Consider the following 72,089-nt stretch of genomic DNA (forward strand, 5'->3'; position numbering starts at 1 on the left):
TTTTTTGCGATGTTGCGATATGCGATATGTGATTTCTTAAAATTTTCATTTATGAGTGTTTCTTAATGCATGCAATGCGATGGATTTCGCGTCGCATTCTCACAGTTTATCATTCTACTCACAAGGAAATGTCCTATCTTCTTCGTGCGATGCGATATTTTCTTAAGGAGTATAATACATGAGTTTTAATTAAATTTTTTGAATTTTTTACTAAGGGTCCCCACTTACCTAGTGTTATTTCTAATACTAAATAAGGAGGGGGGTTGTTGGTGGCCACAACATGATCATAGACAGCAAAACTCCTTAATAAAACTGAAGACAGTGAAGAAAAAACCAAAATTTGGAGGCAGATCTAGTCTTGTCTGATCATCGCACCTGTAACACAGGGAAATAGGGATGCATCTCACCTACTGCACACGAGAGGTGTGATGCATCCAGATTGCCAAGAAGACAAGGTGCGATGGTCTAGGGACGAGACTTTAACTTGGTTTTTGGTCACAGTTTGCAGTTTAATTCAAGGATTTAGGCCGAGCAAATGAGAGTCAGTAACTACAAAGTATAGGCTGATATAATGAGGTTACTCAAGCTACCTCTAGGGCACTTAGGATGTTTGCAAGTCAATTGTTCAGTTCATAAACAAACCCAGAGATTGACTGAAGCAGCATTGATCTACTTTTCACTTGCATAGCAAATGTAGTTCGAAGGCTAGCTGGCTTGACTTCAGGCTTCGTCTGTGGTTTATGAATCAAACAAATAGAGACAAGCAATCAAACTAATCACTCCCCAGCAGAGTCGCCATTTTGTTATCGATAAATATAGTGTCTATTCAGAGCTGCTAGTCCCACTAAGACGAGTAGCTATCTTAAAAACAAACAGATTAAAGTCACTTGTTTTTCCTTTAGGAGAGAGAGATGAGAAAGAAGCAGAGAGTACCAACCTCAGTCTTCCGCTTGGCTCCTTGCTTGTTTCCTTTCCCCTTTGACAGAATCTCGCTACTGCTTCCTTACTTGTCCCGCTTCAAAGAGCACCTGTAGATTCACAGCAGCATAATACCATCAAAGCATAGAGATCTTTCACTGTAAATAATATAGGATCAGATATATATTGACCATACAAATGCATATATCAACACAATATTCAGAAATACACAAGAATATGGAGGAAACTCAAATAGCTTTATTAGTAAAAGTCGTAGAAGAGAGGATTACAACCACTTGGTCTGACCCAATGCCATCCTCCCAGCTTGAAAGCCCTCTTCACCTCACACAAAGCAAGATCACCCAACAATGTCTTCAAAGAGAAACCAGCAGCACCTCTTTGCAAATTACCCAATTCCAACCTTTGGATCTCTGGGATGAGGGATCCATTTATAGATATTTGCAGGGGGTGAGTCAGCTCTGGGTTTTTTATTAGTGTCATTCCACTGAGAGTTCTTGGTTCCAATTGGAGATTTCATTGATCTCTTACTCATCCCTGGGCGAATTCTGGCAAGTGTCATATGAGAAGTTTCTAGAAGATTCCTTGATCATCCACTTAGCAAATTGTATATTCCACTTGTCTATTCTCGCTCATCGCACCCTATAGAAGGACTTTCCAGTATGCATCGCACCTCCCGTGTGTAGTAGGTGAGATGCATTGCACCTTGGCCATGGAGCAAGTGAGATGATCTAGTTTTGACCAGTTCTGAGCAGTTTTTCATGGAAAACTTCTGGGAGATGATGTAATCAGTTGACCTTGTTCCTTTAGGGTATGAAACAACACTTTTAGGGACTTAGAAGCCCTTGGTTTATGGACATATGTGATTGGGGTTGCAGTGCCCAAATATGTCTATAACAGTTGGCCACTAAATATAATAGGAGCAAGACATGCCAGTGGTGTATGTAGCTTGGAACCTAGCCACAAAATCCTATGCTATTAAAACAATATAAATATATATATATATATATATATATATATATATATATATATATATATATATATATATATATATAACCCTCATAGAGAGGGGTACCTAAGATTCTTCATGTTATTTATTCATTTCAAGGAATTTGGATGGTTGGGGTCTTCTCCAACCTTGTGGTTTTCCATTTGTCTCTCATCCCTAGCTTTTGGAGCAAGCTCTGAACCTTAGAGGGCTTTCAACAAGTAGTATTCATCATTGAATTGTTGTATATTTCCCTTCATGCCATTGAATAGGGGGTTCTTCTTTAAGGCTGAATCCATGTGACATGCTATCATTTCTTTGGCATGCTATTATATATCTATGGTCAAAGAGGGGTTGTTCTTCTTGTTTCTTGAAAACTGTGCATTGGGGATAATGTGAGCCAAGTCTTTTTATATATGCTTGTTGTTGGTAGAAAATCTTTTTCCATCTGATAGGAGGTGACTCCTTTGGGAGTATATACATGGTAAAAATACTCCTTAGATGTAACAGTTACCATTCTCCAAGGACTGTGAACCACATAAACATTCCCTAAACTTCAAGTCCATCCTCAATTTATTGGGATTCATTTCACTTAATTCTTGAAATTAGGATTCTAAAGGGTATGGCATGTAAGATATAGTGAATAGAGGCAATAAGAAGAGAATAAAAGTGATAAATCTCCAAATTGTTAGAATATCTACTTGATTACTCTGAAAGTGTCTTCACAACGTACCTTTAGCCGCACATATTTTGTAACTTTAGATCCAAGATGGTGGAGGGTGCACTAGAAAAACCTACAACTGAGGCATATTTGTTTGATGTAGACAGTTGAAAATTTTTCAATAGTTGATCTACTCTGAGCAAGTTTTATTTCGTTTATGGGTTTTCCAGAACTAGAACAGGTTCCTTTATTAAAACTAGAAAAATAATTATTTTATAAGAAGTTAAAAACATATTAGATATATTTGGAAAGTTGTTTTAACACAATTTTATTGGCATGGTTGATCCGGATTTAAACAGGAATGCAACAAATTACATAGATAACCATAAACACGGAGATGAAATGGAAATAATACTTCATTTCATTAATGTAAAATACTAAAATATGCTTACAAACATAAATGGAAATACACCAACTAGGGCGATGTTAGCTTATCTCTGAGAAGAGATGTCGCAGCTACATGCCTCTGAACTGAACTACAATGAGGCTCTAGGGCCTTTCTATTATTGAACAATAAGAGCAAACCCTAAACAACCAAAACCCTAACCCAAGGAGATGTAACACCAAGAGTTTATGGGCCCCATTGGGGTGAGTTGGACAGCCAACTTCCCGAGGTCATGACTTTGTCCTATTATCTTTGTTTGACGTGCATGATAACCCGTTGGAAAGATCTCTCCGAGGACTTCGACAAAAAATACAATTTAAAAAAAAAAAATTGTTCGCAGTAGATTTCCAAAAAAACATCGTTTAGGGCCTCAAAATGACTCTGGAAGTTTACGACCCAAAAAACTGCTAAAAATAGTAAACTATACTACAATTAAGGAAACTGAAAAAAATGAAAGAAGCAATGGTGGGGGTCGAAGTGGAATTTGCAAGTGGCCACCAATATCCACCTGGATCAATGGTAGCCCAACATATGAGTCTAGAGTAGGAAGGTGCATGCATTTGGGGTGCATTTCTTTCTCTAGCATGATTTTCCATGCAGGCTAGGAACTAGGACAGATTTAGTCCAAACTTGACTATAACTCATGACCCTTTGCTATGGTTATAAAAGTAGGTCATGAGAGTAAAGTGAGGTATTCTAGTTTTAGGACTTTCATTGTGTATTTTTTTTTTCTTATTTAATGTGATGATAGTTGTAAGTTTGAGAGTTTGAGAGTTGTATTTGTTTTTCATAAATCATATGTATTTGTAGATCAATGTGTTGTAGCTCTGCTTACCATGATCTGCAAATTTAACATGGTATGAGAGAACGTTCTAAAATTTTATAGGATTCCATGTATATGGATAGTAGAGCTACTACCTAGGATAGGGAAGTTTTGTTATAAGGTTTTAAGCATGGGATGTCCAAGATCCATTCTGGACTTATGATAGTTTACTGAAGGTTTCTTCTTTGTTTTGTTTAGCTTTGTGTTGTAGAAGTGACAATGTAGCTACATTTAATCTCAAATATGAAGACTTATTAAAAGGCCCCTCCAATTTTGTTGCTTGTATGTGTTAGTTGCATTTTCTTTTGAAGGAGCATGGACTTTGGCATCCTGTCAAAAAAGAGGTTGCAATACTAGATTTCTAAAATCCGATTTGCATGTCTCTAGACTTTTGCAAATTAGAAAGTCTGTGTCAAATTGAAAAGGAGGAAAAATTTCATATGTATGTGAAACCATGACTTAAATATCATTATTAGGTAATATTAATTGATGATTCATTTATTTATCTTAGAAGCCTTGTGTTTATGTCATGAATACCAGGGATGAGATCTTTGGGAAGTTTCGAGAGTTTAAAGCTTTTGTAAAAAAAATCAAACATGTGAGAAGATTAAAGTGTTGAGATCAGATAATGCAGTAGTATATACCTCCAAAGAGTTTGACACTTTTTGCAGGGAAGTAGATATCAAGAGCGAGTTGATAGTGCCTTACAAAACACATCAGAATGTGGTTATAAAGTGGAAGAATAGGCCCATCATAGAGACTTCCAAGGCAATGATCCATGGCATAGATCTGCCCATTTTTCTTTGGGCATAAGCATGTTGTACAAAAATCTACATTTCGAAGATGTGACCTCACTAGATATTGAAGGATAAGACATCATAAACAAATTTCATTGGTGAGAAACCAAAAGTATCACATTTTGGTGTTTTTGGTTGTCTTGTATACATTCATATCATTCACGAGAAAAGAACCAAGTTGGAATCATCTAGTTTCAAGGGTACTTTGATTGGATACAATGAGACATATAAGACTTACAAAGTCTATATTTCATCTAAATGGAAGATGGTTTTCAATTGAGATGTCAAGTTTGATGAGGATGCATGGTCCTTTAATCCTTAGTGTCATGCAACAAATATTGGGAAGGAAGAGAAGATTGCTTCCTCAAAGGTTGTTCCAAAAATTCCAATGAAATCAAATCGAAATCAGTTAGATACTAGTACAGTGGAGGTACAAAGACCATTTTTCCTTCTAGTTCAGTTACGAGGTATGAATGGTTTACGTAGACAGTGTAAGGGGCACAAGAGCAACAAGAAGCACATAAATCATTGTTTTGAGTGTGTCATCCTCTTGAGAAGTTTCCTAATTATGGTGCATTGGTTTCTTCCTATTTCTTAATAAGTAAATGGTAGGTCCTTTTTTCATATATACTAATTCTCAAAAATTTTAAATGATATTTGAAATTCAGTTGAGAAACCCTCACATTGAAACTACTTTATACTCTATCAAGTCCGTTGGCTTGAATAATGTCATATACGAAGTTTGGAAAGTTTGTGTATGTGTTGCTCAATGTTTGAAAACCTAGACTCGAACTAATATTATTTCAATGACTCAATTTACCAAAAAATATATAAGACTCGAAATCATTGAAACATAATATGCAAAACTCTACTCATTGCACACATACATATACCATGTAAAGCTAAATATATCAAAAAGGTTTCAAAATGGCACCGAGTCCAATATATATCAGCAACAAAGAGACTCTAAATGACCTACATAGGCTTTCGAGTCTAAAAAAACATTCTACAACCATCTCCTTTTGGCCTAGCCTTGTCTTCTTCAAATTTTACAAGCTGATTTTGCAATTCAAATCTAATATGTCCAATCTCCTCTAATGGGGCCATGCATGGGGAAACTTGGCCTCTTATACTATCCAAGTGTTCTTAAATCTATGAATTCCCAGTCCCTTTGCCCTTCTTAATGCATTTCTTGCATTATTTGCAATAAATTTTCATATCATCCATATTAGCATGGATCCATACAGAATATTTGACTCTAAGGGTGCAAACCATGGTAAAATTCCAATCTGAGGTTTGAAAGAGAACATTAGATTTCTGAAATCCAAGTAGCATAATTCTAGACCTGTGCAAATTAAAAATTATGAGTCAAATTCAAAACAGGGACAAATTTCATATGATTTTGATTTGTAATTTAAAGAGACACATATTTGAATTTTGAAGAGAAGAAGATTAAAAACAGGGACAGATTTTAGAGGATCTACATTTTCAATTTAAAGAGAGGGAAAACATGCCTAGAAATGAAAATAATGGGCAGTGAGCACAAGAATTTGGTCCACAACTCCTCCAAGCTTCAAGATACATTATAGCCTCCTAATTAAGCTACCTAAATCCATTGCAAACAACCTAAAAAAATTCAAACCAAAACCAAGCTCAAGCGTCACATTTCTCTTCAAGATTTTAGCTCTGCTCCAAAACTGCAAATGGTCACAAATGCTCTGTGAGAAAGGTGTTAGACAAATAGAGCGTTGGGAGATATCTTTATAGAAACTTGCTCAGTTTAATGCTTTACTTTTTTAGATTTTTAACTAAATAGTGAATTTTTTTATTGGATTCTATATGGGGTCATCATGTATCTACTTGGCTGAGTAGGGCTTATTTGGTACCAAATAGGCCCATCAAGCCAAGTCAAACAAAGTTTTATAACACTAGTGTTGGGCCCTTGTCCATTGTCTCATAATATAATCAAAATAAAGTAATACCAAGTATATTTGGGTTGTTTTCCACTAAATATAATAGAAACAAGGCATGCTAGTGTTATATGTAGCTTGGCTCATAGCCACTAAATCATATGCTATTAGAACAATAGAAAAAAAAAATATAAACTAAGCCCTCATAGAGAGGGGGGCCTAAGATTCTTCATGTTATTGATTCACTTCAAGGAAATGGGATGGTGGGGGTCTTCTCTAGCCTCGTGGTCTTCCTCTATCTCTCATCCCTGGCTTTTGGAGCAAAGATTTGAACCTTGGAGGGCTTTCAACAAGTAGTATTCATTATTGAATTGTTGTAGCTTTCTCTTGATCCCATTCAATAGGGGGTTATTCTTTGAGGTTGATTCCATGTGACAAGTTATCATTTCTTTAGCGTGCTAATATAGATCTATGGTCAAAGAGGGGTTCCTCTTCATGTTTCTTGAAAAATCTACATTTGGAATGATGTGATCCAAGTCATTTTCTATATGCTTATTGTTGGTAGCAACTTTTTGTCCATTAACCTACTCCTCCAGTTTTCCAATATTATGAACTACGTTGTACTTGTGCCACTTATTGAAACCTTTTTTCTATACATTTAGACTCACCTTTTTTCATTTGGTTCCAGTTCTTTCAACAAAAGATTCTTGAATGCTTATCTTTAGTGAATTCATTTTTGTAAATTCTTTGGCCTAAACATATCTTTGAATCTATAATAAATAAAACTTGTGAATATTTTCTTTTCAATTACTAAGTTATATGTATCATGTTTTATAAATGTTGAATTTAATATATTTATTATTTGATATATGTTATATTAAAAAAATTATATGTAACTTTTTTATATAGATATATTTGAATTGAATGGTGACTTTTATTGAATTTTTGTATGGGGTGATTTTTTTTTAATTTTATGTTCAAACATGAACACAAACTAGGTGACTATGATTCTGGGAAGTTGTACAAGGTGAAGTGTGCCATTGATGATAGTTTTGACTACCCTTCCACATCTCTTCTCTGTTGGAGCTTTATGAGTCAAGCCTGTGGTATCATGGGTTTAGTGCAATAGCATTAAAACTTAGTCGAAAGAGGCTTCAATTTTCCTAGCCACTTTGACTTTGTCAAAAAACCATTTTGGATCACTCAACCTAAGTGATTAGATCTTCTCATTCTATACATGAAAACCTTGAAGATGGGGTGTAAATATTACAACAAACTTGGGATTTCACCATTGTCTAATGCATGCTAATTTATGGAATCTATCTGATCAAACATCATTTATATGAAAATATTGGTTGAGTAGCATCCTTAGGATTTCACCATTTTCTGATGCATGGTATTGAGTGGATCCCTCTGATTAAACACCATTTATATCCAAGTATTGGTTGAGTTTTATTCTTGTGTCTCCAAGGGATTCTGAAAAGGAAAGCAGGAGCCTAATGACATGAATTCCACTGTCTTTTTGTGGCATAAGGTTTGTAGTGATGTTTCAAACATTCTCTTGTGTGGATATATGCACATGACTGTCCTTGAATATTTCAACAATATGACAAATAAACCAATATCCAAATTTAAAGACAAAAAATATCATTCATCCAACAACAAAGCTTTCAAGACCTTGCCAAAATTTTAAAATACAACACCCTAGAGTCAAGGTAACGATAATGTGGATTCCTTTTGAAGATTTTGCATTTAGAACACCTATATATATGTATCTATGCATTTATGTTAGTTTAACACTAACAAAAAGAGATCATGCTTAGAAGATCCACGAGATTTAAGTAGATATGTGCTATGCAATATTTGATTGGCTTCAAGGAACTGCATTGCAAATGTATTGATCAAGACAAACAAACAATATTTTAGAAGTTGGAATTGGTGTTGAAACTGGTCAATGGTCAGGCTGGAGTAGAACCATCTAATAAACTAGTTTACTAAAAATACATAAAGGATGAAAATTGTCATATAAACTATATATTAATGTACAACTATATATTAATGTACAACAATGTAAATCAAAACTATTAGACACCAAATATGAAAAAGGTTTCACATTTTTGTTACTATATGTTATATAGCATGTAAGGGTAAATGTAACAAAATGGCATCGAGTGCAATACATATTTGAAACAAAATACATAAACATCAAGGCTCTAAATGGTGTCTCGAGTCCAAAAGAAGTCTTTCTATTGGCTAAAACCTACAATCAATAACTACATACCAATGATTGTCATGATTAATCTCATTTTGAATCAAATCTCTTTACTTGCAACTCTGTAGATGCCAGTCATTCGTGATTGATGAAGCAAAAAGGTGTGAGGAAAATAGGGGGCATCATTATATAATTTTCACTTAGGGTTTGGAGGGATTTTTTGCCTTTTCATAATTTCCATTTTTATTTGCACTGGTGGGTATGGATTGGTTCAGTTTGGGAACTAGTTGTCTCAACCAATGTTGCAAACATCTTGATTTTATTACGTGGAAATAGTGAAATCACGATTTTTTGGCCTAACTGATGCCATTTTTTATCGATATTGTCTCGATTTTTACACTTTTTTGGTTTTTTGGACCCTTGCCAATTTTCTCAATTAGTTGCATACTGAATCAACATCTAGTCTAGTGACTTTGACGGTTGAACTGGTTGAACATGTTGGTTTTGGTTTAGCTAGTTTTTAAAACATTGCAAACATGTGAAGGCAATCTTCACTAACATAATAAATTAAGAAAGAAGAGAAAAAAATAAGTTGTTGTTGAGATTTGTGTATTGGAAATCTAAGATCTTCTCTTGATCACCACCTTGTTGCTACTCATTGTTCTTTACTTTCATTACCTCGTGTTGTGAAAAGGACATCCTATGGATGGAATTGGAAAAACAGACTCTATTCTTTTATATCAAGTCTGGTGATACTGTGTCATTATTAATGATATTGACTCTATTGCAATTATAAAGCACTGTGAACACTGCTTTATCAAATATCACTATTTAATATTACCTTGTTCACAAGGTAATATTGAAAAAATTATATGTAACTTTTTTATATAGATATATTTCAATTTAATGGTGAATTTTATTGAATTTTTGTATGGGATGATTTTTTTTTAATTTGATGTTCAAACATGAACACAAACCAGGTGGTCCATGCAGGATTAGGGTAAAACCCTAGGGTTTTACTGCAAATTATTGTAGTCTGCTAGAGCCTAGTACCGTCACCGACTGTTGCTGCCCGCCATTTCCATTTCTTGCCCGTCGCTTTCGGCTGTCGATTTCTGGCTGGGAACATGGGGGACACTATGGAGGTTGAAGAGGTTGATTATTCCGAGGAGCCCTTTCCAGACCGTGTCATTTTTGGAAACCCCTGTTTCTCCTCGCCGGCATCTGCCTCACTTCCTTCTCCTGAATCGGCACCGCCCTTATCGTCACAGGTGGTCTCATTTCCTGGGCATTGCTCTGCGCCTCCTCTCTCTGGGTCGCTCTCGATTGAATCATCTGCCTTGGATGTCCCTCCTCTTTCTCCAGGTACCCTGCACATATTAACCGTGAACACTCCCCCATCACCCTCATTTGATCCTCATCCGTCCATTTCGACGTTTTTCTCTGTGCCCCCTGTGGACATCCCGGTTTCTGAAGCTCCAAACCCTCCTTCCTCAGCTCATCTGCCGTCAGGTTGTTTTGAGACCCCTGCGGTGAAGGTTAAATCTACAAAACTTTCTCCCCCGGAAGGCATCCCAAATCCTTTGGTGGACCACCCTTCTGCTCCTCGCACGGGCAAGAGGAAGACCAAGTGCGTGAAGGCTACTACAAAGGATATCACCATCAGATTCGGCGAGACCTCTGCTATAGGGGAGGCTGCTTTTATGGCTAGTACAGTGCTTGTTGGGCATGTGCATGGCAGAGCATACTCGGCCAACAGACTGACCCAATGGGTTAAGGAGATATGGGGTGGTTTGCTGAAGGAACTGCCTGAGGTTCATATCCTGCCTAGGGGTGGTTCTCTTTACACTTTGCAAAGGAAAACTACACTGATTTGGTCCTTGCCAGGTACTGGCATATCGAGATGGCTCTGGTCCTTCTCAAGCAGTGGAGTCTGTTATTTGACCCTAAGCGAGAACAAATCAGGGCAGGACCTCTTTGGGTTCGCTTGCCAGGGCTTCCATTACAGTACTGGTGCGAGGAAGTCTTTATCAGGATTGGAAACGCTCTGGGCACATATTTGGATCATGACTATACTTTTGTGGAATCGAAAAATCAAACCCTCGCCCGTATTCTGGTCCACTTGGACACATGCGAGGGTCTAGAGGAGAAGATTACACTTTAGTGGGGAAAGTACATCAGGGTCCAGATCTTGGACTACAAGTGGGTTCCGTTTCGCTGCCGACGTTGCCACAAGGTGGGGCATATCTTCAAAGATTTCCCACTTAATAGGAAGTCAGAGGATACCCCAAATGCAACTCCTGCTCCATCCAGGATAAATTCACCAGTTATTTCACGCCCTCTGGTTTCGGGTCCTACCCCTTTAGCTAGTTCTCCTATTCACAATTCGGTGGAGGCTGTGCACAGACCGATCTCACCGTTGTTGACCAGGGTTTGAGCCGCTGCTGAAGCTGTGAAAGCTTCAGGTATTCCTCTGATCCCTTCTACCTCATCTTTAGATTATAGCACATTTGTTGTTGCATCTTCTGTTTATACCTCCATGGCTCACTGCACTATGTCGACCCCTCCTCTTATCGCCACTACTGCCCCCTCTCTGCAATCACTTTCTACTTCCTCCATCTCGCCATCATCCTCCGGGGTCTCACCTTCACATCATTATTTCCTCCGCTCCAGAACCCTAGCAAATGGTACCCTGGTTCGACAGACTGGATTAGGCCTCACCCTTCCAGGTTCGGTTCCATTGTCATCCTGGGGGAGGAAGTCTGATCTCTCCAAAGCCATAAAGCGAGCTGGGGTGGAGGTAGCCTCTGGCCATCAATCCACTCTTGATGGGGTCCTTAGAGCTGTGAATACCCCGAGAGGAGTTCCCCCATGAAGTGTCTGTCTTTTAACTGCAGGGGCATGGCTAGTGCCTCCAAGAAACTAGCCCTGCAGAGACTTTTTGAGGTGGAATTGATTGATATTATACTGCTACAAGAAACCCTTGGTCCGGCTGATCACATCACCCGCTCCCTGCAATCTCTTGCCCCGAGCTGGACCTTCTTGGCTATGGATGTTGTAGGGAGATCTGGGGACTTGCTATTGGATACAACCCTCGATCCATCAGGGTTGATGCATCATGGGGGGGCTTTGGATTTATGGGCATTGATATTTTCTCGGCTGAGCTCGGAAATAACCTTCGAATTGTTAATGTATATGGACCCTGTCATCAGAGGGAACATTTCTGGCAACATTTGTTAACTCTCTCGATCCTTGCTTCTGATCACATTATCATTGGAGGAGATTTAAATTTTTCCTTGGGTTTCAGTGAATCTTGGGGGTCTTTGGCACAGGTGGATGCTATCTCGAGGTACATGACAAATCTTTTGGAACATACCAATTTTGTAGATGTTCCCATGCACAAACCTTCTTCCACTTGGAGAAATAGAAGGGTGGGTGAAGCTGCACTGGCTTGTAGGCTAGACAGATTTTTAATGAAGAGCCCTCTCTTACAGCATCTGCACCATTACAAACAATGGGTGGGCTCAGGGGGCATATCGGATCATTCCCCTATCTATCTGGAGATCCTTGGACCTCACCATAAACCTAAAGCCCCCTTTAAATTCAACCATGTTTGGTTACAGGACCCTGCCTACATTGGTTTGGTTTTAGATTTCTGGGCTGCCAACCCGATTAATAGAGCTAAATCTTTGGCAAAAGGATTCTGTAATAATCTATCCAAGCTCAAACACCTTTCTATAAATTGGGCTAGGGAGAATCTTATAAGGGAGAACTCTCAACTGGTCCAAATCGAATCTGAGCTGAGCTCATTGCTTGATGAAAGAAGTCTGGGATTCATTTCTATGGAAGATAAGTCTCATTTGATTGAGTTGGAAAATCAGAAGGCTCACATACTAAAGGAGCGAGAGGAATCCCTGAGATTAAGGAGTAGAGCCATATGGCTGAAAGCTGGTGATGACAACACTAGATTTTTTCAAAACTATGCAAAGGGGAGAAAGGTTTCTAATACCATTTGGAATCTTCCTCTACCTGAGGGAGGCTTTGCTGACTCTTTCAATAAGCTCTCCCACCTTGGCTCTTCTCATTTTCGGAACCTTTATAAGAGCCCTCCTGGAGCAAATCTTGCTGATATTATCAATGTGGCTGGCCATTTCCCAAGATTTGTCAATGAGGAAGAAGCAGAAGAGCTATTTGCACCAGTTACTTCTGGGGAACTTGAAAGCACGTTAAAATGGTTCAAGAAGGACAAGAGTCCAAGCCCGGATGGCTAGACCATTGAATTCTATCTTGCTTTCTATGAGATCTTGGGGCAGGATCTGTTGAAAGTTGTGGAGGAGAGTAGAACTACAGGATCTTTATACAATGCCATCAACTCGACTTTCATTGCCCTCATTCCTAAGTCTGATTCTCCATCCTCTTTCGATGATTATAGGCCTATATCCTTGTGCAACTGCCTATACAAGATTATATCTAAGATCATTGCTAACAGACTCAGGCCTATTCTCTCCCGGCATATTGCACCACAACAATTTGCCTTCCTTGAACACAGACAGATTCATGAAGCCATTGGATCGGCTCAGGAAGCCATCCATTCAATCTGGACTAGACACCAAAAGGGCATCATTCTCAAAATTGACCTATCAAAATCTTTTGATCGGGTCAACTGGCTATACATTAAGATGCTTCTCACCCATTTGGGTTTCCCTCATAATTTCATCACTTGGATTATGGCCTGTATTACTACCCCCACTTTCAGTGTTCTCATAAATGGCTCGGCTTCTCACTTCTTCCATTTTGAAAGGGGGCTAAGACAAGGCTACCCCCTATCTCCTCTCCTCTTCTTGATTGTCATGGAGGGACTCAATCGTTTAATTGCATCGGCTAAGAGGGATGGAGACCTCTGTGGCCTCAAGATTTCTGATGATTGCTTTCTTACTCATCTCCTATTTGTGGATGATGTGCTTATCTTGTTGGATGGTAGCATTCGGGATTCCCATACTTTCTCCAAAATTCTCCTCCTTTTCTCGTCTGCCACCGGGATGTTAGCTAATCAATCAAAATCTACCATCACTTTTGCTCGAACCTCCATCCATGAATCCCATTTTGCACATCAGCTTTTTCCTTACTGTATCCACCCTTTGGATAGAGGTCTCAAATATCTGGGATTTTGGTTAAAACCTACCTGTCAGAAGATTGCAGATTGGGTCTGGCTTGTTACAAAACTGGAGAAAAGACTGTCCATTTGGAGTCATAGATATTTATCCAGGCTGGCAGGCTCGTCCTTATCAAATCTGTCCTGGAGGCCACCCCAGTTTTCTGGATGGCACTTGCATGGATTCCCAGGAATATCCTATCTCGTTTGCAGCAACTGTGCAATCGATATCTTTGGAATGGGAATCAAGACAAAAGAATTTTTTCTTGGATTAGCTGGAAAAAGATTGCAATGCCAAAGAAATGGGGAGGATGGGGATTAAAATATCTCCCTCTTTTTGCGCAAGCCCTTGCTGCAAAAATGGGCTGGACTCTGCTGACTGGTCAGAATCTATGGACCTCTATCTCATATCATAAGTACATCTAGCCACAGAACATTATGGATTGGGTTCGACTGCCTAGTTGGCTGACCGCAGGCATCTCATTAGTGTGGAAGGCACTGCTACATTCCCTTCCTCATATCAGGGACAATCTGGTTTGGAGAATTAATGATGTTCCCTTGGCTCGTATAGGTCTGGATCCTTGGATTGGAGGAGGTGGAAGACATTCGCTATTTAGAGATCTCATACAGTATCTTCACTCCCATGAGATCAGGGTAATTTCAAATATAGCTAATCAACGAAATACAGGCATATTTTCCCAGGCATGGAAATCTGCTCGTCAACTTGATCTACCCCCACATTGGCACCAGGAATGGCAGGAATACATATCTACCCTATCTGAATCACACATCAGGATAAAAGAGGGCCCTGATGAACTAGTATGGTGTCATGCAGAGAATGGTATCTACTCTCCAAAGTCAGGATATATATCCTTGATTCACCACAAAAGACCGGAACAGATTTCATGTTGGTGGAGAAATATTTGGAAACTCACAGCACCGCCTCGAATCATATTATTCTTCTAGTGTATTCTTAGAGATAAAGTGCCCATGGGGGAACACCTTTCTCATAGAATCCTGGTGCATCCTATGCAAATGCTCATCTGAATCGACTACTCACCTCTTTCTGCATTGCACCGCCCTGCATACTCTCTGGCAAATCTTATCCTCCTCCATTCATTTTACTGGGAAATGGGTTGGCAATGATCTTGGCAGAGCTTGGGACGACTGGTCTAATAGACACAAGGGATCCAAACTACAGAGCCTCCCCTTGATTGTCAGCTGGTATATCTGGCTGGCCCATAATCGTTCCATATTTGATAATAGACCAGCGTGTTGGCCACACATTGCGGCTGGTATAGTCTCTGCTTATAATGAAATGCCCGACCCTCTGCCACCCAGAGAGCGCAGACCACATGCACCTCCTATCATTGACAAAAGCACACCTTGGGCGTTCTTTGATGGCGCTGCTAATCAGCGGGGCTGTGGTGGAGGTTTCATTCTTTATATCAGTGATCAACATTTCTACAAAGTCAAGATGGGTTTAGGAGTTGGAACCAATAATTTCGCTGAACTCATTACCCTCCGACACCTACTGCATTTCTCCTTGGGACACCATTGCATCAATTTAAATATTTTTGGAGACTCAAAGATCATCATAAACTGGTTCAATGATATTACTGCATGTCACATACACACACTCAGTAATATATTGAATGAAGTTAATATTTTCAAGGCACAATTTAACAACATCTCTTGCAATCATATCTACAGGGAGCATAACAACAGTGCTAACCAACTATCCAAGGAGGCCTCGGCATTACCCAAAGGAGAGTGGATGATTCAAGAGCAGCGGGGGTCAAATGAATACTGCTATTTCCATCGTCCATATATAGACCAGCACTACCAAAGGGTCATAAGCCCTTGATCACTGGATTTTTTGATTTACTACTAAAAAACATGAAAATTTTGTAAATGTACATAGACATATATAATAGTTTCTATTTTGAAAAGGCCACTGCGTGGCTTATGAACAGGCTTATAACAGACTTCTACAACTGATATTATGGTAGACCGCCCTACGTGGTGTATCTGGCCAGTATATAGTTTTTGTGTCATTTTTGCAACAGTCCATGGTGACTCAGGTTACAGCATATGCAACGGCATCTACAATATGTAATTTTTCTACGATTAATGAAAAATTACAGATTTTTCCAGTGGAAAATGAACACAAACCAGGTGACTATGATTCTGGGGAGCTTTATAAGGTGAAATCTGCTACTAATGATAGTGTTGACTACCCTTCCACATCTTTCTCTATTGGAGTTTTATGATTCAAGCCTGTGGTATCATGGGTTTAGTGCAATAGAATTAAACCTTAGTCGAAAGAGGTTTCAATCTGTGAATGGGTGTAATATTACCCTTATTGCAAGGTAATATAGATATTGTAATAAATCACTGTGAACAAGTGTAATATTACCCTTGTTGCAGATTCTAGATCAAAGTAGAGCATGTTATTTTCATCCTAAAGCATGCACAAAAACCTTAAACAATGTCACTCTTCTTTGGAGGCCCAACACCCTTTGTGACAGCATCATACCAGCATCGTAAAAATATTTGTTGCAAGTTATCTCTGCTCTTAGATATCAGATATCACAACCACTTTTACTATAACCATTATAATTAGATCAAGTCTGCTGATACTTCTTATGAAACTTCTTATTAAAATTGTCCAAGGTATTAAGAGCTTGTAGTGAGAAATATGTTGAGATCCCCTCTGCTTGTATATGCTCATGTCTTTTGTATTTCTTCCTTTCAGTCATTTATTTTATTTTGTTTTATATTTATAACTTTTTAGTTTCTTCTACACTATGACCTACACTTTTGAGTTTCATTGACCTACTTTTTTGGTCATTAGAGGATGAATTAAATGCATTTGATCTTATCAGTGCAACTCTATCTAACAATTTTTTCATTGTTGTATCTTCAAAATTACTTCCAGAGGTTACTTAGGTGTCATTTCCATGCCTCAGAATGTTCCATGCTTTCAATCTAAATGTGAATTGAACAAGATTCAACAACATTAATTTAAATTCTAGTGGGATATTATTACCATTTGGCTCCCACTCTATACATAACTACACTCAAAATTTCAGCTTGCTTATCCATCCTACAAATTCAACCACCTTTAAGTTCCAATGGAAATATATCAAGTGAAAGGTCCTCACTTTAAAAAGTTACAAATGACTGAAGCATCCAACTTTTACATTAGAATATATATAGTGAGGAAAGGAATAAAATGATATTTAATTAATTATGTACTAGTAACTACCTAAACCTGAGTCTAAAAGTAATAATAATATATAGATTTTACAGAAAACATTGTTGTCAAGTAAAAGGTACATAACTTGTTATTTTAATTTTAGTTGGAAAAAGAGTTGTGCATCTAGGATCAATTGTCTGTACAGTGCAGTGCAACCAACAATGCTACATTTTTGTTGAATTTTCTCTAACCAGAAAATTAGTTCTCATACAAATCAATTTTGTACAGATTCAAGTCGTGCTGAATTCAATAATAATTTCCAAGGTGCTTAGAGTTATCATTCTTTCTTATCAACAAAAGAATAAAATTCCAACTCACCATCTCCCGCATACTTCAAGCCATACTTAACTATGCTTTTCAAGTATCCACATGCTTAACAAGTTTATAATTAGTTTTCTTTTGTTCAACCATGAATAGGGTCGAAGCATTCACTACAGAACATATGTTTGGCCTGGTATTCACAAGATACATCAGGGAACCAATCAACTACGTGTACAAAAAAAAGTCTACCAAATGTGATGCTAAATTAACATAGAACTTCATATTTGGAACCACACCAATAGCCAAGGGTTTGCAGTCCAACATCATAAATCTCTTAAAAATCTCTGTTATGTATTTCCCATGTCCAAGGAAGATGTCACTTATTCCCTAACAAACCTCTAAACCTAGAAATTAATGTATAAGGACTATGTTATTCATATCAAATTCACTAGATAACTTGTTCTTGCATCATGCATGGGCTTCTCAAAATTTCCTGCAAGGATCATATCATCTACATACAGGACCAAGACAAGCAAAATATATTTATCATATAAATCATAAAGGTTATGATCTACAACAGTCTTGGTGAAACCCAAACTCAGTAAGTACTCATCAACCCATGAGTACTATGCATGTGTTGCTTGCTTCAACCCATGAAGGACCTTTTCAACCTCTCAATTGATTAAGATACACTTGATCTTCAATCATGTCATTTATAAAAGAAGTCTTTAGAAGGCACTTGTCCTATCTCTAAAAGTAGTTGTGATATCTGATATCTAAGAGCAGAGATAACTTGCAACAAATGTTGCTATGATGTTGGTATGATGTTGTCACAAACGGTTTTGGATGTCCAAAGAAGAGTGACGTTGTTTCATATTTTTGTGCATGCTTTAGGTTGAAAATATCATGCTCTACTTTGATCTAGAATCTGTAGCAAGGGTAATATTACACCTGTTCATAGTGCTTTATTTATGGGCTTAGTTTCATCAAAATTTATTGGAAATGAGAATTGGAAACTTTTGGGTCTTTTCTCCTAGTTTGGACTATTGTTGACTATTTTTTAAGCTTTCCTTTCTTTCAACTAATCCTTTTTCATTAACAGGTCTAAAACAAACCTTGTTTTTTTTTTTTTTAATTTGCATCTATCCTTCAAAGCTAACTCATTATTATGTGTCATCATCGTGCATGAGAGGCTTATGAGCATAATCATCATCATCAATGAGCATAAATGGGCCTATTTATAGAAGGTGGCAGTTATCACTTCCCATCATGGAAACTTTGCATTGTTTCACAGGACAACTACTTTTTGACTTGAGTGATAAAAACTATTTCTATCTCTTTGATATGGAGTCATTTTACACAGCAAAAACATTGAACATGTGCATCCTAGGTATTATGAAGTCTATGCCTAGAAAATTGTTGTTTCAATCTTTGGTCATCTATTTTGTTTTCTCTTGTCATAACTATTATTGTTGCAATCAAGTTCATAAGTTCACTGACATGTCTATTTTAACAACAGGAGGACCAACGTTTGAGCCTTTGAACTAAGATATGGAGAAGGGTGATAATGACTGGAATGAATTCAATGATATTAATAATCTTATTATCTTCTCTCCACTTCAGATAGAGTATAGAATTTCATTTCCTCATCTCTACAACAACAGGCCTAGGAAAGTTAATCTTTGTGTATATCATAGTCCCATGGTGATATACATAAAAACTGAAGATCCAAATTTACCAACATTGTATTTTGATCCTTTGATTCATCCAATTTCTTTTCATAAGACTAATCGCCATGAGAGGAAAACTTACGAGGATGATGACGATGATTTTTTTGTTCTAGAAGGTGTGGAACCTTTGTTGCACAATACACCACTTCACACATACAAAAAATTGTTGGTATTTCATTATTGTTTTCTCCACGCCCATTCAATATGTGATCAGGTCGTATGTGACGAGCATAAGATATTCCTCTTGTTTCTAATTGGTACAAGGAACACTCGTATGCATTTTTCTAATGCTGATTCATGTTCTTTAGTTGTGTTTTGCATGTGCCATGGATTTGATTCCTTGAATGTTTCATGTCATGCAGTCCTCCCACATATCCAGTGAAGGCTTGTGTGAGCTATTAGAAGCTCCTAAAATGTTGTGTTAAATGAACTTCGTCACAAACCTCCAAAGGATCAAAAGAAGAGATACTTGTTTTGTTCCTACAAGCTTGCAAATTTTCCAGACAACTGAGCTAGATTGGGTAGAGGTTGGGCTTAAAGTTTGTAGACAAGGTTACTATATGTTGAATCTTCTTGTTCATCGAAAGAAATTAAATTATTTTCATATTGATTACAATTTTAATCTGAAGCCTGTGAAGCCACTCACAGTGAAGGAGCATAAGAAGTCATGTTTTGGAAATGCTTTCCATTTATGTCATGAAATTTTGCAACTAACAAAACTAGTTGTTGATGCAAATATCCAATTTCGACTAGGAAATGTAGATGCTTTCTAGTTGGAAAATGGATTACAATATACATTTTCACATGTAGGGAAGTTAACTAGTATGTGTTGTTACAAGTATCGGATTATGCGGAAAATAGGAATGTGTAAATACATTAAGCATTTGATTTATTATTGCTTTAACACTAGGCCCGTTGGCAAAGGACCTGAATGTGGATTTTGGGTTCCAATGTTGAGAGTATGGTAGTTGTTCCTACATGGTGTAGTACCACTGCTAGAAAGGTGGCTTGGAAACTTGCTTGCATTACAGTTTGAAGGTCATTATTCAAAGTGAGCGGCAAACATTGTGACAAGAAAAAGGGTTGAAAGTCATTTTGATTTGGAGCTTAGAGTAGTTGTCATGCATGATGTTCTTGATGCAATGCTAGGTGATTTTAATTTTTTCCTTCTGTGATAACTGGCAGGAAAGGGATGTTTTTGTTGTTTGGAATGTATCAATTAGATTGAAATCACTTAGATGTTGATAGTAAATAGGCTTGAGTTAATATATTCTATATATGTTCAACGCTTGATGGGCATGTTATTTCTCCTCTTCCTAACTCATTTTCTAATGATTAAGTTGGTTGTTTGCTTTGAAGTTTCTACATCCTTGTTTATCCCTCTCTTTTGTTTTAGTGTTATGCAATTTCCAAGTCTCTTAGTGATTATATTATCTAATTGTTGACATACTTGGTAAAAATTGTGATAGAGGGCATCAAGAAAAACAAAGCTTGCACCATTTTGCAACATTTGAGTGAATCCTAGCATTGTTTGAAGGCAAACATCCCCTGGAAGGTACATGTGGTAATAGAGATTTTAATTAAGCATGACAAATTTGATTGTTTTCTTTATTTATGTTCTTTGTTATATCTCAAGTTTATAAATAAGATAATTTCTTTGGCACTCCAAGTGCCTGGCCTACTAGGGCCAATTGAGAATATGGTTCTTCGTTATGTAAAATAAAAGGTAGATTAGTGGACTAATGTTTCTCATTATAATCATGATCGTATAAGGCATGGTGCAAATGTGGACAAGATAGCCTGTTAGAAAAATCTAGGAAGGTTCACATACCTTTGGTCGAAAGCAGTGTAGGCATGCTTTTATTTCCCCTACATTATATTGAATGGATAGTTTGTAATGTTCAAGATCAAAGAGGTTTATAAATTACTAATAAAGTATGTTGATTTCTTAATAGGAACATAAACATAATTACTTGAAAGATGGCCCCTATGTAACACCTAAGGAAGTTGTGGCCATCTATGCCACTACAGTGCATTGGCTGGAATCGAAAAAAATTTCTCCCATTCCTTTTCTACCATTGTCATATAAATATGATACCAAACTCCCAATATTAGCACTCGAATGATTAAAAGAATCTTATAGTGTTGTTATCTGATTAAATCAACAAAAGGGGGAGAGTTGATTTCTTAACAGGAATATGAACATAATTACTTGAAAGATGGCCCATATGTAACACCAGAGAAAGTTGTGGCCATTTATACCACTACAATGCATTGGCTAGAATCAAGATTTTTTTCTTCCATTCCTTTTCTACCATTGTCATATAAAGATGATACCAAACTCCCAATACTAGCACTCGAATGATTGAAAGAATCTTATAGTGTTGTTGTCTATTTAAATCAACAACAAAGGAAAGAGTTGGGTCTTAACAAGCAGGCATATGATAATCCAAATGAGGCATTATCACATATCAAACGTCATCTTCTTACACAGCATTCCTGCAAAGAAGTAAGTTATATAATTAATCACTTCCATTTGTTAAATCAATGGCATCGAGATGTTGTCTGCCTAGGTTTCTAATCACTGGTTATGTTTCACATTACAGGTGGGAATTGAGTTTATGGACTTGTATATTTATCTAATCCTTGTGTATGAAATTGAACCTCTTGAGAAAATTACATATGCATATCTTGATCAATATCTTTGGTATGAAGGTGACAAATGCCATCTCTTTCCAAACTAGATCAAACCTGCAAATTTAGAGCCACCTCCACTTTTGGTATATAAGTGGTGTCAAGGAATCAATAATTTGCAGGATATATGGAATACCAGTGAAGGTCAATGTGTTGTGATGCTTCAAACAAAATTTGAAAATTTCTTTGAAAAAATAGATCTAACAATGCTAAATAGGTATTTTTTTTATTTATGTCGTTAGTTTGTGAGTACTGGAAATATTTCTTTCGATTCAATTAATTTTCTAGAATCTGAATGAATAATTATTTCAGGCTTATGCATTTGGTGCTCAACCACAACATTGTTGATTATGTCACTACAAAAAACAACATTGTTCTATCATACAAATATATGAGCCATACCAATTCATATGGGTTAATTTGAGGTCTTTAGTTTTCCTCCTTTGTTGTGGAATATTATGGTCTGGTCTTAGATATTGTGGTCCTTGGTTTGACTTGGGCAAGTGAAAGAGCTGGCCCTCTATATATGCCAGATGAATTCATTACTTACCAGGATATCAAAGTGGAGACGAGGCATCCTATAAGATTGTATTCTTGTTATATTGACAAGGTGCACATTCTTTTTAGATTCACTCATGAAGAGGCAATGGATCTTATCCAACACTACCTTACAAAAAATCTAGATCTGAACAATGAAAACATGGCCAGTTACAAAAAAAAAAGTGTTTCCCATAGAGATGCTCGCATGAGGTTGATGAAACAATGGTGTTTTTTTTTCCTTTGGTTTGTTATTTTTATTTCTTTTAGTAAAATCTCGAGGCACCTGAGATTACTCAAAAATCTAAAATCAATTGTGTCTGGTCTCTTGAATATTTTGTGCTTAATCTTGGGAGGAGTGTTTTTTGGGATAAAAATACGAAATTCCCTTGTAGTATCACAACATTAGAATGTGAGTGTTGAGAAATCCACGGAAATGATATTAGATGATTTCTCTTATATTAGTAATTGCTTGTGAGTGCTTTTACTTCTATAAATTAGGATCTTATTTTACTTAGGTTATCAGTGTTCAGCTTCATCAAACAACTACCAATGCATAAACCATAAAGAAAAAAGAGACACAAAATATAGGATGTTAGCCAAGGCTAAAACCTCTCACTCTTTGAGAGGAAAAATCGCACATATTCTTCTTATAGAGATTCCAACTGACGAATACCAAGACCAAGACCCTTGACCTATTTTCCCTTCCAAGACCAAGACACAAAACCTCCTTGATAAGATTCTTCTTACTTCTCTTCCTCTTCATTGCTTTAGAACAGTTCCTTATTTCATCTTCCTTGAGGACCTTCGAGGACTGTGCAATTATCCTTACTGCTACCCTTACCTTCTTACCCTTGCACTGCTTTTCTGCCCCTGCACTCCTTACTATTTTGATGCCCTTACCTTCTTACCCTTGCACTGCTTTTCTGCCCTTGTACTCCTTACTGTATTGATGCCCTTACCTTCTTACCCTTGCACTGCTCTATTGCCCCTTCACTCCTTACTGTACTACTACCTTACTCCCACTGTAATAACACTAATCCCTTCTCACTATGGTAGCACCAAAACTTCTATGTTGTGGTTACACCAACAAAGTATTTGCACTGAGACTGTAGTATAGTAATAGCATCAAAATGTGGGAGCATTGAACTGTGATAGCAGCGAGATTATAATGGCACTGAAACTGCAATAGCTCAAAATTGTGGTCATTGTAATTTCTGCACCTATCCTTAGTGAATTTATCTCTATGATCTAACCTGAGCTTCTGTGGTTATACCAAAAATTATCCTATGAAATTCTTGTCCAAACTTTTGTCACGAACTAAATTATGGATGGCTCTATTTATAGTGGTTTTCCACTTAAATAAGTCGACGTGAAGAAGGTAAGCTGACATGACTATTATGAGGAGATAATTAATTTCTTTTGAAGCTGACTTGCATGAGGAGATCTTGCTTGGTCTTGGAGGGTTGTTTACATTTATCTAATGACTCATATAAATTATAGCATGCCTAAAAAGGGTCCTTCATACATGACATAGACTAAATTATACTTTTATGACTAGATAGCTCAATCCTAAAGGCTCACAATGGGAGTCATCACTAAAAATAAAATTTCTTGCTCATGAAACCCATGAGACAAGCATAATAATAATTTCATTTTTCTTCTTTTCATCAATTACATAAAATCACAATTACACATGTCGTTATGAACACCGAACCTAGTTACTTTTCAACACTCCCTCTTAACTAGGGAGGTATTCATAATGGCACTTGGTCATTCTCAATATGAATAATTTCTCATAAGAAGAATCGGATTGGTAACCCATCTGTATAGCATCATATCAACCAACATTGTCACATAGCAAGGCCTTGACTAACAACTCTATCTCTCCATGAGATCAGAGCACAATGTTGGCATGACCAATAATGTATATACACCCTCATCATTGTCTCTCTTGGAACATATCCCACCCGAGTTCCCAAGGTGTGTTCCACCAAGACTATTCTTATCTTGGATTCCTAGTCCTCAAAGAATATTGGTCCTCAACGACTACTCTTATCTTGTATGCCCTAATACATCCTCAAAGAGCATCGGATGCCAGATGCTTAGCCAATCCTCCTTTCTGTCTTCCCAAGTGAAGACAAGAATGATGTGTCTATCTTTCCCTCTTAATTATGGAGGACATATCTATTCTAGTAAAGGAATGTACTCATTCCTATAAAAGGAATGTACCTAAGCTCCCTCTTGGCTTAGGAATTTCCAAGTAAGAAACTTGTCTCCAATCTCCCTTTTAATTAGGTACCTACAACATCTCCTTAGGTGGAGATGATGGGATAACCAATGGCTTGATGAACTCCTCTTCACGATGTCATGAAATTCTTTTCATTATTTACGAGTCTTCATGTTTGTGACTTCTACATAGGGCACCGACCATCCATCACGTTCATCCATGAGTCAACCATGTAATCATCGAAAATTGATCCATCAATCCATATCTGGCCTTCCTTCATGCCATTTTTACTTAAGGACCTTTACATCCTACTACATGTGCATCGATGTTGGAAGACATCCATAGATCTTCCCTTGGCATCTCTGTATAAACCCATTCAAATATATATAAAAAAGAATCAAAATTACCTTTGTGATGGTCTTTCATCATGACATCTTCTAGTTGCATCAGCATCCTGCATACATATCGACACATCTCCCAAAGATATATATATTGTCAAGGGTTTCTTTCCTTTTCAGACTTCATCAGAGTCTTCATATCTTCCATGGATACATCCAAGTCAAATATTCTTGGTCTTTCGGATGTTGATTACCTTTACCATGGTTACATATTCCATGATCTCTTCCTTCCTTTCTTCACATATTACATTCCCAGGAGCTTCCAATCAAAGTTCATCAATTGTAGTCAACCACCTCATACTTCATATGAAGACATTTTATGTTGATTTCATCTAGTGAATATGTGACCCATGCATTCATGCATTCCTTTGGGGGAGGATATCCTTACTTTTGATCATGCTCTACAACATTGATCCATGTTACCTACAACCATATGACATGACTTCCACAATATCAAATATAAGCATGCATACATCATTTATTTTCTTTGGGTCATCTAGACTTTCTGCAACAACTTCCTTGATTGAAAGAGCTTCAATCACTTGAACTTATTCACATTTATGTCATCACACCATCATCCCATGAATTCCACAAGATTGGGATTCTTGATGAAAAACTTGCTTTTCCTCATGATCAGTGAACCTTTCAATGAAGATCCCATCAGAGAATCTTGAGGATCTGAAGTATCCCTATTAGCAGAGGTTTCCTTTTGACAAATGTCTAATGAACCTTGTACTAGATGACCTTTCCACTTAATTGAGATTCCCAAGAGCTATATTCTTGACTTCCATAGATTTTAACCATATTTCATGCTGATGTCCCGAAAGCTCTCGCTTCTATGATGCCTTGATGCATCCCATTAAGTGAATCATAATAGCCATATCTTACAACATAAGACTTAGGAACTTGAAAATAAGCTAGGTGAGGAAGACTATCTCAATAGTGGAGATCTATTACTTCCTCCTCCTTGGATTTCATCTTTTCAGCATCCTCCACTTCCTCAGTGATGTGGGCTTCTTCTCTTCTTCTTTTGATTTTGTCCTTCTTGAGCTTAGGACAATCTCTTTTGTAGTGTCCATATCCTTGACACCCATAGCATTGGATTTTGGCCATGTTATTTTTCTTTTTTTAAGGACCAAACTTTCCAAATTGTCCCTTTCTTCTTGTCATTGTAGCATACGCTTGATTTTTCTCACCTATTTCCACATCAGATTTGGCCTTTAGTCTATATTCTTCAATCTTGCATAGTGACCATAGATTCGGGAATGTATTAGCTTCTTTCTTCTGATAAATACTTGAAGTAAAGTTATCCCACTCCTCAAGTAGTGCATTTAGTACCACTGTAGTCATTTCACTATCAGACATGACTTCTCTCAGTGCTTGTAGTTTATCTCAGATATCAGATATCCTCATAAAGTATGAGGTTATTCCATCTTCCTTAGACATATTCAGCTTGTAGAGTTTTTGCCTTAATGATATGACTTCTCTGACAATTCTTACGGCATACAACTCTACCAGTTTATCATATATTTCTTTTGAAGTTGCAAGTTTAGATACATATGGGATGAGGGGATCCTTGATGGATTCTATGAGAATACATTGAGCCTAACTTCCCCTTTCATATATTTAGCAAGAGCTTGCTCATCTTCCTCTCCTGGTTTTGTGATAGATCCTTTGGCATGATCCATGACCTCATTTTCAATGAGATTTAGATTTTTCCTTTTCTTCCATGCAAGATAGTTTGAATCCCCAACCAAATTGTTGCTCTCCTTGCAAAAATACATTTTGACAGATTCAGATAAGATCATATACTTACTTGATAGGGCTCATTTCTCCTTGGTTCTTCCTTGATGTTGATGATGACATAGAGAATATAACACTTATCTTTGTTGAAGATAGTTTTCTTCAATAATGATCCTTGATCTCACAGAGAGGGGGATCCCTTTTGATGGTGAAGTCTTATTAATGAAGATCAGTGATGACTTCTTGGTGATGTTGTTACACTAAAAAATGTCACCATGACTATTTGCAGTTAGTATGGCTCCATCAACTGTCATACTATCCTCCTTGGCAAGTTTCATGCCTCTGCTTTCCATGTCAAACTCCAAGAAAGAGAGAAAAGTCATTTAAAGTCCAATTATCTCTGGTACGCAGTTTCTCTTAGCCTTACCTACGTGTACGCAACCCAAGTTCACAATACCTGCGTACTTGTATGCTCTGTCTGTAAAGCAATGGGTGCGTACTCCTGTAAAGGTCAAAAGGCGCAAGTTTCACTCCAAAAAAGTTACTTGTGGTCATTTCTAGAGCGTTCTAGAAGCTTGTTTGACGTGTATGGAGCGCCTCCAGATGGTTCATGTATCCCTATGGAAGAGGAACTTATCCCATCAAGAGGGGAGCTAACCCACCCAAAGAGGGGCTTATCCCATTGATGGTGGACCTGATTAACTTCCTCTATAGCACTATAAATACATGCATTGGGCCAGAGGGAGGGGAGGTTGAAAGCTAAACATTCCTAAGGGTAGATGCTGCTGAGATTAGGACTTCCTTGTAGAAGCTTGTGAGGAGAGATTGTCATCCTTTCTTGTTTCATTTGGAAGTGGGTGAGCTGGTCAAAGTAAAGGAAAACTCTTGCTGGACCCTGGGAGGAACTTGCACAACACCAAGGCTCAAGTTGTAATGGTTTCTTTTGTTTCCTATTAATACAAATAAGTTCATTCTTCTCAACAATTTGTTATTTATGAGTTGTTTCATATACTCCTTGGTCTGTATGTTAAATATGTTTTATTTTATGAGATATTCAGGTGCTATTTAATCGTTTGATTGTTAGTGAATGCAGGTTTCGAAGAGAAGGAGGAGCTCATCCGGATCGACGAGGCTGGACTACTACAACAGCATTGGACTACAGGTAGGATCTAAACACTTGATTTCTTATATGGTAAATGCATATTTAGAGAAGGATTGTTCTTAATTGTCTTGTTTGTCACTAGAAAGCCTTAAGCTTCTAGGGAGGTTGGTTTTGTCCGCAAAATTAACTCTTTCCGCATGACAATTGCGGTTGGGCCACCTCGGGAGCCAAAGTTGATGCGATGGGTTGTGGTGAAGAGTCTGGTAACTGTAAAGGCAATTACCATGAGTTCAGGACGGGATATGTATTTGATTTCTATCCCCTTCTCCCGGTTTTGATGGTTGCACCACTTTAGCCGGAGACTAGCAAGGGATTGGCCACCCGGCCTAGTCCCGAACAGAGATAGTTGCTCGTCTCTATTAGGAAAACCAGTGAGAAAATATATGTCTGAGGGCTCTATCTCGAGCTGGTGCCCTCCGATGTAAAAACATTGTTCCTGGACGTTCCACCTTTCAACCAGCCACTCTAAGAATGGCACCTGGGCCCTCATGCCAGGTATGGCCCAGTACTTGTAGAGACCGCATGCCTTCAAAGAATCAATGGAAGGTTGATGATCTATTGCGGCCAAATCGACATCTTCGTGTTCTCTTTCGCGCCAATCAAGCATGGTGGGCAATCTACACACCAGAAAACACCCATTAGAATTCATTAAATCAAAAAATAATGGTTTAGTTTTAAGGCTTGGGGTTTTGAAATTGCTTTGCGCGGAGTACGCACCCCGCGTTCAGAAACAGAGCGGCGGTACGCAGCTGTTCTGAAGGTAGGCTGCGTACTCCGGCCATTTTCCCATTAACGAAAATGTCGGGGTACGCAGGTCGCCCATGGGGCACCTGCGTACCCCGAAAGGCGTATCTTAAAACCCCAAAGCCCCCAAAAAATCAAACTAGGGCTTAAAATGAAATTCTAAACGGATGAAAACAAAGAAGAGGATGTTGTGGAATACCTGAAAGAGACGGCGCTCGATTCCGACGGTAGCCCATGAGAAGTTTCTTGCCAAAAGCCCTTTTCTCTCCCTCAACAGTAAAATGGTAAAAATGACATGGTAAAAAGCCTTTTTATAGGTTTTTTGGATAAAGAATGCTAGGTTTGTTTATTTTTTACCATGGAGAGATATTTTTCAATGTATTTTTGCCTATCTTAAACAGGTATGAGTAATGTGTTGTTTTTGTGCAGGACAAAAGGACTTTCAGAGAAAATTATCATTTTTCACGAACCAAAACATCATAGTCATCTTTTAAGCCCTTTTCTGACTCCTAAAACATGAAAAGATTGCCGAGCGTTTCTTTTACACTCGTTAAAACGGAATTAAAGGACGGTCCCCTTATAGCCCTTTTCTGACCGTAAAAACAGGAAAAGATTGTCGGGTTTTTGTCGTTTCAAACTCGATACTGGAAATAAAACGACGTGTCCTTGATCGCTTTTTACTTTTTAGGTCAGAGACACTAATCATGAAAGTACTCCTTGGTCGCAAGATCAAGCGGTTCTCTCAAGTATTATTTTATACTTTTTCGGGCTTGAGAGACACAAATTTACGAAAAAGTTCAACCCTGGAGTCTTCTTTAGTTTTTTCAGACTCTCTAAAATTGAAAAACGCCGAGTTTCTCCTATACTGGACTCGTTAAAATTTCACAGTAAAGGACCTGTTCGATTACAAACAGGAACGAACCACTCCTTCTTAGGGTTCGAATCTAAACTAAGTTGGACTCATCCGAAGGATGAGCTTATAATCAAGCATATGTTATCCTCCTCAAGCTTGTAAAAAATAAAGAGGTACTTGCCAGAAATGGTGGGGGAAAAGAGAGAAGAATGAACCTATTTGTTATCCTTCGTCACAGAAGAACCTTACTACCACTCTTGAACACGACACTTTTCGTTCACCTGGGTTGGGAAATCCTTTGTCTTAAAGTTGATTAAAACCACTTTGAAAGTCTTCAACCGTTTCTGGGTATTAACTTTGGGTCAATCGTCGCCAAGCCATCTGTCGTGTCGTTATGTGTTCAAGAGGTCTCTGCAAATAAACCATTCATATGCAAAATACTTGTCATTCATCTTTGACCATCCCTGAGTCAGTCCTTACAGCAACATTTCTTCAACTTGAACTATGATTTCGTGTTGTGGGCTTGCCTGCAACGGGTCGCTTTCTATCGACATCAGCACATTATCTAGAGAGATGACTTAGAAATCGTCAGTACCTTGAAGTCTGCATGCATCAATGGCAGGTTTCTCGCCTTTGACGACAGTTTACATCATTGACTTTCGATCGAAGGATTCCATGACGTGTTCGACATCGATTCATTCATTCACATCTCATGGATTGTACTGGGTACTTTGAGAACCATTGACATCACTGGTGGTCTCTCTCACACTTGTTAACAGTTTACATCATTGACTGGTAATCAAGTGGTTTCTACCATGTTCGACATCAACTCATTTATTCGCATGGATAGAATCGTACCAATTCGGGAAGTAGAAATCAAGACCCTGGATCTAGTTTCCACCATCCAGGCTGCGAGGAGTTTTGTATTCATTATATAGTAGACTAATCATAAACAGATGGCTGCGCCCATACTGTGTCTACATTTGTCTATGATTATGATGTACTGCAAAATCATTCTTGTATCTCAGAGCAGTAGTTAGATTGTTAGTTAAAGTTTTCAATCTGAGTATGGGAATGCCTACCTCAGCGATGATATCATCTTATATATGTATTTTGTGTTGAATATTTGCAGGTTCTGACCAGGCTCTCCACAGATAATCCTTGAAATGATAAAGTACTTCACCCTTCCTAGATGATTTGAAACCCTAAATCTACTTCAGGCTTCGCACTTTAGGGGGCAATCTGTTACACTAAAAAATGTCACCATGACTATTTGCAGTTAGTATGGCTCCATCAATTGTCATACTATCCTCCTTGGCAAGTCTCATGCCTCTGCTTTCCATGTCAAACTCCAAGAAAGAGAGAAAAGTCATTTAAAGTCAATTATCTCTGGTACGCAGTTTCTCTTAGCCTTACCTGCGTGTACTCAACCCAAGTTCACAATACCTGCGTACTTGTATGCTCTGTCTGTAAAGCAATGGGTGCGTACTCCTGTAAAGGTCAAAAGGCGCAAGTTTCACTCCAAAAAAGTTACTTGTGGTCATTTCTAGAGCGTTCTAGAAGCTTGTTTGACGTGTATGGAGCGCCTCCAGATGGTTCATGTATCCCTATGGAAGAGGAACTTATCCCATCAAGAGGGGAGCTAACCCACCCAAAGAGGGGCTTATCCCATTGATGGTGGACCTGATTAACTTCCTCTACAGCACTATAAATACATGCATTGGGCCAGAGGGAGGGGAGGTTGAAAGCTGAACATTCCTAAGGGTAGATGCTGCTGAGATTAGGACTTCCTTGTAGAAGCTTGTGAGGAGAGATTGTCATCCTTTCTTGTTTCATTTGGAAGTGGGTGAGCTGGTCAAAGTAAAGGAAAACTCTTGCTGGACCCTGGGAGGAACTTGCACAACACCAAGGCTCAGGTTGTAATGGTTTCTTTTGTTTCCTATTAATACAAATAAGTCCATTCTTCTCAACAATTTGTTATTTATGAGTTGTTTCATATACTCCTTGGTCTGTATGTTAAATATGTTTTATTTTATGAGATATTCAGGTGCTATTTAATCGTTTGATTGTTAGTGAATGCAGGTTTCGAAGAGAGGGAGGAAATCATCCGGATCGACGAGGCTGGACTACTACAACAGCGTTGGACTACAGGTAGGATCTAAACACTTGATTTCTTATATGGTAAATGCATATTTAGAGAAGGATTGTTCTTAATTGTCTTGTTTGTCACTAGAAAGCCTTAAGCTTCTAGGGAGGTTGGTTTTGTCCGCAAAATTGACTCTTTCCGCATGACAGATGTCTTTAATGGTAAGAACTTGTTTTAGCGAGAGAGAGACTTGATGACGCCGGAACTTGATCTAGATTCATTTGGATGAATAGACTTTAAAACACTTTAACTTGAATGTAGATCTTTTCAATTTGAGTAGATGTAGGATTTTGGCTTTCTTATCTTGATGATGATCCCAATAATTCTTTGTAGGCTTATTTTTATCTAGGTTTATGATGCTTCCATTGACTCCAAGATGATCTTTACTTCAATTCCCTCCTTGAAATTTGATCCTTGTGTGTCTCTTGATAAGATTCCCTTCCTTGATTTAGTTACCTTAGCTCCAATACCATGTTGGGAAAACTATGGCAATGATATTAGATGATTTCTCTTCTATTAGTAACTTCTTGTGAGTGTTTTTACTTATTTAAATTAAGATCTTCTTTTACTTAGGTTATTAGTGTTTTGCATCATCAAACAACTACCAATTCATAAACCATAAAGAGATAAGAGACACAAAATATAATTTGTCATCCAGGTCTAAAACCTCTCACTCTTTGAGAGGAAAACCCACACAAATTCTTCTAATAGAGATTCCAACTGACGAATACCAAGGCCAAGACCCTTGACCTATTTTCCCTTCGAAGACAAAGACATGAAACCTCCTTGATAAGATCCTGCTTGCTTCTCTTCCTCTTCACTGCTTCAAAATTGTTCCTTATTTCAGCTTCCTTGGGCACCTTACAAGACTGTACAACTATCCTTATTGTTGCCCTTACCTTCTTACCCTTGCACTGCTCTGTTGCCCCTATACTCCTTATTGTACTGCTACCTTACTCCCACTGTGATAAAATTGATCCCTTCTCATTGTGGTAGTACCAGACCTTCTATATTTTGGTTACTTTAAGATAGTATTTGCATCGAGATTGTAATATAGTGGTAGCATAAAAATGTGGGAGCCAAAAACTATGATAGCAACGAGATTATAATGGCACCAAAACTATAATACCCGAAAATGTGGTCACTGTAATTTCCGCACATGTCCTTAGCAAAGTTATCTCTATGATTTAACCCAATCTTTTGTGGTTATGCCGAAAATTATCCTCTGAAATTCTTGTCTCAACTTCTATGGATCTATTTAAAGTGGTTTTCCACTAAAATAAGTCGACCTAAAGAAGGTAAGTCGACATAATTATTATGAGATAATTAATTTATTTTGAAGTCGACTTGCATGAGGAAATTTTGCTTGGTCTTGGAAGGTTGTTTACATTTATCTAATAACTCATATAAATTATAACATTCCTAAAAAGGGTCCTTCATACACGACATAGACTCAATTAGACCTTATGACTAGATGATTCAATCCTAAAGGCTCACAATGGTAGTCAGGACTAAAAAGAAAATTCTTACTCATGAAACCCATGAGACAAGCATAATAATAATTTTATTTTTCTTCTTTTCATCAATTACATAAATCACAATTACATATTCATTATGAAGACCAAACCTAGTTACTTTTCAACAGGGAGAACAGTTTTGTATATATTTATAGCAAAGACAACCCAAATTTTATTTTCAGTAGGTAAGTCCTCTTTGCCCACCTAGCTTATTTGTTTCCATGTATTGTTAAGTTATATGTTTTATGAAAAAGGCTGAAAGATAAATTTTCTATGGTTTTTTTATGTGTAGGTGTGGATTTGAGGTTTGAATATTACCAAACATGAATGTCTCAAGAATCATTTATCATTACAAAGGATGGAGTTCAGAATTTGCAAATGAGTGGACTGAAGAGTGTAGTGTTTTTTCTTTCTTGCAGGTTTATGATAAATACATGAAGGTGTTTGAGAATTGTGTTAGGCAGATCCTCATGTCATCAAGGTCAACAACCTTTACCAAAATCGTAAACAAATGGAATATTGTACTAATAGGTAAGTGCTTCTAGTTATTGCATACTGAATTGTACTAATTTTTCATGCCTCTACTTGCATGATGCTCCAAGTTATTTTAGATTGTAAATTTGAATACATTTTCTTATTTTAGACATTTATTACATAATAGTTTTTCTCCTTTAATTGGTGCAAGGCTAATAACCTATCTCCAGGAAGCAACAATGCATACACACGAGCTTCTCAATCTCCTTGTCAAATCTGAAAATAAAATTCAAACACATATAAAGATTGGTTTGAAATCCAAGATGCCAAGTAGGTATCTTGTGTATTTTCATAGGAAAAGGAAAGTAATATGCATAAAGGAAATACTCAATAAACTTAAATTGCCTGGTTAGATTTGAATATTATTTTGAAAATTTATGTTTTGTAAATTAGGTTCCCTCATGTTATATTCTATACATCCAAGGAAATTGGAGGGATTGGAATGTTATCTATGGGCAATATTTTAATCCCACAAAGTGACCTATGTTATAGTCTACAAATGGATGTTGGAGTTACACACTTCCGTGGTGGTATGAGCCATGAGGAAGATCAACTTATTCTAAATTACTATCAATACATACAGGTATGTGTAGGCAATTTGTCTCTAGTTAAAGTTGTTTAAAAGTGAAAGTTCAAAGTTTTGTGCTAAGATAGAAAGATGGTCTATGGCAGAGTGAATTCTTAGACTCTCAACGTGTTTGGGCTTAGAATATGCTTTAAAGAGGCAGGAAGCACAGGCTGAGAATAGATTATTAACTCTTGAGGATATTTAGGTGTGCTTTCTATTGGATTATCTTTATAGATATTGAACGTACATTGTTTACAACACTTACTTCTATTGCTTGGATATTACAGGATTCATGGGGCAGAGGTATTCCTTGCATTAATACTCCCTTTCAAAAAGATAGACACACACTAGCTTATGAAAAAGGTTGGAAAGTATGAACAATCTTCAAACAGTATTAGGTCACATTGAAACAAAATCCATTTTGGTGGACTCAACAACAACATGATGGGAAGCTGTGGAATATGAATAATTATTGAACAAATGTTATTCAAGCTCTTGGTGGAGTGGAAGGCATTTTGGGGCCAATAGAGAACCAAACTAGTGATACTCTTTATAGCCAATACCCTGCATGAGGCACATGTATAGACTGATGGTCAAGTCTTTAGAGTTTGTGAATTCACTTGCAATGCCTTGAACACACAACGATAATGTTTTAAAGTGATGAAACAATATTTCATGTGTAAATTGTAGTCCAACCAATATCAAGTTGAGAACTCATATTGTAATATTTTACAATTCATATAATATAATTTATGGTTGAAATTATTTATAGTTGTACTTAATATTTTTTAGTATTGTAATTATCATATGTAACTTTGTGTTTTCATATTAGATGAACATACATATTTTATGACATTTTTTAATTTAGTTGAAAAACCACACTAAATAATTTATGTTAATTAATAATAAACACATAAAATCAATCTAAAACTACCACATTAGTAGTTTATATTGATTAATGATGAACACAAATAAAATAAATATACAACTAAATTAGTCGTTTGTAATGATTATTAATGAAAATAAATGAAATGAATATAAACTACTAAATCAGTTGTTTATATAATAAGTATGAAACTAACAGAGAATATAAATGACTATTGTAAATGATAAATTTGTGATTACAAATGATGATTAAATTTTGCATATATACAACTAGTAGTAGTTAATTTATAGTATCTTATAACACGACCGAAATTTAGTCATATTTCTTTGGTCATTAATTGGTTTTAAATTATGACTAAAATTTGCATATATGTGACTATTAGTAGTTAATTCACAGTATCTTATAACACAACCGAAATTTAGTCGTATTTCTTTGGTTATTAATTGGCTTTAAATGATGACTAAAATTTGCATATATATGGCTATTATTAGTTAATTTATATTATCTTATAACACGACCAACATTTTGGTCTTTTTTTTGTCATTAATTAGTTTTCTTAGGTGATAATATAACAATATATTTTGTTGTGTATTTGGTCATTAATTGTGACAATAAATGACTAAATCAATGATTAAAGTAAAGATCAAATTTATGACTAAATATACTACTAGATGATAAAATTGAGACAAACAATTAGTGACTAAGCTAAAAAAAAAACAAAAAGTTGATCGCGTTACAAGATAATGTAAATTAGCCACTATTGGTCACCAACTGAAAAATGGTCATTTATATGCAAATTTTAGTCATTTTTTTAGTAATTAATTAGTTATCTTATACTAGTGATATTATGGCTAAGAAATGTAAATTAATGTGAAAAAAAGAGAATTTAAGGGTTGGAGGATAGCAAAATGGGCCTCAAAATATACCTATTGATAAGACTCATTAGTTACACAAATGTTGACTTGGATGGAACTGTTATTGACAAGAAAATCACTTAAGGGTGTTACTTTAGTTTGGAGTTTGCGATGATACCTTGGATGAGAAAAAAACAAAAGTTTGTGGCTTTAAGCACGACTAAGGCAGGGTACATTGTTACTAGCATGCCTAGCTACAAGCCAGTTTGGTTGAGGAAGCTCTTTAGAGAGCTATTTGAGCAGGTCCTAGATACAATAGTCATGTAGTGTGATAACAATAGAAGGATCCAATTGGCAGAGAATCTTGTATTTCATGACAAGTACAAGCACATTGAGATCAAATATCACTACATTCGGGATATGGTGCAGAGAGGATCCATGACACTCCATCACATTTCGACCAATGAGCAAATAACATACATTCTTACCAAGGTTTTGTCGAAATGGAAGTTCTTGGTCTTCAGAGAGTAACTTGGACTAGTAGATGTGACCCTATCGAGTAAGGGTCCCGACTGATTGAGAACATTAAGCTATGCTTTTCCCCCCTATCTAAGCTCCCAAGGTGAGGAATTGAGCTGAAGATCTCCATGAATTGAGGAACTCATTCACAATAGGTGTGTATGATTCTTACCTCACGGTAAGTGTGTATCTCCCTTATTTTCATCTCAAGGTTGTGTCTGATCCTTACCTCATGTTAAGTGTGCATCTCCCCCTGTCAAGTATACTTCAGTATGCATCCTACCCACAAGTTAGGTTCGTTGGGAGTGTTCCCCCCCATCTAGCCAATGGGTTGAGAGGTTACTTGAGCATGTCTGGTCCTTATCTTGCTAGGTAAGTGTGTATCTCCCCCAAGTGCCTTGGGTTGTGTCTGATCATTACCATTCATGGTAAGTGTGTATCTCTTCCCAAGGTAGTGGATGCAGGTATTCTACCACTTGACTCTTTAGGGTCTTGATGGTAAAATCGATAAACAATAGGATAGTTGTGATCCTTACCTTCTATGGTAAGTCGTATCCTGCATATTGTCCTTCGATAGTGGGTGGTAGCAGAGGTTGCCTGATGATGATGATTATGGGTGGCAACAAAGGCTCCCTCATAGATAGAGGGTGGAAACTTGAGCTCCCCTATGATGTTAAATTATTCTTCTTTTAGATTCGAGAGTGCTCAATAGAGATGAGCACAGATGAGCATTGACGACATTTGATTTGATGATGACAAGATATTTGAGATGGGACATATGTTGCAGATGATAATTTCTCCCTAGCTGAGAGGGAGTGTTAATTTGGCAGCTCAGGTACAAATTCCATTCTTTGGAAAACCTTTTTCATCAAGAAAGACCCCTTCTAGCCATTGGAATAATTTAATTCATCTAAGGAAAAATGTATTTTTAAGGTAAAAACCTACATATGCAAAAAAGTACAGGTCAACTTTAAAGAAAAATGGGCACCCTTGAAAGCATATAAATACAAGACAAGTCAACCTCATTTGATCATTGTTGAGAAGGTAAATCCCCTCTACGGATAGAGGCGATCCCTACTAGCCCAACAGGGGTCTAGCAACAATCACACAATGCTGCCACGCATGTTCCTAGTTACAATTAGACAAGAAGTAAAGAGCACCTACTTGGATTCCTGCGCTGTCGTTTGTCGAGGTGATGTTTCCCTTGCTCCTTCGCTTCAGCTGGTCATAGTCTTCCGCGATCCTCGCGAACGGACACCTGTACACACGAAGGGAAAGCAAACGCAAGCGTGAAATCTAGTAAAAGTAACTATATGCCAGTCAGAAAAGACATAATTCACATTTATCCATTGCATAAACAAACGAGAATGGAACAATAATAGCAGTCATCTATTATTAATCAGAATAGAGAAGAGTACAACCAAATGTTCTGACGTCGATAAACTTCTCAGGAGGGATCAGTCAGCATGTATCTCAAGCATTCACCTTTGAGGATGGTTCTCCCAAGACAAACTAGTCTCTCTCTCTCACACAAATGTCACAAACAAACTTCCCAAAGCAATCAATCACTTCCACTCCTAACACACCACACCTATAGCAGCAATCTGAGCACTACAAGCTCTTGTATAATCCAAGCTAAGTCTAGCTATTTTCTAACTAGCTGCTCATGGTAATGGTGGAAGTTTATATAGGAGAAGGAGTCTCCTAAAAAGGTGGAAGGATGAGCTTATCTTCAAGGGGAGTAGTTGCAAAAGGTCGAACAGACATGCCATAGAAGGGAGTCGACATTCACAAAGCTAACAACCAAGCCTGGAGAGATCTGGAAGGCTGGTTGTTTGAACAAATTCGCCCAAACTGGATCAGCGCGGATTATATGGAGACTTCCGCGCTGTCAGCACATGACAACAACTGAACAAGCCATGTCAGCGCGGAAGGACACGTGAAAGCCGCGCTGTGCGTCATCGCGGAAAAGTGATGTTCTTCCGCGATGGCAGCGCACGAAATAGACTGTGGGGCGCTGGTCATCGCGGTTATTTTAGGAACAGACGCGCTGATGCACAAAACTTTGGAAAAATGGGTTTTTAGCCAGTTCAGGGAGCAAACATTTAGTGATTGTGACTTCTTGGACACAGCAGGGTGACTGACAGGAAGGCAGTGATAAATTACTGTGTAACAGATGCCCCCTAAAGCATGAAGACCGAGAGAGTGGGAGGGGTGAAATGCTTTACAACACACGCCGAACTGGAACACCACCAGGAAGTACCGAAAAATCTCTGACAATCACATACACGCAGTCTAGGCATGGGCGCAGCCATCCAAAAGACATGCGAGACTGGTCTATGGTATGGACGCAGCCACCCAGCTAAAGAGACCATAATAATGACAAGGTATGGTCGCAGCCATCCATGAAGACTCAGGTATGGGCGCAGCCATCCATCGATGAGTCATGTAATGATCATCCACAAAATCGCAGCCTGGACCACAGTGAGCAAGGATCCAGGGTCTTGCGCTCCATCTCGACCCGAACAGAGTACAGGTCCACACATGTGAATACAGGGGTTGGAGTCGAACATGTATGAACATCGCCTGATTACCGGTCAATGATGAGAACCGTTAACAGACGCGAGAGGTACCACCAATAATGACAATGGCCCTCAAGGTACTATAGGTACAATCCGTAGCGTGTGAATCAATGAGTTGGTGTCGAACACCCACGGAATCATTCGATCGTAGGTCAATGATGTAAACCTTGCGTCGAACACGAGGATCCTGCCATTGAGGCATGCAGGCTCCAAGGCACCTGGAAGGAGTCTCTAAGTCACTTTCTCGGATAATGAGTTGAAGTCGACGAGAAGTGGCCTTGATCGAAGGTGGGCCATAATGATTCCCACATCAGCGACACGAGACAGAGGTATAATAATTTGTGATGAGATAGCGAACGAGGTTGCTTTGTGGCAGAGGACAACTTCTCTTGAACACATAACGGCACTATAACGGATTTGGCAGTACTTGACATCAAATGAGCTGCGGGTAGGATGATGATGGCAATAAACAGATGAGAGGTCAAATAGGATGTCCCAAACCCATGGAGGTTAGCGAAAACGAGATGAGATGACCCCACCCAGACACGAAACAGCGGAGTGCCGTGTTCAAGAGCGACGTACTGCCGAGACGACTGTAATCAAAGTTCCGTTTTCCCCACCTTTGCAGGCAGGTACCCCGATTATTTTTGGACGACAAGCTTGACGGGGGTAACATATGCTTGATGTGTGTCATGTTGACAATATCCGATGTCATTGAGTGTTTAACGAGCCTGACAAAGGAAAAACTCGGCTTCTTTTCTTGTTTCGAGAGTCTGAAAAGAATGCGGAAAAGGAGGCTCCAAGGGGGTCCTTTTTCGTACAGTTGTGTCTCTCGAGCCCGAAAAAGTATAAAACTGTGCTCGAAAGAACCGCCCGGTCATTACAACCGAGGAGTACTTTTCATAAATAGTGTCGCCGACCGGAAAAAGTAAAAAAGTGGTCGAAGACACGTCGTTTTAGAGCCAATATCGAGCGCGAAACGACAAGCACCCGGCGATCTTTTTGGTTTAACGGTCGGAAAAAGAGCTTAAAAACGACCGCCTTTCGTTCCCTTTAACGAGCTGAAAGGGAGCTCGGCCATCTTCTCTTGTTTTAACGTCGGAGAAGAGCTTAGAGACGACACTTTGGGAATCACATGAATCGTGGACTGTCATGACCAAGCTGCGATACCTGTACCTGCACAAGGGCACTACCCGCATAAATCCATTCGATATACGTAAAAACATTTTGAAACATGCTTGAAAACAGAACCAAGGCTAGTTTTATGGCAAAAAATGGTAAAAACCCAACAAATATGGTAATTTAGGAGTTTTTACTATAAATAGGGGGGGTAATAAGTCATTTTTACCATTTTACTATTTGGAGTGCGAAGAACGTGGAGAAGCCAAAAGTTGACGGAGCGATTTCCAGCCCATCCGGAGACCATTTTCAGATCTGCTTCTTCCAGGTAGGTTCCCGTTCCTTTGCCCTGCATTCTGGTTCATTTTAGGAGTTTTTTAACGGTCGGATAGGCCCAATTGGGTATTTTTTATTTGCATGGGTGCGCCCTCGGTCAGCGCGGAAATTGCCCACGGGGTCGCGCTGATCGAAAAATAGGCAATGTAACCAACTTCGGGTCAGCGCGGAAAAGGCGTGTTCTTCCGCGCTGACCTCGCATTTTTAACAAAGAGCTGCCATTGTCAGCGCGGCTGTTTTTAAAACAGTCGCGCTGGCGCGGAAAAATTTTGTTTTTTTGAAAATGAACGTGAATTTTTACCTGGAAGCACTTCTGACCGGTTTTATTGTTCATGCAGGACATCATGGCTTTTCAATGGCAAGAGAGAGTTCACGATGTGGAGGATGTGGCTGCTTGGGGAGACGTAAATTGTTGCAACGCCATGCGGGCGTGTGGATTCATGAAATTCTTCCTGACGCCGCGCCTAAGGGCCCAACATGATTTGCTGGAGCTGCTGATCAGGGCATGGAACCCGGTGGACCAAAAATTCACCATCCGCGGTCACGACATCGAGTTCGATCATATGGACATCTTCTTCTTGACTGGGCTGTCGCGCCGAGGTGGGAGGCCCATCCTAGAGGGGCAGCGACCTAGTGGTGGTACCCTGGATGACTTAATGGCTGAGGTTTGCCCAGGGGCAGTAAAGACGCGGAGTGGGAAGTGCTCGATCCCCACAGTGAGAGACATAGTGTTGCGCACCATCCTGTTCATGGTGACCCGGGCAGCGGGCAGCATGGCGAACCATGAGGCGTCCAAGACTCATCTCCTACTAGCCCTCGAGTGTCTCGAGCCTACCGTGTTCGACTGGTGCACTGCAGTGTGCAACAATATGAAAAGGCAGTTGAGCAACTGCCGTCGCGGAGAGACGAAGCAGTTCGGGTATGGATCGATCCTGGTCCCGCTTATTCTGGAGCGAGTACCAGCCATGCGGCTGCAGTCTATGGCTGTGGATGCCCCCAGAGATCCTCGAGAGACGAGGGCCACTCGATGGGCTCGGATTATGCCACGTGGGGGTGGCGGCCGACCACATAGCTGGGGGGTATACTTCAGAGACTGGTTGGACCAACAGGAGATCTTCGTACAGGATTGGCCATATGCAGGGATGGATTTCCGCAATGATCCTGACTTGGTGCTGCCTCCGGGTGAACAGTGGGATGATGCAGGTATGACACTTTTTGTCTTTTTGAGTTTTGTATATTTTTTTTTATCATGTACATGTCCTAATAAATGTCTTGTCACGCAGATGTAGGGCCTACTAGACCGATTGGCCTGGCTGTCACGGCACGGAGAGAGGGCCCAGGAGCCGGAGTTTTGGCCTTAGCCCCTCCAGAGGCCAACACGCCAGAGGTTGTGGCTCGCAACCTTGAGGGGTTGCTGGAGGGGGTACCGGATTTCCAGGGGGTTGAGGAGGTCCCTGTGGAGCATCAGATCCACACAGTGGGTGTGGAACCCAGAGTGCACCGCCTTCTGAGGCGGGTAGCACGAGCGGCCGTGTACTACAGAGAGCACCACCCAGCCGATTAGTCACCTAGGTTTTATTTCCACTGTTTATTTTGAGACATTATGACTCGGATGTATTGAGATTTTTGGACACGTACTTCTATTTTTGAGCGCCTCAGTGCGCCACACGATATATATATATATACATACCGGTTTTTGGATGAGTCGTTGTTACATGTGATGATGTGTTATCTTGTGTTATGCGTTTGTTCAGTACAATTTGTGATCTTATGTATGGATTCGCATGACACTCGACTCATGGATTTTATATATTTAATGCAAGCTTAAAAACACACGTGCAAACTATGCTTGGAATGATTTATTTACATATGCTTATGGTCTTACTATGCTGTTCTTTCCTTTTTTGTATGATGTTTATCTGTTTCGCAAATGTCTGTCTAATACACGATTTGCCAATGCATCAGTCAACGTATTTAATCGTCTTGGAATATGCTGATAAGTAATGAAATCAAAACTCCGTTCTAACAATCTCACACGTAGGTATAACCTTAATATGCGCTGGTCTCTGACGGAATATTGCCTGTTCAGTTGATGGACCACCAACTGGGAGTCCAGGTTTACCACTAGCTCTCGGATGCCGAGGTCAACTGCTTCGGCAAGCAATTCTATTACAGCACTGTACTCGGCAACATTGTTAGTGGTACGACCTAGGCACACACCCTGTAGGTTTATCAACTCCCCGTGAGGATCGTAGATCACCCACGCTGCCGAAGACAAATTACAAGTACTACGGCAGGCACCATCAGCGAAACCAACATAAGGAGTACGAGACATCTGCGCAGGAAAGAGAAAGCATAATAAGGGGCAAAAACACGCCTTCACACCAAAGCGAAAGAAACTCATGCAGTAAAAACTCAAAAACACACGTATATACAAAGTGACTGTGAGCAGTTATGCATAGTACTTCTTCAGATAGAGCCCATTTCGGGGCTTGTCAAGAGGATTCCCTTCATAATCAATCAACTCATATGCGCCTTTTTGTAAAACACGTTTCACGATGTAGGGGCCTAACCACATGGATTCGAGTTTTCCTGCCCCCAGCTTATCTTTAGCTTGATCGTAGAGCAGTACTAAATCTCCCTCAACAAAGGAACGAGGATGAATATTCTGATCGAAGTGAGCCTTGACTCTCTTCTTCTGTGCTTCAATAGCCAGAGAGGCCAAACGACGAGTCTCGTCTAACCGTTCTAGGTAAAGAAGTCGTTCCTCCACCGAAGTGGTGTTGGGAAGCAACTCGACAGCTAATTTTAATGAAGGGATTTCACATTCGACGGGAAGGGTAGCCTCCAGTCCATAGACCAGTTGAAACGGGGTGAAACCGGTGGCATCCTTCACAGAAGTCCGGTAGGCCCACAAGGCTGGGAAAAGCATTAGATGCCAGTTTGACTTGTGCGTATTGACGGTGCGTTGAAGCATGGTGATCAAGACTTTGTTCACAGCTTCAACTTGACCGTTAGATTGAGGATAGTAGGGTGACGAACTATCTTGACGTAAGCCTAACTGGTTTGTTAACTCCGTCATCATATGATTTCGGAAATGCTTTCCGTGATCTGTAACGATAGCCTGAGGGACTCCGAAGCGAGTGATGATATGATTGAATAGAAACTGCGCCGCTGTGTGACCGTCTTCGTTTAATGTAGGCATTGCTTCGGCCCACTTGGTGAAATAATCCACGGCAACGATAATGTACCCATGCCCCCCGGCCGAACGAGGGTTACAGGACGTATAATCGATGCCCCATTTGGCAAATGGACCTACGGTGACAACAGGGTGCAGTGGTGCAACAGGTGCACGCATCTTCCGGTGGTAAACCTGGCATTCATGGCATGCGCGTACAGCAAGGATACAATCCTTGAATATAGAAGGCCAGAAATAACCAGCGCGGAGGATCTTTTGAGCGGTAGCGTATCCGGACATGTGGCCACCACAAGCGCCGGAGTGGCAGTCATTCATGACTCGCTCAGCTTCCTCGAGAGTTAAGCATCGGCGAAGAAGGGAATCGACGCCGAGGCGGTACAGGGTGTCGCCCAAAATGCGATACGGTTGAGCCTGATGACGTATCTGTCGTCGGGCTTCCTTTGATGTATTAGGACGAAACGAAGACGTTTGTAAATATACAATGATGTCCCCGTACCATGGGTCGAGAGTGCTGATGAGAAAGAGTGTTTCATCCGGAATTTGCTCCTCTGAATGAGATGGTGCAGATTGAGATGGTAAGGAACAGAGCAGTTCAGCAAAGACCAGTGATTTCTTGGACTTGGCGGCAGTAAATTCCAAGTCGAACTCTTGGAGGATTACGATCCACTTCGAGTATTTGCCCCCCAGCAACTGACGTGATAAAATATAGGTCATGGGGTTGCAGTCGGAGATCACGGTCGTCGTGCGCAATAGGATGTAATGACGGAAACGTTGGACGGCACATACAGCAGCCAATGCCAACTTTTCGACATATGCATAGCGAGTCTCCGTATCAAGGAGGTTGCGACTAAGATAGTATACAACGTGCTCTGAGCCGTCGTCATCATCTTGCACTAAAACCATGCCGATGGTGGTATCGGCGGCGGCCAGATAAAGGGTGTAGTCACGGTGGTAATTTGGAGGTCTTAGGAGCGGAGCTGAGACCAGAAGGTCTTTAAGATGCTCAAAAGATTGCTGAGCGATAGCGTCCCAATGAAAGGGCGTGTCTCGCTTTAGTAATCGCGTGAAACCCTTGGCCACCTCGGCATAATTTGGGATGAATCGTCTGAGAAAATTAGCTTTTCCCTGCAAGCTTTGTAATTGCTGTAGAGTGGCAGGGGGAGGAAGATTCACAATGGCCTCGACTTTAAGGGGATCCAAACGGATGCCTTCTCGGGAGACGATAAACCCGAGTAGTCGGCCAGATTCCACGCAGAAGACACACTTATGCGGATTGAGTCGAATACGGTAGTGTCGACAGCGAAGGAAGATTTCGCGTAAATGAGATGGATGGTCTTGACGTTTAGCTGAGTGAGCGGGTAGATCATCCAGGTAAGGTTGTACGATGTTTCGGATATCATGGAAAGCATACGACATCGCACGCTGGAAAGTGGCACCGGCATTTTTAAGACCGAAAGGTAGCTTCTTGTAAGCGAAGGTGCCCCAAGGACAAATGAAAGCGGTCTTGTGCTGGTCTCCGGGGGCTATGTTGATCTGGTTGTAACCAGAAAAGCCGTCCATAAACGAATAAATTTCGCTTCCTGCGCAATCATCGATAAGCTGATCAATGAAAGGCGTAGGGAAGTTATCTTTTGGACAGGCGCGATTGATATCGCGATAGTCAACACAAACCCGAATAGTGCCCTGTTTTTTATTGACAGGAACTATATTAGATACCCATTCTGTGAGGGGAATGGCATAAATGAAACCAGCTCGAAAAAGCTTTTCAACTTCGGCCTTGATGGCTGCAGCCTTTCGAGGGTGCACCGGGCGTAAACGCTGACGAACAGGCTTAGCCCCGGGATAGGTAGGGATTTCGTGCTCCACGATACTGGGGTCAATGCCGGGCATTTCTTCGTAAGACCATGCGAAAACATCACGAAATTCACGAAATAGATCTGTGTAGATTTGAATTTCCTCGGGAGTACATGTGACTCCAATATGAATATTTTCGACAACTCCTGTTTTGACAGAGATGTCGATAGCCAAAGTTTGTGTAATGTTACCCATGTTCCCTTCCGAGGACACTTGATATAACTGGATAGGTGTTTGGAGAGGGATATGTGGGAGACATGAAGCAAACTTTCCGAGACACGTGGCCATTTCCGAATAGGGAGGGAGGAACGAAGAGCGATGGTGGTGATCAAACCAAGGGAGCTCTTCGGGAGACATAGTCTCGATAATAGCCTCGTCGGATGGGAATGATTCTTTCAGGGGGTCCGAGGTGGCCTTCTCTCCCAACCAGGGGAAGGTTTGAGGTGAATCGGGAACGCTGCTTGGAAAAGCAGGTCCGGAGGTTGAAGCCGATGCAGCAACTATTTCGATGTAGTTGAGCTCGGCTGGGCTCAACGGCATCATCTCGCCCCATGAGTCTTCTTGATTCACGGGAGGGAGAACCCATGGATCAGAATGCGTCCTGATCATGTTAACGAAGGCGAGATTTGGAGGTGGGAGGGGAAAGACTCCCATCAAGGAGGGATCTTTAAATAATCCGGCACCCACGCTCTCGAGCGATTTGAAGGTATGCTCCACGAATGGTACATTCCCTTCAGAAGAGGAAGCAAAAAAGGACAGCTGGTCCACCGTGACGATTTTTCCTTGATGGGGAAAGCGAACGACACGGAATAAAGAGGAAGCCACGGCCTGCATGGCATAAGTCCAGCTTCGTCCTAGAAGGAGGTTGTAAGTGAGATTAGCGTCAACGACTTCAACCTCGACTTCTACAGTTTTCCCTTCTAAAGAGATAGGTAAACGCGGGAGGATACCAAGTGGACGAGATTCTCTTCCATCGAACGCTTCTAGGGTGGTGGGAGACTGGCTCAGAGCAGGCGAACCAAGAGCCTTCCAACAAGCAACCGACATGATGCAGGTTGAGGCTCCTTCATCAATGACAGTACGGTGAATCGTCTTGCCTTTGATGAGAACTTGTATAAGGAAGGCCACCTGATGAGGTAATCTCTGCGTGAAACCTTCGAGGTCGAAAGAAATGAGATCCGAATCTGCCGGGTCGATGCCACCAATTGCTGATAGCAGGGACTTCCTCTGGGAGGGGCAGCTCTGGAGGACTTCTAACGCGGACATAGCAGACGGAGCCTGAGCTAAGTCCTCGACAATGCTATAATGCTGTGCGGCACGAGCATTGGGGTTATAAGATGACTTCCTGAGTACACCTTTGGGAGGGGGTCGGGGGATCGTCTCGGTGCTGGGCCGTTCAATGTGAAGAGGGCCAGAACTAGACGCGGGAGCGCTGGAGGGGATCTCCGGCTCCTTCCCGGCTGAAGATGGATATTCTTTCGTTCGAGTCGTGACGTGGACAGGGATGGTTCCTGCCATGAATACTTGAGAACCGAACGAGGAAGAGGATTGAGAAGGGTCGGCCACCTGATGCGTCTGCTGGGATGGGAAAGGCTCTTTAAGGACGGCGGGGGACCCTGAAGCACCTTTTAAAAGCCGACTAACCTCGGACCGCCTAGGGCAGTCCTTGGTGTAGTGATCCTCCTCGCAAATGAGGCAGGGATACTTAGGCTTCCGCTTGGCTCCGTCCTCGGTGGGAGGTTTAGGAGAATTTTGCTTAGGTTGTCCGGATTTTTCTTTGGCCTTTCCTTTCTTTTTGCCTTTCGAGGATTTGTCTGCCGCGGTGGACTGAACGGCATTTACCTCGGAGGTATTCCCAGGAATAGATGGGCTCTGAGAAGCATTCTCGTTAGAGGCGTTTTGTTTCTGCTTCCCAGAGTTTGCGGTTGATTTCTTACTTGGTGAATTTACGGAGCCAATAACTCCATCCACAGACGGTTTCGGTGGAGCTTTGGTTTGTCCGTGCCTCGGGGCATCTGGCAAATAGTCATACAAAGTACCTGACTGAGAATATACCAAGTCAAGGTATTGAGCTCGCGCAATCGCTTGCTCTTCAGTTACACACGCCCCCATTGCAATATCTTTGGCAATTTTAGGAACAAAGGACGTGGTAAACCAGTCGGTCAGGAGTTGATCGGGAATCCAAAATTTAATCAAACGACGGCGCCTTCTCCATTCATGTATATGATCAGAGATGTGCGTTGCCGTATCCTGTTTTAGAGACGTGAGCAAATGGGTCCCAGTCTCGTACCGAATGGGTAACTGAAAATGAGTAAGAAAGGCCATAGCCAACGAGTTAAAGTCTGAAAACATACCGCGATGAAGTTCGATGTACCATTTTGCGGCTGAACCAGTGAGGGTCCTCTGGAAGAGGCGCAGTCGGATAGAATCATCAAGCCATGAGTTAGATGAACACCAGAGGTGATAGGTCATTACGTGGGCTTGAGGATCCTCTCCAGCTTTGCCGTCGAACTTTGGACAGTCACCTGGTATTTTGGTCGGAACCGGTGGCCACCATGAGTTATGCAAAATAGGATCATTTGTTAACTTGGACACATCGGGAAGCTCCAACGTAGCCAAAAATGGTAGCTGCGGGTTGAAGGACATCTGTGGCTGAGGGTTCGAGGCGATATTAGGGTTCCACCCAGATTGGGGTTGCCCCCACGAACTTTGTCCAGACGGACCTGGCCCGAAAGGACCGGCCGCATAGGAATTTTGTCCCGACGGACCTGGTCCGAAAGGACCTGGCACATAGGGAGTTTGTCCGTAGGAGTTTTGTCCGTGTGCGGACGACTGTCCCTGTGTTTGCCCCCCAGCTCCCCATGAATTAGCAGCTTGCCCACCAGGTTGACCATATTGATAATTTTGATAGGGAGTGACCTGTGGTCGCTGATAATTTTGGTAAGGAGCATACTGATTTTGCCCCTGGGGTTGCTGGTAGCCATGTGACTGCTGGGTCGCATACGGAGCCTGGTAGGCAGGCTGCGTTTGATATGGAGGTTGATAACCTGTTTGAGTCTGAGGCCCAGAGTATTGTCCTTGAACCGGTTGAGGTTGGACTACACGTCCCGAAGGTTGACTTGGTCGGATTCGAGATGGACCTGGTTGGCCAGCAGGATAGCCTTGCTGAACGCCAGGTTGTCCATGTGCCACCAAGGGCTGTCTTCGCGGAACGGGTGGTCGAATTGGTTGGATAGCTGGTTGACGCTGAGGCTGGCCAGCTTGTCCAGGTTGACGGTGAGGGTAGACCCCGGGTTGATTTGGCTGTATAGACGGTTGACCCGTTTGTCCCCCACCGTAACCGGGTTGGGAAGAGGGTTGGGCTTGCTGTACGGCAGGCTGCCCTCTTTGGTATATAGGCTGGGCAGAGGGTTGCCCCCCTTGCCCAGAAGGGTTTGCGTTTCGAGGGGTAGGTGGGCCCTGTTGAATATAGGGTTGTCCACTCTGGCCATAAGGATACCCTTGCTGGACGGCTGGTTGATTTGAGGGATTGTAAACTGAGCCAGTTGGTCCAGGGGGGTACCCTGGCTGGAAACCAAGCTGATCTTGAAAAGATGGTTGCTCTGGCTGCCCAGTAGGTTGATTCTGATATGGGTATGGCGGACCTCCCATGCCCATAGGTTGTTCCTGGTAAGGTTGACCTTGTGGGTGCCCAGATTGTCCTGGGTCAGGCAGGCCGTATAATGGTTGCCCTTGAGGGGGCTGCACGTAGAATGACGGGTCCTGATTGGGTGGTCCTATGGGCTGCCGAGGAGGGTCTCGGTTTCCAAAGTACTTAGTAGTGTGGTCATACCTGACATTCAAAGATTCCTCGTTCTCTTCGAAGGGGTGACGAGGGAGACCTGAGATTTCCTCAAGGAACTCACCATTTGCATCGAAGAAGAAAACAGGACCATCGTAATCTGGGTCTGTTATAGGTTCCCCATAAGCATCATACGGTCCTGATCCTGGAATGCCTCCAACAAAAGAACCAGCTTGAGGAACTTCAGACGAGGGAATCGGCGCAGCACTGACGACCGGAGTCGAACGTGCTACACAAACAGTAGGTTGAGCGGGAACTGAGGTGACGATCGGGTTGAGTTCTGAGGTGAGGGGTGGGAAAAGAGGCTGTGAAACAAAAGGGCCAATCGAGGCCGCGAGAGAAGGATCCCATATGGTGGTAGAAGTTGTTCTAGCATCATACCTATCCCTTAGCGATTGATATCGTGGAGGGAGGGGAGATGAAGACGGGATCGGGGTCTCGATGTCTGTGACCGCGGGTGTCTCGATGTCTGTGACTGCGGGTGTCTCACCCGTGCTGGAAGCTGCCCCCTCCATTGGAGATGACATACCTAAAGGGGTACGGGGGGTTTGGGGGGTATCCCAATCTTCTTCCCAGACGGGATTCCAATCCTCCAAGTAATCTGGGTTGCCTGGGGACCGTACGTTAATAGGCTGGATACTCGGAACAATGGGAAGAGTACCGCCTTCAACTGGTACCTCGGGAGCAACAGGGGATTGAGAACCTAAGTCACTTGTACCGGGAGGTGATGGGTCAGCCAGGATGACCAGACCCCTTAGAACTCTTAAAGGAAAACTATCGATAAAAGCCTACTCAAAACTATCGCACACAAGACCTAAAAAGGAGATGTTATCGTGGCCAAATTAATTTTTTAAGACGCAAGGACCAAACTTGACCTTTTCATATTTCAGGAGTCGAGAAAAGGACAAAGATGACTCCAGTCTCCTTCGAATGTTTAATGAGCACGAAGTGACAAGACGCTCACAGGCACCTTTTCGTTTAGGGAGTCCGAAAAGGATCAAAAGTGACTGCTCTGGAACTCTAGGTAGAGGGTGTGCCAAACTCTTCGCAAAACCACAGAATACTTTTTAGGGTACGGGTGGTCAATCTTCGTGAATGCTGTGTTCACTGCATTGCGAATTGTAGGGCGGCCGACTCGGCTTCCTATGGATAAAGGATAAAAGCCTAGTGGGGTCTCCCTATATACTCGACGGTACGTGGGAGCGCAGTCCGTATTAGACCACTATCGAGTCACAGAAGGAGGAATCACCCAACCTAATGTGAAACAACAGTGACTATTTTTTAAGACGCCGGAACACGTCTCTAACCTAGACCTCTAAATATTTGCGTTTAGTTCCAATGCGTTTTTAGATTCATTTGGTTCATTTTATAGTTGATCTTGAGATTAAGTTTCGATTTCAAGCTCTATCGTATGTTCGCTCACAATTACTTAGATGCAATCTATATGCAAAAGAATTTCGTTTCATTTGATGAATTCTAGCTATGAGAGGGCAAAGAATTTTTTAAACAAAACGAAAACAAACAAACAAGTAGCTAAATGCAACTAAAGCGAGGAAAGGAAACTTTTCTTTTGAAAATGGAAATCAATGAAATGTTCTTTTCCTTCTCGAATTTTAAAATAAGCTACTAATTCATTTTCTTTTAGTGACATAACACACCTAAAGGAATTTGGAGGAACTTGAACACCAAGTAAACTACTTAATGAGAGCACACGAAGTTCCCAAAACACTCAACCAAAGTCTCGAAATCAAAAGGAAACAAGGCAATGCACGAGCTATGTGATCTAAGCTCTGCAAAACAAGCAAGGATTGCAAGCAAGGAGGAAGCGGAAAAGATCACTTGGAAGCACAAACCAATACACTCTAACAATCACTGAAAAAATGCGAAAAGCGAGTCTAGAACGAGCTGGTCAATCAAGCAAACAGGGATCCTTGCGGGAGGCTTGACACACACACGGCCGCTAGATGTCCTAGGGTTCAGAGCGTGAAATCAAATAGAGAAAAGCAAACATCCGATGGACCAGAGTTGCAACCAGTCAATTAGAGACTCAAACACAATCCAGTAATCGCGAAAGTCAGGACGAAAACGTGAACCAAGCAGCTAGAAGGGAAGTTGTTTGCAAACTTAAAACCAAGCAAAACGAAACCCTATGGAGTTGAGCTTCGTAATCAAACAGTTCAAAGTTCAGAGAGTGAAAAACAAGTCATCAGACAAGTGGGGAGAAGCAGGGAAAGTCACAGCAAGAGGTTCAGGAGGTCAAATTGGACAAAAAAAAGTTTTTCAGGCTCAGCGCGGGTAGCCTTTAGCAACTTTGCGCTGACAGGGGGAGGCCTTCAGCAACTTTGCGACGTCAGCGCGGAAAGTCAGGGAAAAAGCGCGCTGCCCTAGGACAAACGAGGTCAGCGCGGATATAAGACACACAGACGCGATGACCGAAATCGCAAAGAAGAGGGGGCGCGATGTCAGCGCGGAAGAACACGAATAAAGCGCGCTGCCCTTGAAAACGAGGTCAGCGCGACTGTTAGACGTACAGGCGCGATGAAGAGAAAACCAAAAGAACAGGGCCGCGATGTCAGCGCGACTGTTCCGAAATATAACGCGCTGGGATTAAAAAACAAGGAAAACCAAAACAAAAACTTCCCAAACCAAAGGCAGGAGCTTTTAAATAATAAAGACGCTTTCCAGAAACACCCAGAAAGTTCATAAGCCACAAAAGACAATCCCAAAAACCCACAAAGAGATCAATCAAAGCCAAACACAAAAGTGGACTCAAAAAACAAAAAGGCTGATCCCCAGCGGAGTCGCCAAATTGTTGAGAAGGTAAATCCCCTCTACGGATAGAGGCGATCCCTACTAGCCCAACAGGGGTCTAGCAACAATCACACAATGCTGCCACGCATGTTCCTAGTTACAATTAGACAAGAAGTAAAGAGCACCTACTTGGATTCCTGCGCTGTCGTTTGTCGAGGTGATGTTTCCCTTGCTCCTTCGCTTCAGCTGGTCATAGTCTTCCGCGATCCTCGCGAACGGACACCTGTACACACGAAGGGAAAGCAAACGCAAGCGTGAAATCTAGTAAAAGTAACTATATGCCAGTCAGAAAAGACATAATTCACATTTATCCATTGCATAAACAAACGAGAATGGAACAATAATAGCAGTCATCTATTATTAATCAGAATAGAGAAGAGTACAACCAAATGTTCTGACGTCGATAAACTTCTCAGGAGGGATCAGTCAGCATGTATCTCAAGCATTCACCTTTGAGGATGGTTCTCCCAAGACAAACTAGTCTCTCTCTCTCACACAAATGTCACAAACAAACTTCCCAAAGCAATCAATCACTTCCACTCCTAACACACCACACCTATAGCAGCAATCTGAGCACTACAAGCTCTTGTATAATCCAAGCTAAGTCTAGCTATTTTCTAACTAGCTGCTCATGGTAATGGTGGAAGTTTATATAGGAGAAGGAGTCTCCTAAAAAGGTGGAAGGATGAGCTTATCTTCAAGGGGAGTAGTTGCAAAAGGTCGAACAGACATGCCATAGAAGGGAGTCGACATTCACAAAGCTAACAACCAAGCCTGGAGAGATCTGGAAGGCTGGTTGTTTGAACAAATTCGCCCAAACTGGATCAGCGCGGATTATATGGAGACTTCCGCGCTGTCAGCACATGACAACAACTGAACAAGCCATGTCAGCGCGGAAGGACACGTGAAAGCCGCGCTGTGCGTCATCGCGGAAAAGTGATGTTCTTCCGCGATGGCAGCGCACGAAATAGACTGTGGGGCGCTGGTCATCGCGGTTATTTTAGGAACAGACGCGCTGATGCACAAAACTTTGGAAAAATGGGTTTTTAGCCAGTTCAGGGAGCAAACATTTAGTGATTGTGACTTCTTGGACACAGCAGGGTGACTGACAGGAAGGCAGTGATAAATTACTGTGTAACAATCATTATCATCAAGCATCTTCTTCTCTCTCTTCTTTGATTGGTACGTACAAGTCTGAAATTGATTCGTGAAATTGATTCATACAGGTTTGAGCTTGCACGTGTGAAAAGGAGAAATTGATTTGGGGCCACAAGGTTGCAACAAAGAATTTTTTATTACAGCTACCTGCTTGAAAGGGTGCTCCCTCTAAATAGAGAGTTATAGCCACACTGATGGTTATTAGCTACGTGCAGCTATGGCCTAATATATTTTGACTATTGACCACAGACTTTGATCATTGACCGCAAAGTTGGAAACTCTAATTTGGATCAGATCTATCTATTGGGCTCATCTCTTAATATTGTTTGGTTGTCTTTGTTAGATAGTATTTTGATTGGTGAATTATAACATTGTACTCTCTCTTTGCTAAACATTTTATGGCAATCAAATAAGAAGAAGAATTTGAAAGGGTTTCTCCGTTGTGAGTTTTTCCTTGGTCTTTGACCAAATTCTTGTATCTCTTATTTCTTTTGATTGTCTTCTACTATCTATTGCATTTACTATTCTATCTACAATTGTTATTTATCATTGAAAGATTAAATTGTTTTGAAATATTGCAAATTTAAGAAAAGTATTTGGCTAAAGTGATTGTAACAACATAGAACAATGGAAAATTGACACTGTATTAGAGCTAAGGTGAAGACAAGCCCAAGGAGAAAAGAGACAAGCAATCATTCTTGACAGAATTTGAAGGAGCCAATTTGATTTAGTCAATATGTCTACTTCTTACTTCAAGGATAATGAGAAGTTGGGTGATTCATCTAACTTTGCTACTTGGAAGATCAGGTTGGAAGTTATACTAGATGACAATGATGTTTTGGAATATGTGCAAGGAAATGTACGTGAGCCTCCCATCAAATGCTTTTGTTGTTGTCAATCCAAGTATAAGAAAGATGAGCTCAACGCCGAGAAATTTATCATTGATGGTTTGCAAGATCGTTTACTTGTTTATGTTGGTAGCTTGAAGAAGTCTAGGGATAGTTATGACAAGTTGGCTGGGATGTATGAAGTCAACAACTTGAATCACATACTCTTCTTGAAAAATCAACTCAAAGAGATGAAGATGAACAAGGTTGAATCTATACAATCCTATATGATGAGAGTATCTTGCGTAAGGGATCAATTGTAATATGTTGGTGAACAAATATCTGACAAAGAATTGGTGGTGGTGACTCTTCAAGGTATTCCTCCTATATGGGAAACTTTCATTACTACTTTAAGCAACAATAATGCCCTTCCTTCATTTGATGAGCTCGTTACTAAATGCACTCAAGAAGAGGTCAGGATGACTGCTAGAGGAAGGATTCAAAAGCATGAAGAAGGAGAGCCCTCTATATTTGTTACTCAAGACAAAAGAAGAGAGGTAGAGGGAGACCATCCAATCCAATAAAGTCTTCTGCTGAATCTAAGAATTCCAAGAGAAGGTTTAGAAAATATAGGCCTCAAGCTAAATGCTTCAACTACCACAAGTATGGTCACAATGCTCGAGACTATCTGAGAAAGAGAGATGCTCCAAAATCCAACCAAGGCTACAACAATAGGTACAACAATAGGAGAAGAAGAGATGATAGAAGAAGAGGAGATGATAGAAGAATAAGGGATGGTAGAAGGAGAAGAGATACTCTGAACGACTATGAAGAAGGTCATCATCCTCAAAAGAGAGCAAGAAACTCCAGGTATGAAAATAACACAGTTGCTAGCAATATGAATACATTCGTATTTCTTCTCTTTCTAGTTCTTCTCCTCCAAATACATATGATGGCTAGTAGATAGTGGGGCTTTGTTAGGCCCCTATACTACTAGTGTAACCCATTATTGTTATTAGTATAACCCACTTATTATATTTATGTACCCATGTAGTGCCCATATTGTTACTATTGTGCCCCATAGAAGCCCACTATTGTTATTATTGTGCCCTTACATTATTATTGTTATGTCGGCTCTGATTATGTTATGACCCCTTAGACTCCTATATATAGAAAGGAGGTCTTTTCATTTGTATCATCAAAGAATTGTTCATTTATGTAATGTAAAGGAGGTTGCCCCCTCGAAGAGGCTGAATTCTAAGGTGTTGATCTATCTTTTCTATCTTTTCTTGAGCTGGTTTCATAATAGGCTTCTAGACATGTCTCTAGATATAAGGAAGTCCTCTCTAACCTAGTTGAGAGGGAGACAAGTTTGAAAACTATTCATGGAGATAACTCTACTAATCTTGTGAAGGGTTATGGATCTATCAAATTTGATTTGGACTCAAGTGAATTCGTTCTTCTTCATGATGTGATGTACATTCTGAGATTAAAGAAGAACTTGGTATCTATTTTGGAAGTCAAGGGTATGAGAGTAGCTTTAATTAAAGGAAAAGTTATGGCATGGCCTATGGAATCTCGTATAAGTGATGCTTTTACCTTGGGATCTAGAGTTGAAGGACTCTATAGATTCAATGGAAAACCTCTACTAGCAATGGTCCATGACACTAATCATCAAAGTGAGTTATGGCACTGGAGATTGGTATATCTACATTATGAAGCCCTATCGAAATTGAAGAAGTTAGTCTCTGGGATTCCTGATGTTCAAACTAGTAATGATGGAGTATGTTCAGGGTGTGCCAATGGAAAGAAGACAAGGGGATGATTCACCTTCAGCAGGAACAAGAACGATGATATTCTTGAACTCATTCATTCTGACCTATGCAGAACTATGCATATGCACTTTATTAGTGGACGTCTCTACTATATAATCTTCATTGATGACTTCTTCAGGAAGGCATGGATATATTATTTGAAGCATTAGGATGAGGATTTCGATGTGTTCAAGAACTTCAAGGCATTGATAGAAAATCAAACAGGGAAGAAAATCAAGGTCTTTCAATCTGACAATGGTAGAGAGTACATTTCAAATGATTTCATTGACTTTTACAAGAAGGAAGGTATCAAGAAGAAAACCATTGTACGTTACAATCTCAAGAAAAATGGAATCACTGAAAGAAAGAAAATGTCTATCGTAGAAGCTACCCAAGCCATGCTCCATGATCAAAATTTTCCTAAGTTCCTCTAGGGAGAAGCTACAAATGCAACAGTCTATGTACAAAATAGGATTCCTCATCAAGCTTTGGATAACAAGACTCCTGAAGAAGTGTTCATAGGTGTTAAGCTCACCATTGAACATCTCAGGGTATTTGGTTGCCCTGTTTACTTTCATGTGTCGAAGGATAAGTGGAACAAGTTGGAATCCACCAGAAGGAAAGGTATATCTGTTGGATACTATGAAAATTCTAAAGCATTTACAATATACATATATGGTCAAAGGAAGATCGAGTTTAGTAGGGATGTAACTTTTGATGAAGATGTTGCCCTTGGAAAAGCAAGGGACCTTCCTTTGCCTCTTCCTGCTAAGAAGAAGGGTGATGATGACATACTAGAAGGTCCTTCTATGCCGGAATTTGCGAAGGACATTTGATGATCCCATGGAACCTATGGACCCCTTGGATCCTCCTCCAAGTGATCCCCTTACCAAGAAGAGGCCATTATAGCTTCGTGATACATGATACGATGTTGAGATATGTTGTTGCCAAAAGGACCTTTAGAGAAAGTAAGAAGCCATATCAATATCAGGTATACGTTGTAGCTATGAGCACTATGATCCAAGTTGAACCTCCCACTTTTGAAGAAGTTGTGAAAGAACAAGTTTGGAAGGATACCATGGCTGAAGAATATGAATTGATTTTGAAAAATGATGTATGGAGTGTTATTCCAAGACTGAATGGAAATTATTTTGTAATTTCAAAATGGCTATATGAGATCAAGCATGTAGTTTATGGAAGCATTGAGAAGTACACAACAAGGTTCATGGCCTGAGGTTTCTCCCAAAAATAGGGAGAAGACTATGATGATATATTTGCTCCCGTTGCCCGCTACACCACTATTAAATCAATTGTTGCCCTTGTTGCTAGTTAAGGATGGATATTTCACCAGATGGATGTAAAGACGACATTTCTTCATGGCATACTATAGTAAGAAGTATGGGTTGAGGAGCCTCAGGTATTTGAAGTGAAAGATAGGAATACTCACATTTGCAAGTCGAAGAAAGCAATATATGGTTTGAAACAAGCTCTCAGAGCCTAGTATACCTATATTGTTAGTTACCTGGTGAAGCTTGGATTCATAAGGAACAGTGTCAATCTGAACCTCTACTTCAAAGTGGTCCAAGGTATGCCTTTGACTTTGGTTTTATATGTTGACGGTCTATTCTTGATAGGTAATGAGCCCATGAAGCTCGAGTGTAAAAGGGAGTTGGCATTCAAATTCGAAATGAAGGATCTTGGTATGATGCATTACTTTCTGGGATTAGAGGTGTGGCAGAGACCAAAGTGATTTTCCTTTTTCAAGGAAAATATGTTGTGAATTTATTGGAAAGATTTGGAATGACTGAATGCAAGTTCTTGGCCACACCATGGAGATGAATTTCAAGTTGTGCGGAGATGCCTTTGGTCCTAACTTGATTAATCCTTTTGAGTATCAACAACTAATTGGGGCATTGATGTTCCTTGAGAACACTCATCCGGATATATGCTTTGTAGTGAACACTTTGAGTCAATTCATGACTAAGCCCCTTCATTCATATTGGGTCACTGCCAAACACATATTGAGATATTTGCATGGGACGATTAACCTTGGTCTGAGATATTGTGTTGGTGATGTACAACTTCATGTTTACACAAATTTTGATTGGGCTAGAAATGCTATTGACAGGAAAAGAACTTATGGGTGTTGCTTTAGTTTAGGGTCTACGATGATATCTTGGATGAGTAGGAAACAGAAGTTTGTGGCTTCAAGAACGGTTGAGGCAGAGCACATTGTTGCTAGCATGGCTAGCTGCAAGGCAATTTGGTTGAGGAAGCTCTTTGGAGATTTATTTGAGCAGGTCCTAAATATGACAGTCATATATTGTGATAACAAGATTGGGATCCAATTGGAAGAGAATCTTGTATTTCATGACAAGTCCAAGCATATCGAGATTAGGTATCACAAAATTCGAGACATGGTGCAAAGAGGAACTGTGAGACTCCATCACAATTCGACCCGTGAGAAAATACCGGGCATTCTTACCAAGGCTTTGCCAAAAGGGAAGTTCTTGGTCTTCAATGAGCAGCTTGGACTGATAGATGTGACCCTCCCGGGTAAGGGTTTTGGCAGATCAAGGACACTAAGCTATGCTCTTCCCCCTATATGAGCTCCCAGGGTGAGGAATTGAGTTTGAGAGCTCCTGGGGTTGAAGGAACTCGTGGACAATAAGTGTATATGATCCTTACCTCATAGTAAGTGTGTATCTCCCCTATTGTCATCTTAGGGTTGTGTCTGATCCTTACTTCATGGCAAGTGTGTATCTCCCCCTGCAGAGTATATTGCAGTATGCATCCTACCCATAAGTTGGGCTTGTTGGGGTTGTTCCTCCCCATCTAGCCAATGGGTTGAGAGGTGACTTGGGCATGTCTAATCCTTACCTTGTTGGGTTAAGTATGTATCTCCCCCAAGTGCCTTTGGCTGTGTCTAATCCTTACCATTCATGGTAAGTGTGTATCTCCTCCCAAGGTAGTAGATGCAGGTGTTCTACTATTTGAATCTTTAAGTTCTTAATGGGAAGATCAACAGACAATAGGATAGTTGTGATCCTTACCTTCCATGGTAAGGTGTATCCTACCTATTATCCTTAGATAGCGAGTGGTAGCAGAGGCTCCCCGATAATGATGATTCCAGGTGGTAGCAAAGGCTCCCAGATGGATAGAGGGTGGTAGCTTGAGCTCCCCTACAATGTCAAATTCTTCTTCATCTATATTCGATTGTCTTTAGTATAGATGAGCATAGATGAGCAGTGACGACATTTGGATTGACGATGACGCGATATTTGAGATGGGACATATGTTGTAGTATGTAGTTTCTCCCTAGCTGAGAGGAAGTGTTAATTTGGCAGCTCAATGACAAATTTCTTCTTTTGGATAGCCTCCCTCATAAAGAAAGACCCCTCCCAACACTTGGAAGAATTTAATTCGGTTAGGGAAAAATGTATTTTTAAGGTGAAAACCCACATGTTCACAAAAGTACAGGTTGGCTTTAAGGAAAAATTGGGCACCCTTGGAAGCATGTAAATACAAGACAAATCAACCTCATTTGATCATCATCATCAAGCATCTTCTTTTCTCTCTTCTTTGATTGGTAAATACAGGTTTGAAATTGATTCGTGAAATTGGTTTGTAAAGGTCTAAAATTGCAAGGTCCAAGCTCGCACGTGCGAAGAGGAGAAATTGATTTGGGCCGCAGAGTTGGAACATGGAATTTTCAGATATAATCATTTGCTTGATAGGGTGCTCCCTACAACTTGAGAGTTACAGTCACACTGATGGTTACTGGCTATGTGCAGTTGTGACGTAAGATATTTTGACTATAGACCATTGACTGCAAGCTTGGAAACTCTGATTTGGATCAGATCTGCCTATTGGGCTCATCTCTTGATATTGTTTGGTTGGATTTGTTGGATAGTCTTTTGATTGGTGAATTGGAACATTGTACTTCCTCTTTGTAGAACATTTTATGTCAATCTAATAAGAAGAAGAATTTGAAAGGGATTTCCTTATTGTGGGTTTTTCCCTGGTCTTTGACCAAATCCTTGCGTCCCTTATTGCTCTTGATTGTCTTCTATTGTCTATTTCATTCACTGTTCTATCTACAATTCATATTGATCATTGAAAGATTAAATTATTTTGAAATATTTCTAATTGAATAAAAGTATTGGACTAAAGTGATTGTAACAACATAGAACAGTGGAATATTAACATTCCCAAGGTAAAACTTTATGTCTCTTGTGTTTCATTGTCTCTTTATGATCCTACTATCATTGTTGTTTCTACTATCGAGATCTTCTATGTAATTGTTTAATGATTAATGTAAACTCAAGAAGGATTAAATTAAGGAATCATTATAGGTAATTATCATTATAGAATATCTTGAAAAATCAACACACCCAAGAGTGACATGAGAAGACATTAATAAAAGTGAATGCATACTCAGTCCATGAAAATGAACAAGTGATGGATGACATGAGATCACAATGTACCAACTCAAGAGGTGCATTAGCATAAAAGGCCTTACTTTTAGGAAAAGAATATTAATATTGTTTGTCAAGAATACAACCTAGACGAACTCCATCAACGTAAGAAACTTTAGGAATGATCCAGGATTTTTTTTGCTTATAGATGCATCAGAATTACATGTAACAAAGCACTTAAAAATCATGGAATATAAGCATATAAAACAAATATAAAAATACATAATCACGCATGAGATCAAGACACATATATTTGATTACAGAGTTCATCCAATTTGGACTACATCTATGAGCCCTGCTCAATAGTGGGGAGGCCTTCATTCATTAAATGGCATGAAAAGAGAGAAGTAAAAGCATATTTGACATAACACCCTTATACCTCCAATCTGGAATATAGATGACAAATGGAGAGCCCAGCTCTATATACAAACAAGACCACTGACTTACTAGCGAAAAATCGTGCAGAATCACCTACCCGAACACCCAATTTGGATAATTAGGCTTTCTGTAGGTGTCGCTACTTTGCTCTGTAAATCTACACTGCTCTTTTTTTTTCCCTGCTGCTCTCTCCCCCTCACTGTGCGGATAGCCCAATTTATATGTTGGTGGCAGGATCCTTAACAATTTGGGCAGTTTAAACAAAATGGCAAGTTTAGGCAGGCGGGTTGTTTCAAACAGAGATTGTCGGACCCTAGAATAGTTATGTAGGTAACAACCTGTTTAATCATAGAAATACCTCCATCGAAAATATCATACAAGCTATTTCGCATCAAACATTAAACCAATAGAATAATACAAGAATCGGTGCATTAATCCTTAACCGACAGCTTTATCAGTGACGACCTTAGTTTATCGGCGTCGATAACCCATCGAAAATTGCAATCAACAGAATCCGAAGGGTGGCACTGTTATCGAGACTTTGCACTTTGCGATGTGCGATAAAAGTCTATCAAACTATAGTGTATAACCATGTCGCATCCGAGGGCCTCTCGGTGTATCGCAATCGGTGGGGCTAAGGGTGATTATCCATAACGGGTCGCTGCGCAGTGCGAACTGCGATTTGCGAACCGGCGGACCCGACGGGTTTAAAAACCACACCCTATAACCATATCGCATCCGGGATTCATCAGCATATCGCAATCGACGGAGTCGGGGATAATACATATAATGGGGTGTTGTTCCCTACGATGTGTGATATGCGATTGCGATATCGCAATCGCGACCTAACTCTACCAGGGCCAATTCTGTAAAACGCTTCCCTTTGCGATGTGCGATATGCGATCATCGCATCACACCTTTTCTTGCTTGGGGTTGATTCTTTAACTGTTGACCGCTACCTTTTGCGATCGGCCAACAACGGGGCCAATGGAAACCTGACACTTGGTGCTTACCCATTTGCTGAAAACTCTGTCGCGTCATTTTTCTCCCTGCCATCGGTCCAAGTCAAACTTGAAATTTGACTTGCACTAACTTCTTCATATGAGCTCATATTTGAGTGTTGTTTGCACTGTTGGAATCAAGATGACAAGCATTTCGATCCGATGTTAAGTTTATAAAGTTTTTGCCGCTTTGAGTTTTGAGCCTTCTTACCATGCCACTGGTACTTCTTAGAGATCCACCTAGATGAATCCTCCCCACTAAGAGAAGCTTTTGGTCCTCGAAAAGCATTAAATAATTTGCAACTGCTTTAGACACTGTCTACACCACAAGTGTTCTAACAGGTCATCCTTCCTTCTCCTTCACCTTTGTCCTTCGAATCCATAAGCGATGAGCCGACACCTGCATCTCCTGCAAACCTGTAGTACAATATCTTGCAAATTACATGTTTAGCTATATGACCAAAAATGAGCCAAGCATCCCATACTTGCCACGAGTTTATAACACATACTTTGTGGTCAAGTTTACATAAAAATGGAAACAATACTCCAGCTATCAATACAAGGCCAAACATCATTGTTGCTTCAACAAGTGATGGAAAACACATCATCACTGCAACACATGATTTACAAAAATAAGGCCATGACATTATTGTTGCTTCAACAAGTGATGGAAACACATCATCACTTTCACAGTTTAAAATGCAACACAAAATAAGGCCAAACATCATTGTTGTTGCAACAAGTGATGAAAAACACATCTCACTATTACAGTTTAAAATGCAGCACATGATTTGCAAAATAAGACCATGACATTCTACCACACCTAGAAGAACCATCTCTCACTTATCAAAGTGGTTGGGTCGTCTCCTTGTGGCGCCTTCATTGGTCGAACTGTTGTTTCCCCTGGTTCATGCACAGATGCTTTGTCCTTGTGATGCTGCCATGGATGGAGCCTCCAACGCATGACTCTTTGATGATCACCTCTGTCACAATGACTACAATAAGCCTTCTTCCTCCAGATCTGCTTTACCTTCTTCTTTGCCTGCTGTTGAGAGGGTCTTTCATGCCTCATCCTTTTTCATGTTGTTATTCTCCTCCAACACTCAGCAAACACATGGTTATGCAATCCAAAAAAACTGCAAGTTCTTCTATGCCATGATTTTCGTTCATTATTAACAATACGATTGTAATAAAAATGAACATTGGAATACCGAGACTTGTTATACCTTTCTTGTTGGTCTCTAGTATGATCATGGGAACGAGAGCTTGCCTCAGCTCTTTCTCTGCAATGCATACTACCATAGGTTGATGGTGATGTGTTCCCATCATCCTCTTTCCTCGACGGTTTCAACAATGTCGTGGAAGCTTCTGACATCTTTGAGCATTTTCCTTCAATGCACCCCAACCTTGCGAATCGAGGTCTTTGCTCAACCTCCAATGGTTGAGTTATGCCTTGGCTATTAACACCAAGTCCTTCTTCTTCCTTGTACCTCTTCTCGATAAGGAGTCTCATGTTTGTCCCTGTAATGGGTACTTCCATAGTTCCAACAGAAATTATACTATGTGAAGATGAAACTGAAGAGAAATCAACATCTTTTACCTCCACTGTCGATTTGGAAAGAACTGATGAGGGCTTCTCATCATCTGTCATTGGTGGTTCATTGGTTGTTTTGGCGCATTCCCCAACCTCCTTCCTGACATACCCAAGTCCTGCCTGACGGGGTAATTCCTCTACTTTGATGGGGTTTATGATGCCCTGGCCATTAATGTTGAGGCCCTTCCCCTCATACCCCATTCTCCTTAACAATTTGGAGCCGATTCCTGTGGTATGATTTTCAAAAATGGCGAAATCGACATCAGGAAAAGTACACAGAGTCAAAGAATTACTTTTTACCTCACGGGGGTCACGCTGCAGCTTTTCCAAGGCCTCGTCCTTGGCTTGCAACTGGCGTAGCAACCTCTGTTTCTCCTTTTTCTCTTCTCGCAGTAGCCTTCTTAATTCAACGTTTTCTTCTTGAAGTCTATGGTTAATCTCCCCATTCGAGGAAGGCGATGAATAAGATGCATAAGCACCAGAAGATGTGGATGACGCATCGCTCTCCGATCTCTCTGTCTCCTCCTCTCTTCTTTTCTCATATGCTTCATACATGATGTCCACCATTTTGGACATTTGCAAGAAGGTCTCGTGCATTTCTTTATCATTCTCCATGGCTGCACACTCAGTCATTCACATTCGCAACTCTTAACAACAACAAGACCGCTTCTCTTCCCAATGAGCTTCAACATTTGCCATGTCCCCTCTTCGTGATGCACGTCCTTGATGCTTATTTCTAGTTACTCATGCAATTCACATCAACTAATGCCTACTCTAATACCACTTGATCCAGGATTTTTTTTCTTATAAATGCATTAGAATTACATGTAATAGAGCACTTAAAAACCATGGAACATAAACATATAAAACAAAAATAAAAAGACATAATCATGCATGAGATCAAGACACAGAAATTTGATTATGGAGTTCATCCAATTTGGACTACATCTTCGTGCCCTACTCAATAGTGGGGAGGCCTTCATTCATTAAATGGCATGAAAAGAGAGAAGTACAAGCAGATTTTACATAACACCCTTATACCTCCAATCTGGAAGATATATGACAAATGGAGAGCCCAGCTCTAGAGACAGACAACACCACTGACTTCCTAGTGAAAAATCGTGCAGAATCACCTATCTGAACACCCAATTCGGATAATCAGGCTTTCTGCACCTTCTCAGAACCTTCTAATTTTTGAGGCAAGGTTCTAGCCAGCTGCCAGGAGCAGGTGCCGCTGCTCTGCTCTGTAAGTCTACACTGCTCTTTGCTGCTCTCTCCCCCTCTCACTGTGCAGATAGCCCAATTTATATGTTGGTGGCAAGATCCTTAACAATCCGGGTAGTTTAAACAAAATGACAAGTTTAGGCAGGCGAGCTGTTTCAAACAGAGATTCTCGGACCCTGAAATAGTTCTGCAGGTAACAACCTGTTTAATCATAGAAAAACCTCCATCGAACAACTCATACAGGTCATTTCGCATCAAACATTAAACCAGCGAAATAATACAAGAATTGATGCATTAATCCTTAACTAATAGCTTTATCAGTGACGGCCTTAGTCTATCAGTGTCAATAACCCATCGAAAATCGCCATCGACAGAATCCGAAGGGTGGTACTATTATCAGGACAGCCCACTTAGTGATGTGTGATGTGCGATAAAAGGCGGACCCGACAGAACTATCAAACTGTAGTGTATAACCGTGTCATGTCTACAAACCTTTTGGTGTATCGCAATCAACGGGGCTGAGGGTGATTCTCTATAACGGGCCGTTGCGCCATGTGAACTACAATCTGCGAACTAGCAGACCCATCGGGTTTAAAAACCACACCCTGTAACCATATCGCATCTGAGGTTCATCAGCATATCGCAATCGGTAGAGTCGAGGGTAATACATATAATGGGGCGGTGTTGCCTGCAATATGTGATATGTGATTGTGATATCGCAATTGCACCCTGACTCTATCGGGGTCAATTCTGTGAAACGCTTCCCTTTGCGATGTGCGATATGCAATCATCGCATCGCACCTTTTCTTGCTTGGGGCCAATTCTTTAACTGTGGACCTCTGCCTTTTGTGATCAGCAAACAGCGAGGCCAATGGCAGTCTGCCACTTGGCACTTCCCCATTCGTTGAAGACTCTATCACGTCATTTTTCTTCCTGCCATTGGTCCAAGTCAAACTTGAACTTTGACTTGCCCTAACTTCTTCATATGTGCTCGGATTTGAGTGTTATTCGCACCGTTGGAATTAGGATGACAAGCACTTCGATATGGTGCTAAGTTTATAAAATTTCTGCCACTTTGAGTTTTGATCCTTCTTACCATGCCACTGGTACTTCTTAGAGATCCACCTGGATCCTCCTAGATCAAGGAAGACCAAGCATCATAATTTGTGTGCTCAACTATTGTAAACACCTATAGTTTCGATGTCCAAATTTTCCATGCCCAAGTATACTCAAAGACTCAACAAGTTCAATGAAAGAGAGACCAAGGGGAGACTCAAAACAAGTGAACTTGTACAATCATGACCTATGATCAGCTCTTCCAAAAGAAATAATGATATATGGATTATGTAGTTCTTGAACAACTTTACCAATAGGAGAAAACTCTATTGTTTTCCCATTACCATAATGACAACTCAAAGAAATAGGGAGTACATTGGCAAAGATGTCAAGAACAAGAAGAAAATCATTAATGTGCCTAGTATATAACTACTTGGTGCCTAATCCTAAAACATCAAGCTATGTAGAGTCTCTAACTGCAATCTATGAAATGTTACAATTAGATGTTGAAGGAAGAAATTCACGAGAATGAGTAATATTGTATAATGCACCATAATCAAGTATCTAGTTGTCTAAAGGTGCACATAAAGCTTGAGAAGATAAAGCATGCCCTTTACCAAATGAAGGTTTGGGCATTGAAATTTTATGTTACTATATGATTCCATTGAAAGCTTCTAGTTTTTGTTAGCATTTTGATTCGACGTGCCCAAGCACGCCACAAAAATTACAAGTTTCACTTGGCTTCTTCATTGTCTGGGAGGATGTTGAGTGTGTGTTGTTAGTGATGTAAAAGGTAGCTCAGGAAGAGCCATGCCAAGATTGGGGAACCAAAGTTCAAGCAGGCAAGCTCGAGAGGAGTCACAAGTAGAAGATTGAGCAAGCAGATCAAGTCGAGCAAAAAATTAAAAGCTCAGTTCAAACAATAGTCGATCGAGCAAGCAGATCAAGTTGAGAAGGCTGAGAAGGTCCAGAGGGTTATGAAGACCAAGAAGGTCGATATGGTTAACCCCCAATCATCACTCCTATTTACAGAGGGCCAGTAGGCTAGCACCCAAGGGAAAAGAGCTTATCGGACCTTAGAAGTATTCACATTGTTCAAAGGCACAAATATCCCCCGAAAAATAGATATCTCGATAAGACATGGTAGGTAGATGGTAGAGATGATGTCGAAATATGTTGGGGGGGGGGGGGAATTGACTAAGTAATAAAAGGTGTGCAAAGAAAATAAGTGAAGCTAAAATAATAAAGTAACAAAACATAAATATGATAGGTGTTCGAAGAAAAGGTTTTACGGAGGAAATGGTGTGCAGAGGTAAGGGTATGTTCCACCGCTATGCACAAGGTGGGGTCCTTACCATACTATTAGCTTACCAAGATATCAAACTAGATGTGCAGTAAGAGTTATCTGGTGCGAGCAGTGTTGATATGACGTGGAAGCGGTGTGGTGTGGATCCACAAGGATGACAAGTGGAGAAGCAGTGAGGTGGCAATCAAAGTGGCAAGTGATGTGGCAAGGTGGGTCCCACTAGTCCGTGGGATGTCAAAGTTCTTGAATAGTTTGTCGGTTACTTCGATATTTGATGAAGTCCAGCTCCAGATCACAGCCCCCAGTCATGAGGTGCTAAGTGATAGTGCTTAAGAACTTTGATCTTGAAACCTCTGTCTTGGAACATTATCATATCAACATTTAGTGAGCGAGGAGAAGCAATCTATCGACATACAATAGGAAATACTCAACAGTCATGGCACCAAGTCATATGGAGGTAAAGGTGTAGTACCCAACAACTTTGGGGTCTTTGCATATCGACGAGGTGTAATGAAGCCACAACTTAAGACTCCTAATGTCCAATGTGTTAAGTTGTTAGTTATAGCATGTGGTCACAGAGAGCAATGACCCTAATTCTAAGAACTATCGACCTATTGGCTCATTAGTTTGTTGGGAAGAATCATAGTGTAATCACCTGATGTTCAAGGTGTTTGGGTAGTGGTCACAATTTTGGTCATGTAAAGAAAGAATCTAGTCCCCGAGAGTTAAATGCATATTGCCATGGAAGAACAGAGATCACACCCAAGGTTCTAGTATGTAGAGTTGTGGTTTTGTACACAAGTGAATGTGAAGGTACATAGGCTACCACGTTGGATGAAAACATAGTCAACATAACCAAAAGACAAGATGTTGTGTGTGAAGAGAACTTTTCCACTATGTAGGATAAGACTTGGTCAAAGCACAATACCACGGGTATATATTGTGGATTGATACCCATGGTAAAGGCAGAACTCGTGGAACCCTGTGAGATCGAGAAAACTGTAGCAACTAAGTGAAGAAAGGTCAGCCCACTAAAGCAAAGGAAGCCTGAGTAGAACATGTGGCAGAGTGAAGTGTGGTAGCAGTTTTAAATGTGCAAAAGCAAAGACCATAATAGATCTGAATGTATATCTGAGTTGCAGTTATTTATGAAGTTGAGTTGAGAGCTGAAGAAAGTATGAGCTAAGGATGTGCAGTGCGAGATCTGAGCTAGTGTAGTGAGCACAAAATGAAATGCAGTCAAATTCAGTGTGGTTGAAGACTACAAGAAAGATGAGATCGCTATTGAAGTAATATAAAGGAAAGAATATCAAAGATACCATAAATCAAAATGTATAGGAATTAATGTGGATGCATATGGATCAGAGTTTGAAAATGCTATAAAAGAGGGATCTAATAGGTGGATCAGGTTGGTACCTATAAATCAAGGGATCGAAATCTCCTTCCGGTTGGTGCTTGTAAATCAAGTAATCAGTGTCTCCTTCTAGTTGGTGCCTATAAATATCATGGGATAGGTGTCTCCTTTAGATTGGTGCCTTTAAATCATGGGATCTATGTCTCCTTCAAATTAGTGCCTATAAATCTCAGGGGATGGGTGTCTCCTTCTAGTTAATTGAATGTAATGGTAGGTTGTTGTCTACAACAATATTAGACATAAGTTTTGTGGTTTTCTCTCGTATCAGTGTCCACATAAATATGTGTCCCCTAATCTATGTGTGTAGTGTTTATTTATAGGGTTGATGTGTGGTTTATTAGTAATAACTTTAAGATCCTAAAGATTGTTCAAAATTGAATAATACAAATTCACCCCCCCCCCTCACACACCCCCTCTCAGTATTATTTTGGATTCTATAGAGGAAAATTCACTGGACTTGAACGATGGAGGAAAATACTTTGTTTTCTACTAAGGCTTAGAGGTTTAAATAGAATCTCTCTTTTGTTTATACTAATTTTGCCCTTATCTTTGGAGGTTTGAGCTACCTACAAAAGCCTAATTCTTAGAGCTAGAAAGAGCATCTAATTGCATAAGTTTAGACTATTACCCAGTAAGGCCCTCATAAACAAGACCAAAAGATAGCATTTTAAACTCGTCTCCAAGTGCATATATAGTAGAGTAAAATGTAAAAGAAACTACATGTAAAATACCTTTAACCTTGAATAGAATCAAGAAAATGCACTAGTTATCTCTTTTGGTTTTTCCAAACCATCTCAACAATGAGAACAATAACCTAAATTTATCAAGATAATCTTCAATGGACACATATTCATCAAGGATAAAAGATGACAATTATGCTTCCAACTATAAAGCTCAAAAATCATCAACTTCACCAAAAAAGGAACCCAACTTGCCCAACTCTGTTTTGGAGTTTTACATTCACCGAGATGAAACAACAAACCATCTAAAAGATGCAAGCCGATCAATTATATAGCTTCATCAAGTTTCTTTCAATAGAAAAATCTTGATTTCCTTGGCAAACCATTTGATAAAGCCCTTTAAATTGCAGCAGCTATTGCATCTTGAATTTCTAAATATAATAATTATGGGGGTTAGGAGCTGGACTATCCTTAATTTTATCATTTTATCAATGAAGAATAAAAAAAAAACACCAGTTTTAAATATATGATCTCTAAATTATATTAAAAATATAGAAAATGAAAATTATGCTTAAATAAAATATTTACAACCACTAACGGATTAAATAATTGAGATATTTCTATAGACCATAACTTGAATATATAAATCTGAGTATGGATGAGCAGATCAAAACTTTGAACAAGAAAAGAAACTCGGATTATAAAAGAGACTTTCCATTGATGCTGAGTGTTCAAAGCCTCAACGGAAAGCCCATACCTTCACAAAACCACAATGTTACACTCTCATTGAAGAAGGCAGGTACAAAATGAGAGGCACAAGTCACAGTTCCACACTTCGAACAAACTGTGTGGCTAGTCTCTTTTTATCAACCCAATGCATGCCTGGGACAAATATATCTGGCTCCATCAACACTTTTGGAATTAGCTAATGGGATTAACAATGATGACCAGGGGCTTTAAGGTGCTGCTCACAAGAAAGCATTCAACTTCATGTGCATCCAATCCAATTCAAAATGGGTCAAATCATATCTGCAGGCTCATAATAATTGTTGTTGTGGTCCCTATCATAGTCATCAATCATTTTTTCCCCACAGAAAGCTCAAAGACTTCAATCAATTTTCTGCATAAACCAGAGAGATTCCCACGGAAGTGGCCCCCATTTTCTTTGGTGGATATCGGTGATGGTCTAATGGAATTAGATTACGCTAAACAGTAGTGAATTGCAAACCCCGAACCAAACACAGGTCATTCAAACTCAATTGACATCTAAATACCATCCAACAGATTAGTTGACATCTAAATATCGCCGAATAGTTGACACATTTGGATCAACTCGGCAACACTAATAGTGCGCTTGTCGTCAGGGAAGAAATAAAAGCTCTTAGAAATAGGTGCAAATATTTCCACTTGTCCACACACGAAAACAACTATTTTTGCCTGAGATTTTGGCAGCCACAGGGCCACGAATGATGATCTCGTCGGTAAGAACACATGATTAGCATCATAAACCATCTTTTGACACAAGACCACAATTTTTTCACCGAGTAATAGATTACCCAATCTTTAATCTAATCTGATATGGATCTTGAAGATCACACAATCTGCAAATATTTTTAAAAGAATGAAGGGGTATGTAGAGATTGTGTTAATACTAGTATTTAAAAATATATTAAAAATATATTATAAGAACAAAAACTATTGAAAATTTTAAAAAAATATATGTAAGATATCATTTTTGGGATTCAACTGCGTTAAGTAAGTCATTCAAAGTATGACCATTTCCATGAGAGGTAGTCGTAAAGTGACTAATATCTCATGATTTTTGAATAGTTCACTTAGCACTCGTTGCATCGGGTGATGCTCACAGGGGTGAAGAAGTGGGATTGAAACTAGTGAAATGTGGAGAGCGAATCACATAGCATCAATCATCACTTCCGGGGCTTGCACCCGGTAACCAGGACTTCCCAAGAGGTCACCCATCCCAGAACTCCTCTGGCTCAAGCGCAGTTGAATCCCAAAAATGATATCTAATATAATGCACTGCGTAAATCCCCCATACTTAAATTCAAAAAGAGTCAAGGGATCTCTACCTGAATGGTTCATGAGGCACAATACTTGCTAAGGTTTTGCAAATGGGGTAGCAAGCTAAGTGGGCTTGATTGTGGGGAAAAACTCCACAGTTAAGCGCGCTTGAGCGAGAGGAGTTCTGGGATGGGTGACCTCCTGGGAAGTCCTGGTTACCGGGTGCAAGCCCCGGAAGTGATGATTGATGCTATGTGATTCGCTCTCCACATTTCACTAGTTTCAATCCCACTTCTTCACCCCTGTGAGCATCACCCGATGCAATGAGTGCTAAGTGAACTATTCAAAAATCATGAGATATTAGTCACTTTACGACTACCTCTCATGGAAATGGTCATACTTTGAATGACTTACTTAACGCAGTTGAATCCCAAAAATGATATCTAATATAATGCACTGCGTAAATCCCCCATACAAAAATATATGTAATTAATTTATTCTAACTCATAGGTTTTTATTATAATTTGGTAATGTAATGTCAACCATGTGATTTTTGTTATTTAAAATGTATTTTTGAATACAAAAATAGATTCAGCACCCTAGAAATTTTTGGGACGCTCAAATTCTACATATTAAACAAGAACTTAAATTTTCAAAAATCTCTACCAAATTTTAATTAAAATTAACAAAAAAAAATTGTCCCAAACAAACATTTTATCTATAAATTAAACTAAACCTTTATTAAATTAAATATACATAACAATAAAAGCCACACAACCATCAATAATAACTACTACGACTGATTGCATTGGAAAAGAACTCCAACTCTTATC

At 40.1% G+C, this 72,089-nt stretch overlaps 1 pseudogene; it reads left to right on the plus strand.

The window, feature by feature from the left end:
• The first annotated feature begins 18,665 nt into the window (after positions 1-18,665).
• LOC149164073 (pre-mRNA-processing-splicing factor 8A-like) lies at positions 18,666-34,875 on the plus strand (annotated as a pseudogene).
• The last annotated feature ends 37,214 nt before the right edge of the window (positions 34,876-72,089 follow it).

This window comes from Pinus tabuliformis, chromosome 5_1 (genome assembly GCF_031772625.1).
Source record: "Pinus tabuliformis cultivar Carrire ecotype Pingquan chromosome 5_1, CPIR1, whole genome shotgun sequence".
NCBI classification, from domain to species: Eukaryota; Viridiplantae; Streptophyta; class Pinopsida; order Pinales; family Pinaceae; genus Pinus; species Pinus tabuliformis.